The 72089-nt window shown below is 37.1% G+C and overlaps 2 protein-coding genes and 2 long non-coding RNA genes across 10 annotated transcripts; all 4 read left to right on the top strand.

Moving 5' to 3' along the window:
* The first annotated feature begins 35650 nt into the window (after positions 1-35650).
* On the top strand, positions 35651-38940 carry LOC110872297. 6 transcript variants are annotated; one of them, XR_002554365.2, is made up of 8 exons: positions 35651-36325; positions 36407-36519; positions 36721-36891; positions 37163-37272; positions 37375-37436; positions 37813-37876; positions 38270-38444; positions 38591-38940. It is a non-coding gene; the product is annotated as an uncharacterized LOC110872297 (long non-coding RNA). The 6 variants fall into 6 exon arrangements; XR_002554367.2 differs by adding an exon at positions 36981-37044 and having other exon boundaries at positions 38270-38940; XR_002554362.2 differs by having other exon boundaries at positions 38270-38940.
* Positions 38941-41009: 2069 nt separating this feature from the next.
* On the top strand, positions 41010-44785 carry LOC110872299. Its single transcript, XR_002554368.2, has 2 exons — positions 41010-41302; positions 41434-44785. It is a non-coding gene; the product is annotated as an uncharacterized LOC110872299 (long non-coding RNA).
* Positions 44786-45886: 1101 nt separating this feature from the next.
* On the top strand, positions 45887-46231 carry LOC110869694. The gene has a single exon (XM_022118927.1). It carries the CDS (start codon positions 45887-45889, stop codon positions 46229-46231), a length of 345 nt encoding a protein of 114 aa, XP_021974619.1.
* Positions 46232-49716: 3485 nt separating this feature from the next.
* LOC110872300 (signal peptide peptidase 2) lies at positions 49717-54352 on the top strand. 2 transcript variants are annotated; one of them, XM_022121069.2, is made up of 13 exons: positions 49717-49856; positions 49947-50015; positions 51611-51658; positions 51741-51856; positions 51952-52103; positions 52198-52283; positions 52424-52551; positions 53074-53124; positions 53211-53297; positions 53522-53591; positions 53678-53814; positions 53895-53972; positions 54116-54352. In XM_022121069.2, exons 3-13 carry the CDS (start codon positions 51619-51621, stop codon positions 54182-54184), a joined length of 1014 nt encoding a protein of 337 aa, XP_021976761.1. In that variant the 5' UTR covers positions 49717-49856; positions 49947-50015; positions 51611-51618; the 3' UTR covers positions 54185-54352. The 2 variants fall into 2 exon arrangements, with proteins under 2 accessions (XP_021976761.1, XP_021976760.1); XM_022121068.2 differs by having other exon boundaries at positions 51534-51658.
* Positions 54353-72089: the final 17737 nt, after the last annotated feature.

Below are 72089 nucleotides of genomic sequence, written 5' to 3'. Positions count from 1 at the left end.
ATTGTAACCACACCTTCATTCTGCATTCTTGATCATTTCTGGAGCTCAAGAATCCTCTCTAAGCACCTCTGGTCGTGTACTAGAATTCTGTAAGTGTGCTTAACCCTTTTTAGTTAAGTTTTTGCTTAGTTATAGCTTAGAAGTCAAACCGTCGTAATTAACGGTTGACTCAACGATTAATCACTAATGGTCCAGTGATTAGTCGAACCAAAGGTAGTTATATGTTGGTAATTATGTGGGCATTAAACCCTTAAAAGGGCACCCTCTGATTCCCACTCTAACTAGTCCAAATGTCGGGTCAAAGTTGCTTAGAAAAAGTCAACAGAATGCTAATTTTCGATTAATGCATATTTAACTATGTAGATGGCATGTAACCTATTTTATCACTCATATAACTTGATAATAAGTATTATAACTGGTATAAGCTTGTTTGATCCGACCATTACTGTTTTGACCCGGTTCGGAACCGAAAGTCGCAAAACTTTGACTTTTGCTTTGACTTCAGTTCTGACCCGATTTGGTATGACTTAGATATGCCTTAGGGCTCTCTTAGGACCAGGTTACATGATGGTATAACCCTTTGTGGCTGGTTCGTTGTTTGTCCGAGTCGTTTGCACATTTCCGTTATATGCTTAAAGGTTGACCATAATGCCCTTTTGACCTTAAAACGAGAATTTTGGATATGTGAAAGAACAATAACCTTAGTTACTGATTTCTAAGCATGTCCCTAGAATTTCATGTCAATTCGAGGTCTAGAATAGGAGTTATGCTAAATAGCGCAATTAAGAAAGTTTTTGTTAATTAAACGGCGCACTTAGCATAAACCTATCTAAACCCGAATTTCGACACCAAACTTTTTATACACTGATGTAATATAATATTTTGAGATTTTTAAAGATTTTTAAGTATTTTTAACCTGCTCATAACCTAAGGTTATGACCTTGATTCGGTAAATACCGAATATACCCTTTTCGGACATAAAACAAGTTCTACATAGCATTTTGACGCCAATCCAATTGCTACCAATTTAAAATAATAAATAAAGTATTTTGAACTATATAACCTGATCAGAAAACTCAGATTTCCTGTATAACCCGGAAATCGCTTAAAACGACTTTATACGCGTATTAAACGCATAGTTTGGGTTTAAAACCATTTTTTGTCATAAAGACTTATTACCTACTGATGTAACTTGTTAAAATAAGTGGTTTTACTGATTACTTCAGACCCGAACATCAGAAGTATAAATAATCTCTTTTATAAGCTTTAAAATGACCAAAATACCCCTACGGGGCGTATTATGGATTAAACTCGTTATGGGCATAATGGAAGATATCCTACTAATATCACAACCTCTTTAGAGCATACTAACTTAGGAAACCTGTGTAGGACTCTTATGGTTACCCGTTACGCCATTTACGCGTTCGGTTCGGTTTATGTAACTAGTTTACATAAATTAGCCGAAACGGGTCAAACCTTGTCGTTTTTATCTCAAAATCCAGAATGTGATTGGATTACCCACATTAAACAAGTCTTAAAACTTGTCGGGTCTAAATCACATTTTATTCCGGTCTTCGCTTAATCATGCGTTCGAACCGTATCTTTCGTTAAAACTAACTGGTCTAAGTTTAAGCTTAATCAAAGACCCGTTAGGATTCTAATAGGTTATTATAAACCTTTGTTCCAGAATAGGAGACCAGGTAAAAGCTACTTGCATTAGCTGATTGTGAATTATACTTGCAAAGGTAAATACTTTTAACTTATTTCCCTATACGGGCTTGGGGTACGGTATATAGAATACCGCTTGGTCGGGCATTTGACCTTAATCGATTAGTGGTTAAGTATTGTCAAGATGACCCGTTAAAATTTGATTTGTTTGCTTAAAGCCTTTGGGGGTTAATGACCATGTCCCTGATATCCCTGGCATCATCTTACGAGATGGCCACGACCTAAGCACGGGGTGTAGGCGTACACCTGACAGCTGCATATGAAAAATGGTATCTCACTTAAGGATTAACCTTGTGGGTATTATACCTGTGGTGTGTCTATTAGTCTTTAACCCGGTCTACGGAACGGGCTACTGAACGCAAAGAAACATATAATTCGTTTACAAGTATTATATTGAAATAATTATCCCAAGTTATAAAAGTTTGTGCCATGTGCATTCAAATCAATTTTATTAAACCTTTTGCAAAAGTGTCGGTTGAATGTATTTACCAGTGTAAACTGACGTATTTTTCCAAAAAGGTTAACTGCAGGTACTAAACGAACCAGGCTGGCTTTCTCCTAGCGTCCACAATAAGTCTCGCAAGCTTGGACGTCAAGCTGTTGAACAATGTTCGTATTTATTTTTGATCCCCCTGTGGATTATTTTCGATTATTTGTGATACATGATATTACAATAACATTCGGTTGAAATATATCTATCTTTTGCTTCCGCTGTGCATTTAAATATTGTGTTGTTTGACTGTATTGTTGCCAACTACGTCACGGTAATCCCCCATCGGGCCCACCGGTGAAACGTGTGGAAACGGGGTGTGACAGGTTGGTATCAGAGCCAACGTTGAGTGAATTAAACACTATCCTTACATGTTTAATCTCATTGACACAATTGCACATACTCGAGTCTAGACAAGAACATAGGACGAATTCGAGTTGTTGTTCTAGTTTGTCCTTTTATTGTTTGTTGTTGATTTAAAATTATTTAAGCAGGAAATATGCCACCAGCAATCAGAAGAGGAGGAAGAGGCAAAGGGCCGATCACTACCCACAATGATCACGAGGCCAGACCTTCACGCATGCGAGCTCCTGCCAGCACGATGAGTGCCGAACCTCAAAGGAACAGGAGGAACCTTTTTGAGCCCGCTAGACGATCTACCTCTCACAGTTCAACACCCTCCTACCATCACTCTTTTTTGCCGAATTCGGAAAACGAGCCCGATAACCCTCAACCTTCATATATACCTCTCCAGCGATCTGTTTCGCACCACTCCTTTAGCGACCGTACTCCTGTCTTTCAGGGACAGTTTAACCCGGCAGACTTTATCCAAGAACCAGTGGGTTTTAACCCATTGGGACCAGAGGACCATTTCTCCGAAGACAATGCGATGGACATGGACGAGGACACGGATCCCGTCGAGCCTGCACGCGGTACTCCCACGCACCCTATTGAAGTCTCTGACGGATCATCTTTCCACGGAACACCCTATCAGGGTCCAGACAGTTTCCAAGCAAGGTTCAACCAGTATGAGTGGTATTTTACGCCCTCTCACCAAGCATCGCCTCATCATCAGCAGCAGCAGCAGGATCCCTTCGAGGATTCGCGTTTCATGGCAGTCACGCCACTGCCTCCACCGCCGCCAGTTTATCAGGCACCTCCAGAACCACCAAGGCGTAGGAGGTCAGGCGCACGTATATCCGCGCGAAGAGGGGATTTTCACTTTAGCACCCCTCGACACTCCAGTGGTAGTCATTATCCGCCACTGCATGAAGACCCACAAATGGGTGGACCCTCAAACCCGGTTCAAGAGGCGAATTCTGCACCAGTTGCACCACCTCTGCCACCGTTTGGTTATGATAACCCGATACCTACATACGCTGGTTCCACGACATATAACCCGTTTAAGCAGCCAGCTCACACTCACTACAACTATATTGGTGTCGACCCATACCTAGAAGTAGCGGCAAACTACCACGCCCGTCAGCCTGAAGTACCTTATGAACTTCCATGGGGAATGGGATACTCAACTCATGGGTATCCGGTACCTGCTAGCACTCCGGCTCAGCACCTATCGCAGCCGCCACGTTTTTCCCCACCGGAGCAGGAAGAAATCCTCCACCGTTTAAACAGGGTGGAACGAGACTTTGAAGAAGAGCGTAAGAACAATCATGGATTCCTCAAAGGCCTTGCAAACCTGTTGAAAGGAAAGAAGAAGCGAGATCATTAATCTCTATATGTACTATTGTAATTCCTATTTCAATCAAGTCCCTGCGTGGACATTTGTCTTAGTATTTAGTCCCTGCGTGGACATTTATTGTGTGTTTAGTCCCTGCGTGGACTTGCCTTCCAGTCCCTGCGCGGACTTATCTTTCCGTCCCTGTGTGGACATTTATCCTAGTATTTGGTCCCTGCGTGGACTTGTTTTCTAGTTTAACCTCTGCGTATGTAATTCGTCAATTAAAAGTCCCGTTTAGGGCAGTATGTAATCCTTTTTATATGTATTGGAATGTAAGTTTATAAATTTCATTTTGTCATTATATGCATAAATATATGAAGTAAATAAATCAAAAATCATTCCTTTTAAACTAATCTGCCTACCAATTATTAAATAAAGAATCTTAATGGTATAACCTAGCCTTCGTGTCATTTTAAGACCCGGCCAAGATGGTAAAACCTGATTAAAAGATTCAGATTCCTGTTAACCTCTGTAACCATCTTAACACTCCTGGCAGACGTGATTCGTTAAAATCACACGTGTCATTTTTACACAAAAATCCTTCAAAGGATACCAAAACCCAAATTAATGATCTATAAGTCATGGGTTTAAATCATCGATTAAGATGATCACTTATCAGGCATCCATTAGTGATGTAGTGCCTACGGGCCATATTCATTGTCTTATAAGACAAAAGATAGTAGTAGTCTATGACTCCCTGTCCAAAAAAGGTAAAAGAACTATGTTCAAACCTTCGTGCCTTGATTCTCTGAAATCATGGATAATAAATTAAATTAAGGGATTATTACATATATCCCCCTATTTCAAACTCAAATTACAATTTACCCAACTTAAATATTTAATTACATATTTCCCCTCAATAGAGCAAAAAGACAAAGATACCCTTTCCAACTTAAAAGAAGCCTACGCCCTTTCATCCCTCCTCCTCCTCCATACCACTCCCCACCTCCCTGAAGATGACGATGCTGCTAAATCCTAATCGGCAAAGCACCACCGTGACCAAATCCATTACTTGCTAGCCGGCGTGGACTCAAACGGAAATGGCTAAATTGGGTCAGGCGTTATCGTACAAAGAACCCACAGAAATGATGCGTAGTCGATTCTAACGGTGGCGACGTCATTAGTTTTAACGCGTTTACGGTCATTTTGGGCGAATCTGTGGCAGATAAATTCCTAGTGTCACGGTGGTGTAGATTGTCCCGCCACCATAGGGTGTCCCAATCGGCAATCGCAGTTGATATTTAATGTAGAAAATGGGTTTGATTAGTTCTTGTTGACTCTTTATTCTTTCTTTTATTTACAACATTTACTGTAAGAGATAAAAAAGAATGCTTTTTTGAAGAAGGCAAGGCAATCACTATACTAAATCATCTGAATGAAGGAGCCGAACTCAGCAAGCCACAGAGATGACCAGTACATTAGAAACAAAGAGAATAAATTCATCTCTTCGAATCCTCCAACGATACAGTCGAGCATTGGGAGAGCTGGTTGTAACTATTCCTGATAAAATAATGTCTTCATATTTTCATAATTGTAGAAACAAAGATTTTTAATGTTGTTTTTAGTTTATTAATTAACACAACTGATTAATTTAAAGAACAAAGACGATTGGATTGGACATAAAATACATAGGAGTGTTGATATGTGATACATTTGGATGAATACTGAAAAAAAAGAAATTAAACCGATAACGAAAATAAAAAAAAATAGAATTACTATCTAGAATGGGTAAATTTAATATTTTTATGGTTTATTAAAAAAAAGGGGGTAAAATAGTCATTCATGAATCTATTTTTAATGAAATGGGTATATTTGATATTTTAGGTGTTTTGGAAGGGGAAATATGTAAATTAAATTTTGGTCTGGGTATATATGTAATTTATGATGTTTATAGGGGGATATATGTAATTGCCCCATAAATTAAAACGTCCCTGTGACTAGGCTTTTGTGCTGCTAACAATATTGTTTGTAATTAGGATAAGTTATATTAAAATCCTAAATAAATGTGAGTAACAAATTAACCAGATATGGTCTATGTTTACCATGGTTAATGAATTGCCATAAAAAGGCAATCCCATAATAAACTCCCAAATAAGACTTTTGTCATTATCTTATGTAGCAGCTCAAGATTTCAATGGCTGACTCGGACGAAATTAATAGTCATCCAAAGGAAAATGAGAATGATAACGCCCGAATTAATATAACGGGTGCCGAACTAAAAGCGTTAGTAGACAACGCTGTTACAACGGCCTTAGAACGGCAGTATAAGGAATATAGCGGGTCTCGAAGTAGGACACTATCCGCGCCACATTCTAAGCTCAAAACTCATTCCGAGTCACATAGCAAGCCACCACCCTCCAAGAAGGAGGAACCGAAGAAAGATGACGATCGTCACTCTTTGAACCATCACAGTGTCCTGTCTCAAAAAGTTGTGCTGAACCAAGGACCCCGTGATAAGGGTTGCTCCTACAAATACTTTGTTTCATGTAAGCCCTGGGATTTTACAGGGGAGAAAGGGGCAATTGACTGCATGACTTGGTTGGACGAGATGGACACAGTGGTTGATATCAGCGGGTGTGCTGAGAAGGATATTGTAAAATTTGTGTCTCAATCGTTTAAGGGTGAGGCTTTGGCCTAGTGGAGATCATTGGTTCAGGCTACTGGGAAAGCTCCACTGTACGGTATGTCATGGGAACAATTTGTTGCCCTCATCTGTGACAACTACTGCCCTAGCATGATGTTGAGAAGATTGAGTCAGATTTTCTGTCGTTAGTGATGAAGAATCTGGATTGCCAAGCTTACCTTACGAGCTTTAACACAATGTCAAGATTGGTTCCTTATCTGGTGATCCCGGAACCCAAACGAATAGCTCGTTTCATAGGGGGCTTAGCTCCGGAGATCAAGGCTAGTGTGAAAGCCTCTCGGCCAGCTACATTCAGGTCAGTAGCTGATATATCCTTATCCCTCACGCTGGATGCGGTCAGGCTGAGATCGCTGAGGAACAAGGATGCCGAGAAGAGAAAGCATGATGATGAAGACAACTCTCGTCAATCAAACAAGAAGCACCGTGGAAGCAATGACCACAAGAAAGGATCTGGTTCAAGGAAAGAGGGCATCAGCCTAGGGATAAGCCCAAGTGTAAGACTTGCCAGAAATACCATTATGGGAAATGCAGACTTGGCTCCAAATCCCAGTCTCAGGCAGGACGTTGTGGGCTTTGCAAATCCACGGAACATAAGACCCTGGAGTGCAAGAAGCTGAAGGATGCAACATGCTACAATTGCAACGAGAAGGGGCACATCAGGACAAATTGCCCAAAGTATGCCAAGAAAGCGGATGAAGGAAAGAAGACTAATGCTAGAGTCTTCAGAATGGACGCAAAGGAAGCTGTGTAAGATGATAACGTGATCACAGGTACCTTTCTCATAAATGATGTCTATACAAGAGTACTATTTGATTCAGGAGCTGATAAATCTTTTGTAGACAATAAGTTTTGCAATTTGCTGAATTTACCTGTTAAAACTTTAAGTGTGAAGTATGAGGTGGAACTAGCTGATGGCACCCTAGAAACCGCCTCAACCATTTTCGAGGGATGTTTCATATCCATTAAGGACCACTCTTTTCCATTGTCCCTACTTCCTTTGAAGTTAGGTGGATTCGACATAGTTTTGGGTATGGACTGGTTATCTCGTAACCAGGCCCAGATTGTTTGTAATAAGAAGCAAGTGGTGATCAAGACTCTTTCTGGTGAATCACTTACTATTCAAGGAGATACCCAGTATGGATTGCCTGAGCAAGTGACTATGCTCAAAGCCTCTAGGTGTTTAAAAAGGGGTTGTGTCATTTACATGGCACAAGTGACTATTCATGAGCCGAAACCCAAGATTGAAGATATCCCCGTCATTTCGGAATACCCTGAAGTATTCCCCAAAGAACTACCTGGGTTACCCCCCCAGATAGGCAAGTGGAGTTCAGGATTGATATAATCCCTGGAGCAGCACCAGTTGCAAGAGCACCCAACAGATTGGCACCAACAGAGATGAAGGAATTGAGAACGCAATTGGATGAATTGCTAGCCAAAGGTTTCATTAGACCTAGTTCGTCTCCTTGGGGAGCACCAATATTGTTTGTCAAGAAAAAGGATGGATCGATGCGCTTGTGCATCGATTACCGTGAGCTTAACAAGGTTACTATCAAGAATAGGTATCCGTTGCCCAGGATCGACGATCTGTTCGATCAACTTCAAGGTGCAAGTTACTTCTCCAAGATTGACTTAAGGTCAGGTTACCACCAACTGAAGGTTAGAGAAGAAGACGTGCACAAGACTGCATTTAGGACCCGTTATGGTCATTACGAGTTCCTAGTGATGCCTTTCGGGCTCACTAATGCACCAGCAGCATTCATGGATCTCATAAACCGTGTCTGCAAGCCATACTTGGACTAGTTTGTTATCGTCTTCATTGACGACATCCTCATCTACTCAAGGAACCAAGCTGATCATGAGAAGCACCTCTGATGTATTCTTTCACTACTTCAACAAGAGAAGCTTTACGCCAAATTCTCTAAATGTGAATTCTGGCTTCGAGAAGTCCAATTCCTTGGACATATGGTTAGTGAGCGTGGTATCCAAGTGGATCCCGCTAAGGTGGAAGCTGTCATGAATTGGCAAGAGCCGAAGACGCCCACAGAAATTCGCAGCTTCTTGGGACTGGTAGGATATTACAGGCGTTTCATTGAAAATTTTTCAAGGATTGCTGCACCCCTAACTTCTTTGACTAGGAAGAAAATTAAGTTCGACTGGGGACCAAAGCAACAAGAAGCCTTTGATACCCTTAAGCAGAAGTTAAGCAATGCACCTGTGTTGACATTGCCTGAAGGAACAGAAGAATTTGTGGTATACTGTGATGCATCACACACCGGGATGGGATGTGTGCTTATGCATAAAGGCAAGGTTATTTCCTATGCTTCACGTCAGTTAAAGGTGCACAAAAAGAATTACACCACCCATGACTTGTAGTTGGGTGCCGTTGTATTCGCACTGAAGCTATGGAGACACTACTTATATGGTATCAAGTTTGTGATTTATTCTGATCACAAGAGCCTCCAGCATCTGTTCAACCAGAAGGATTTAAACATGAGGCAACGACGATGGATGGAATGATTATGATTGTGAGATAAGATACCATCCTGGCAAGGCGAATGTAGTCGCTGATGCCTTGAGTCGAAAGGAAAGGGTGAAGCCTATAAGGATCAATGCCAAGAGCATTGAAGTAAAGAATAGTTTGAATGAAAGGTTGTTAGCTGCACAGAAGGAAGCTGTGCTGGAAGCTAACTACCCAAATGAAAAGCTAGGAGTAACTGAAGAACAGTTGTCCTGTGGCAAGGATGGAATTTTAAGGTTAAATGGACGGATATGGGTTCCAGTATATGGAGGACTTCGAGATGTTATCCTCCAGGAAGCCCACAGTTCCAAATACTCTGTTCATCCTGGAGCGGACAAGATGTACCAGGATTTAAAAGCAAACTTTTGGTGGATAGGCTTGAAGAAGTCTATAGCCACCTATGTAGCTAAATGTTTGACATGTGCGCAAGTCAAAGCTGAACATCAGAAGCCGTCAGGTTTGCTACAACAGCCTGAACTTCCCGAGTGGAAGTGGGAAATGGTGACGATGGATTTCATCACCAAGTTGCCAAAGACAAGGAAAGGAAATGATACAATATGGGTGGTAGTCGACAGGTTGACTAAGTCAGCACATTTTCTACCCATTAAGGAGACTTATAGCTCCGACATGTTAGCCCAATTGTACGTAGATAGGATTGTATCTCTACATGGTGTACATGTGTCTATTATCTCCGTCAGAGATACTAGATACACATCTCATTTTTGGAAAAGTTTTCAACAATCGTTGGGCACGCGCTTAAATTTCAGTACGACTTACCATCCTCAGACGGACGGACAGAGTGAGCGTACAATCCAGACTTTGGAAGACATGCTTCGTGCATGTGTAACCGACTTAGGTGGTAGTTGGGATAACCACCTGCCATTAATCGAGTTCTCGTACAACAATAGCTACCATACCAGCATTAAGGTTGCGCCTTTCGAGGCCTTGTATGGTAGGAAGTGCAGAACGCCCGTTTGTTGGGTGGAAGTTGGAGATGTCCAACTGTCAGGACCAGAAATAGTCTTTGAAACGACGGACAAGATTGTCCAGATTCGTGACCGTTTGAAAGTTGCCCGTGATCGGTAGAAAAGCTACGCAGATTTGAAGCATAAACCTTTTAACTTCGAGGTAGGTGACAAGGTATTGCTTAAAGTATCACCCTGGAAGGGAGTGATGCAATTTGGTAAGAAAGGCAAGTTAAGCCCGAGATACATTGGACCCTTCGAGATCATCGAACGTGTCGGATCAGTTGCCTATAAGTTAAACTTACCGGAAGAGCTCAGTGGTATCCACAACGTGTTCCACATCTGCAATCTGAAGAAGTGTTTCGCTGACGAATCACTAGTCATACCACATACAGATGTACACATCAATGAGAGCTTGAAGTTTGTTGAAAAACCTGTGTCGATCGAGGATCGACAGGTTAAAAAGCTTCGAAGGAAGCATGTACCTATTGTAAAGGTAAAATGGGATGCCCGTAGAGGTCCCGAGTACACGTGGGAAGTAGAGTCCACAATGAAGGAAAAGTACCCTCATTGTTTCAGTAAATCTCGAGGTCGAGATTTCTTTTAAGGGGGTGAGGATGTAACACCTTGAAAATTTGCGTCCTATAAAGTAATGACACGTGTCATAAGTTTGCACGTGGTAATAAATACTACAGAGGGACTAAAGTTGACAAACATGGAAAGTATGTGAATCCAAGGGTTCAAATGTCAACAAGGGATAAATATACTTTACAGTAACCCTACATGACGCTCATACCTTCAAACGAATGAGTCATGGATCATACGGAACGAAATGTGGAAGAAAGTGAGAGATTACAAGCTACAGGGGTTAAATGTGTCAACATGTTTAAGTTATACCTCTGAGTGACCCTTTAACAAACCCGAGGCTTTGTGACGGTAAAATATGCTCACTAGAATGAACGATATAAATTTCATCAAGTTTCGTTATCAAATGGGAAAGTTATGATCAAATTCGTTTAAGAGGGGTTAAAAGCGTCAACATTGAAAGTTATGACCTTTCGAGTAGTAACAGAGTAACCGAGGACTTATCAAGATGGGTAAAAGTCTCGAGGCCCTTATACGTAAATAATAAGGGTTCATAATGCAAAGTTACCCCTCCGTAAAACCAAGAGCCAACTGCAATAATGTAAAAGATTTGAAAAATCTTACAGCAGGTCTCAGGCGGGCCGCGTAAATGTTGTCAAGAGCTTTATGCGGGCCGCGTGGACAGTAGAAAGATATGGGTTCTGTCAGAAAGATTCAGACGGGCCGCGTAAAGGTTAAAAGAACCTTACGCGGGCCGCGTCAGCCGCCCAGATACAGAAAAGTTGCATAGCAGCATTGTTTGGTGTTTTAACCGACTCTCAGCCATTATTAACAGCATGGGCGCCCCCTAAACGACCTCTAGGACTCAGGGACACTTTTTGGTGATCTGGGATCCATTGTAGACTTAGTTTTCAAGGATCTAAGGTGTTTGGATTACTATATAAAGGCCTTGTATGCACACATTGTAACCACACCTTCATTCTGCATTCTTGATCATTTCTGGAGCTCAAGAATCCTCTCTAAGCACCTCTAGTCGTGTACTAGACTTCTGTAAGTGTGCTTAACCCTTTTTAGTTAAGTTTTTGCTTAGTTATAGCTTAGAAGTCAAACCGTCGTAATTAACGGTTGACTCAACGATTAATCACTAATGGTCCAGTGATTAGTCGAACCAAAGGTAGTTATATGTTGGTAATTATGTGGGCATTAAACCCTTAAAAGGGCACCCTCTGATTCCCACTCTAACTAGTCCAAATGTCAGGTCAAAGTTGCTTAGAAAAAGTCAACAGAATGCTAATTTTCGATTTAATGCATATTTAACAATGTAGATGGCATGTAACCTATTTTATCACTCATATAACTTGATAATAAGTATTATAACTGGTCTAAGCTTGTTTGATCCTACCATTACTGTTTTGACCCGGTTCGGAACCGAAAGTCGCAAAACTTTGACTTTTGCTTTGACTTCAGTTCTGACCCGATTTGGTATGACTTAGATATGCCTTAGGACTCTCTTAGGACCAGGTTACATGATGGTATAACCCTCTATGGCTGGTTCGTTGTTTGTCCGAGTCGTTTGCACATTTCCGTTATATGCTTAAAGGTTGACCATAGTGCCCTTTTGACCTTAAAACGAGAATTTTGGATATGTGAAAGAACAATAACCTTAGTTACTGATTTCTAAGCATGTCCCTAAAATTTCATGTCAATTCGAGGTCTAGAATAGGAGTTATGCTAAATAGCGCAATTAAGAAAGCTTTTGTTAATTAAACGGCGCACTTAGCATAAAGCCTATCTAAACCCGAATTTCGACACCAAACTTTTTATACACTGATGTAATATAATATTTTGAGATTTTTAAAGATTTTTAAGTATTTTTAACCTGCTCATAACCTAAGGTTATGACCTTGATTCGGTAATATACCCTTTTCGGACATAAAACAAGTTCTACATAGCATTTTGACGCCAATCCAATTGCTACTGATTTAAAATAATAAATAAAGTATTTTGAACTATATAACCTGATCAGAAAACTCAGATTTCCTGTATAACCCGGAAATCGCTTAAAACGACTTTATACGCGTATTAAACGCATATTTTGGGTTTAAAACCATTTTTTGTCATAAAGACTTATTACCTACTGATGTAACTTGTTAAAATAAGTGGTTTTACAAATTACTTCAGACCCGAACATCAGAAGTATAAATAATCTCTTTTATAAGCTTTAAAATGACCAAAATACCCAACGGGGCGTATTATGGATTAAACTCGTTATGGGCATAATGGAAGATATCCTACTGATATCACAACCTCTTTAGAGCATATTAACTTAGGAAACCTATGTAGGACTCTTACGGTTACCCGTTACGCCATTTACGCGTTCGGTTTGGTTTATGTAACTAGTTTACATAAATTAGCCGAAACGGGTCAAACCTTGTCGTTTTTATCTCAAAATCCAGAATGTGATTGGATTACCCACATTAAACAAGTCTTCAAACTTGTCGGGTCTAAATCACATTTTATTCCGGTCTTCGCTTAATCATGCGTTCGAACCGTATCTTTCGTTAAAACTAACCGGTCTAAGTTTAAGCTTAATCAAAGACCCGTTAGGATTCTAATAGGTTATTATAAACCTTCGTTCCAGAATAGGAGACCAGGTAAAAGCTACTTGCATTAGCTGATTGTGAATTATACTTGCAAAGGTAAATACTTTTAACTTATTTCCCTATACGGGCTTGGGGTGCGGTATATAGAATACCGCTTGGTCGGGCATTTGACCTTAATCGATTAGTGGTTAAGTATTGTCAAGATGAACCGTTAAAAATTTGATTTGTTTGCTTAAAGCCTTTGGGGGGGTTAATGACCATGTCCCGGATATCCCTGGCATCATCTTACGAGATGGCCACGACCTAAGCACGGGGTGTAGGCGTACACCTGACAGCTGCATATGAAAAATGGTATCTCACTTAAGGATTAACCTTGTGGGTATTATACCTGTGGTGTTTCTATTAGTCTTTAACCCGGTCTACGGAACGTGCTACTGAACGCAAAGAAACATGTAATTCGTTTACAAGTATTATATTGAAATAATTATCCCAAGTTATAAAAGTTTGTGCCATGTGCATTCAAATCAATTTTATTAAACCTTTTGCAAAAGTGTCGGTTGAATGTATTTACCAGTGTAAACTGACGTATTTTTCCAAAAAGGTTAACTGCAGGTAGGGGTGCAAACGAGCCGAGCTGAGCCCGAGCTCGACCAGGCTCGAGCTCGAGCTCGTTTAACATATGAAAGCTCGAGCTCGAGCTCGGCTCGATTCGAGCTTTATTTCTGAAGCTCGAGCTCGGCTCGAAGGTAATTTTTCAAGCTCGAGCTCGGCTCGGGCTCGATTCGTTTAGTATTTTTTAAATAATTTATATTAATTATAATTATTATTATACATATAATTTGGTTATTTTTTTATATTTATATAAGTGGTAATTATTATTATATAAATATATGTTTAATATATTAATAAAAAAATATATAAATAGAAAGCTCGATTAGGCTCGCGAGCCGGCTCGAGCTCGGTAAGCGAAGCTCGGGCTCGGGCTCGTTTACTAAACGAGCTTGTTTTTAGGCTCGGGCTCGAGCTCGAGCTCGTTTAAGCTCGGCTCGTACGAGCTTTTTTTCGAGTCGAGCTCGAGTAACTCGCGAGTAGCTCGGCTCGTTTGCACCCCTAACTGCAGGTACTAAACGAACTAGGCTGGCTTTCTCCTAGCGTCCACAATAAGTCTCGCAAGCTTGGACGTCAAGCTGTTGAACAATGTTCCTATTTATTTTTGATCCCCCTGTGGATTATTTTCGACTGTTTGTGATACATGATATTACAATAACATTCAGTTGAAATATATCTATCTTTTGCTTCCGCTGTGCATTTAAATATTGTGTTGTTTGACTGTATTGTTGCCAACTACGTCACGGTAATCCCCCACCGGGCCCACCGGTGAAACGTGTGGAAATCGGGGTGTGACATATAGTAACTTGGGTCTTTCATTTGTAACGATTCTGATTCCGGAGCAGAGGTGCTGCCGAAGTGTCGAGTGAACTGTAATAGCTTTCAAATCAATACTAACGACAATTAAAGTGATTCCTAGTGTTAAACAAGTTGCAATGAAGATCAAATCATTGAATTCCACCTTTGGTTTGATCTAGAGCTCTTCTGATCGTCTCATTAGATCGATTCAACGATCCTACAAGGATGTTAACATATATGCCCAAAAAGTATTTAAACCCAATTTAAGTCCCGTAGGGGCATTTTGGTCATTTTACCCTTTATAAAAGAGGTTTTAAAGCAAGCTGAGGTTCTGGTCTTTGGTAATGAGTAAAAATATTTATTTTATCACATTACATCAGTAAGATATTATATATATGTGAGGTTTACCAATTATGGCCAAACTATGCCCCGAAAGGGTACTATGGTCATTTCACATATGCTTTTAAGGACATTTTCGGAAGTTTGAGTTCATGACTTATACCTACTGTAATGGTATTAAAATTTGTTTAAAAATTCAGTAGGTAACAAGTCTTAGGTGTTAATTATGGTTTACAACCATACCATGCACCTAAATAGCGTAAAAATCGCTAATTGACGATAATTAAGATGTTTTATGGAAATATGAGATTTTGATCAGTTTTGAATGCTCAAAATAATTTATTTAATGTATGAAATCAGTAGGAAAAGGTTTGGCATTCAAATCATTTGTTAATCTCATTTTATGCATGAAAAGGGTATTATCGTCCTTTACCGAATTACACAAGAACTCTATGATACGATCGTGCTATAATCTGATCAAAAATTCCAAAAATCCCTAAAAATAATATCTTAACAGTAGGTAATTAGTCTTGGGTCAAAATCCAAGTTTAAACATGCCTTATGCAAGATATCGCAATTTAATTAATAATAAGCTTCTATTTACGATATCGAGCATAACTCTTGTTTGAGACCAAGAACTGATGTGAAATTTTCGGGACATACTTATATATCAGTAATAAAGGTTTTTGTCCTCTCACATTTTCAAAATTCTCATTTATATGTCAAAAGGGGAAAATGGACATTTATAAGCATATTAACGGAGATTAGCATATAATTCAAACCACTAAGGACCAGGTAATATAACCTTAGGGGGTTATACTATAACATAATACGGTCTTAATGGAAGCTTAAAACATAAAGGATTTAAGCTAGATTGGGTCAGAACTGAAAGTTAAAGCAAAAGTCAAGCTTTTGCGACTTTCGGTTGCGAACCGACCCTAAACTCAGAATTGTCGGGTTTAACATGCTTAGACATGTTCTAATAATAATTACCAAGTTATTAGAGTGTTAAAATATAAAACCTCTGCATCATTGGTTTTAATTATTATTCATAATTCTACCAAGTTTGACTTTTTAACTAAATGGTTTGACCCGACGATTAACTAAGCAAACGAAAGAATTAGAAGGTGCCCTTTTAAGGGTTAATCACCTACCTAACTATGGTCATATAACCACATTCATCTCGAACAGTGGTTGGACCATTTGCGTTTAAACCGAAGGTCAAAGTTAATTTACGATAACTTGACTTTTCGGTTTTTAAATTATAAAACTGAACTAAAGAGGGGGTTGAGACACTTACAAAGGGTCCTAACTATCTTTTCTACTAAGAATAAGTTCCCAATTCAGATCAGGAGCTCCAGAGAGAGGAGAAGATAGAATGTTATGAGCAATGAAATGGATGAACTTTCATCCTATTTATAGGTTTTGGGAGTGATTTGGATCAAGACAAGTGTGTTAGAGACTTGATAGGATGAGTACAAGTGTAAACCAGATGTTCAATACCATTAGAGAGTCCCTAGATTCAAATTAGGAGTGTTATAGTGAGTTATTTGGGCTGCAAGTAACAAAACAGCAGCTGAAAGCTGTTTTCTTCGCTGGGGACTTTTTCGCGCCCCGCGTAAGATTGAGAAGGATCTTACGCGGCCCGCCTAAACTCACGAAATCAGCAATTATACTTTCAAACATGGCAAGTTCAGTCCTTGTATCTTTTAAACGTACTTTAACTTTTATTCTAGGCACCTTTAACCCTATCATCAGTATGTAGATGATCTTGAGAGTATAATCAATCACCGTTTGGTCCGGTTTCGTTAAACGATCCCCGAAAATACCAGTTTCGTCTCGTTGACGCTTTTTACCCTTATTCTTGGGAATTTGCGTAAACAACGCATAACGATATCGAAACCTTGTGAAATTTATATCACTTATCCTTGAGATTATAATCGAATATTACGAAGCCCCGAGTTGGTTAAAAAATCACTTTATGCTGTAGTTTCGCCAGTTGACGTTTTTAGTCCTTTTAACGCATAAAGTAATGCGTAATATCATTTATCGATATCAAAGCCTTCCATGGCCCATACTAGACATTCTCGAGCGTATGCTCAAATATTATGATGCTCCAGTTTGCTTAAATGGTCGCTCAGAGGGTGTAGTTTTGAATATTGATGCTTTTGGTCCCTTTAACGCGAAAACTTGCGTGTATCATCGTTTAATAGCATCAAAGCCCTGTGTAGCTCATATTGAGCATTCCCAAAAGTATGATAGTACATCATAATGCTTCGGGTTCGTTAAAAGGTAATTCAGAGGTGTAATTAAACATGTTGACGCTTTTAACCGCTCTAACTTATAAACTTGCGCGCAACTTCACTTATTGGCATAAAAGCCTTGAATGGCCAATATTAGGCATTCCCGAGAATATAATCAAACATTATGAAGCTCTCGGTTTGTTAAAAGGTCACTCAGAGGTAAGAATTAACATGTTGACACTTTTAACCCTTCGTTGCGCAAACTTTCAAATAATTACGCAAACGGCTCCTCTCGTCCAACATGTGGCTCATTTGAGAATACGGTCACCGTATAAGGTCACTCAGAGGCCTAGTTAGGCATGTTGACACTTTCAGTTTTTTTAAAATCAAGATTTTCGATTTTGTTGAAAATCGTCCCTCACAGTCAATGTTTGACTTTATTAGGGTTCATTACACGTGTCAATACTTCATTGGACACGATTTTACGAGGTGTTACACTAACACAAAACAAAAGATAGCTCGGGGGAGGCATTGCATACAATCCTTCAAGCTTTACATGGATGAAATGTCCACCATCGACGAACACAACCGCAACCACTTGATGAGGTTCCTTAGTTTCATCCGGACCACCTTACAGAGGGAATATCTTGCTCTGCCAGCTGCCCAGTCAGTCTTTTATCCTTCGAAGAAAACCTTCTCGTATATGCATGACCCTCTAAGTTTTCAATATGAGTGTGGTTGTGCGCCGGGGTTGTCACCTCTCACCTCCAAACACTTCCCGTTTTCTCTGAAAACCCTATCAACTCAAACAAGAACCTATTTTCTTGCTACCTGTTTTTCTCACTATAGCTACACTCTTATACTCCCCACCATGAGTGTATTGAAACCAAACCCTGAAATTATTTCCTCTTTTATTCGATCTTTTAATCAGAATGACGTAACCATTGTCCTTTCCTGTTTTTTGAACACAACCCACCAACTCAGCGTGTAACGGAAAGGTCTGGTCTATTTCAAACGAAAATATTGTCACGATAACGAATGCTAGAGACAACCTCCTCCTTCCTCATGTTGGATAGGACTGGTTTCTCGTACGAGTCAGAAATAACGGTCCCCTCATAAGAATCTGGAATAACGGACTTGCCAGAATATTCACCGAAAAGGTAGTTGCTAAACCACGACATCGGTAATTTGAAGACCCATATGTGAAAAACATGTATGCTTGGTTTGTCTGTTTTCAAGATACAACCTCATACCAGAGGCGCTACTCTTAGCCTAAAATGCAACATATAGGTCCTAGTGACACTTTGCCTTATCAGCTTGTCAACTGTTTGTCAGCTGTTACCTTTGTTTTTGTCGGGTCGAAACCCTAAACACTATTATGCGGCCAAAGAGCAGTATATTGGTTTTCACACACCCCTGCGCTGCGCTTTGGCCAAAGCGCAACATATAGGTACGAAGTCAACGAGACAAAGACTGACGGGTGTTAGTCTTTGTCTGTCAACCGGACCTATATGCTGCTCTTTGGCCAAGGAGCAGTGCATAGGGGGTGTGGAAATAAGCCAAGGGTGTAGGGGTGAGCAAAAGTAGGTCCGACCTGAAAAAAAAAACTCGATAACCGAACCGTATAGTACCCGAAACCGACCCTAATATAGTAATTCAGGTATTTGATCGGTTCCTATTATTCTAGTCATTCGGGTATCGGGTCGGTTCCGGGTCGGGAATTATGAAGAACCAAATTATACCTACTGGACTGAAAAACAGATAGTATAATAACTGTATTGGGCCGAAGCCCAACAACATAAGTTAACCTAAAGTCTTAAACAACAATGTATAGCAACTGTATATGAGATTTATATGCACAGTTGACAATTTGATCATTAAACATTGCATACTTCCATTAAACAGATGCAATATTTTAGTTTGTTTGTTCCATAAAAATGATGCTGGATGGAATTGATCAAATGCTGCTGAAAATCGATGCTGGAAGATCGAAACACCCTTTACGTAACCCGAACCGAGTGTAAAAGGAACCGGAACCGACCCTTTATATAGGGTATTATTTCAGGTAATAATCTACAAGATGTTCGGTTATCGGGTCGGTTCGATTCCGCATCGCCGGCATCGGGTCGGGTCGAGTATTGACAAATGCTCATCCCTATAAGGGAGGGTGTGTAAATATCTTGGTCCATATTTTATGACCAAAGAACGAAGAAGGTAAACTATGTGGAATGTAGTTTAATCATACCATTGTTAATTTATGCACGACACGATATTAAATTAAGTTGCTAGTCATTAATTGCAAAGAAGAAGTTATAACAAGTTTTGTTGACATGAAAAGTTATGTCTTGGTTTGGAAAAATACATAAAAGTACAATTTAAATGATATAGTTGATTATTGCTATTAATTTAAAAAAAATTGAGTTTAAATTAGGTTGATTGAATAACTATGATATTATCTTTTACCAAGTCGATATCGAGTAACCAACGATTGAATCGGCTCCTTTACACCCCTAATTAATCATTTATAGACTTACGAACGGAGGTTGACTCATAAGTTAAACGAGCCAAGGCCGACGTTATTTGAGCCCGGGCTCATGGTAATAAAATTAACTTAATTAAACAAACGAAAATAGATAATTTACAATTGCTTTTTTTAACGTATATAGAAGTTGACTAAATAAATTTTAAATCTTTAAAATATTATAAAAAAAAGAAAGAAAATGTAGATGAAAGAAAGAAAAAAAAAATAGAATTATGAAAATTATACATTTGTTCTTCAGTTGTTTGGGTAAAATTGTCATTTAAAAAGATAATAATAGAAAATCTAACGTCGGCTAATGAGAAAGACCTACGACGTTACAGAATTCGAAATAAATGGTGATTTTTGTATTTTCTGTAGTTTAAAGACGAAACCAACAAGTTGATATAAACATATAAGACATAAACCACAATTTACCCATAATTATATTTAACGTAACGTTTTTTATTTAAGTCTAATTACACTGTGTATCATTTACAAGGTGCGTTTATACTAATCTTCCAAGTGCTTATAACATTCACGCTTTTTAGATCTCTATGCAATACCCTTCTTCTTGTGTTTATACCTTTTTATACGGTGCGTTTTTGCTACGAAAATATTGAGTAGAATTAGTTGGACACAAATACCACATTTTAGCATAATTTGTTTTGAATAGATTACTAAGATAGCAATATAAAAATCATACATACTAAGGGTGAAGGAGGTGCTCACCTAATAGGTGAGTCCCCTCTCTTACGCCAAACCAATCCCCGTGTGCCACGTCAACTCCCCTCTTAAACTCCCCTAACACCCCAATTTGATGGCGCCACTCCCCTCTTAGGTGAATTGGTTTTTTTTTTTTTTAAAAAAAAAAAAAGAAAATCATTGATTGGTCCCCTCTCCCTCTCTCCTCTCTCTCTCCTCCCCCTCTCTTCGGTGCCTCCACCCCCATTTGCTTCCCCGATTCACTCCCCCGCCTTAATGGCGGTACCCCCCTAATTGGCAAAATGCCTCCCCGATTGAAGTCCCCGAAGACGCCCCCATCACCCTAAGTTTACTATCTTACATGAAACGGTTATCTAACCAACATGTTTTTCTCACGTTTACCACAAATGCTTATGTGATTCTCGCGCACTGCTTACAAAATGCAAATATATTTCTCAAAATTCATCTCCCACAAACTATTAAACTATGAACGAACACTACGTAATTACCATTTTCAACCAAACATTTCATATGGTGTCATCGCAACTTTAACATGCTAAAGTTATTTCCTTTTGAATATCTTACTTTACCCTTTAAACTTTCTGAATCTGGAACAAATACTGGGTGTCGTGTCGGCAATATCGGTGGGAATAAATCATTTAATCTGGGTATTTAAATTAAAGAGTAAACTTCTGTTTTGCTCTCTATGTTTTGGTCGTTTTAACGGTTTTGTCCAAATCATTTAAAACCAGTCATTTCCTCCAATAGTTTACTATGTTTTTTTTTCCCATTTTGCTCCTCGCCTCTAACTCCATCCAAATTGTTTGTTAGCTAAAAAGGTATTTTAGTAACTTCAAGTATAAAACTAAGGGTATTACGTAACCAAAATACCATTTCAATTAACAAACAATTTGGATGGAGTTAGAGGCGGGGAGCAAAATGGAAAAAACATAGTAAACAATTTGAGGAAAATGACCGTTTTTAAATGATTGGGGCAGAACCATTAAAACGACAAAACCATAGAGAGCAAAACGGAAGTTTACTTTAAATTAAATTTCCAAATCTATATCTATATCTATATCTATACTATATAATAAAATAAATCAATAAGTGATACATGTTATTCATTGGATACATCTAATTTTTTGTTTTCTCATCTTTTTTCATAATTATCTATTAATTAAATAGTTATTAATATTAAATTTTATCCTACTTATTATAGATATTTATTTTTTATTAAAGATAATACTTTGAGATAAATTTCTTTTTTTATTTTTCAAAAACATTTATCTAAACAATTATAAATATGTTGAATTTATCTAAACGAATATAAAGTTTAGAACTTTTAAATACATACGCTTAGAGCATGTGTAGTGGTTCAAGCTCCTTAGGGGCGTTTTCTACTATGTGGGCGCCACATCATCAAGAGTATTTTCATTCAAAAAGGGTGTAATGGTTCAAACACCTTGCTTGCCCCTTCAATTATTACTCAATAATGGTTTGATTGCCCAAACCAAATTCATTCCGGCGTTTTATTTAACATGCCCAACATTTTTTTTTTTTTTTTGAAAAAAACGCTCTTGAGGGTAGTGTGTGGGGCATATTTGAGCGTTTTTTACCCTCCACACCATCTCCCATCATCACTACAGGTGGTCTTAATATTTTGCTATTGAAAGTTGGGAATTTTTAAATATGGGTAAATTTCGAAAATCTTAGTTATTAATTTTACAAACAAATTTAATATGAAATTAATATTAATTTTTTACTTAAAAGTTTCATCAACATTAAAATTGTGTCGGTCAAAAAGTATATAAAAAATAGTAGTGATAATTATTATTATGGGTGATTTCTAGTATTATAACGGAGAATTGGAGATTATCTACATATTAGTTTGAATTTGTGAGGTTGACAACTTAGCATCTGATATTCCTAAACAAATATATTTTAAATTAACTTTACAGGATTTATAAATTTCACGTCAAAGTTTATTTTTAAAAACATGTCTTGACGACTCTATGTGTTAACAGATGACATTTAAGCCGTATAATACATGGTTTTATTCAGTTCATGCAATACAGTTATTTGACCCGTGTGATACACGGGGTTATAACTTAGTATACATTATAAATAACTATTGCTACATTTTTTTTATTTTCTATATGTCTTCCTTTTATATTTAAAAGAGTAGTCTATTTATTACTTAACGATTAGTGACTACGGAGCTGTTTGGCAACTTTTGAATGGTTAAGTACTGAACCAGTAAGAAGTCTGAACCATTAAGTGTTAAACCAGTAAGAGGTCTAAATCATTAAGAGCCAGTATAATGCTTAACCGTTCAGAGGCAATTGTCTGACCAATTCAGATTAGAAGTCTTAATCATTCATATTCAGTATAATGATTAACCACTAAGAGGCAGCTGCCTCATTCATATTCAGTATAATGATTAACCACTAAGAGGCAACTGCCTGACTAAGAGGTTTAAACCATTAAGAGTCCCACTAAAAGCTAAACAAACCGCCCCAATTAATATATCTTTTTGGGCCACGTTATGGATTTTTGTATCATTGTCTTGTTTTTTTCTTCTTTTCTTCTTCTTCTTCATCTTTTTTTTTTTTTTTTTTTTTTTTTGTTGTTATAAGAAACCCTGTCTTTTAGGCTTCTGAAAGTAAGTATAAGCATGGGTCTGGCCCAAAGGCCGTCTGGTTTTCAGAAATAACACATCTTTAGTTACATTTTGTTACTGGGCCGGCCCTGTTTCCATAAACAAACATATACTAATTGGCTTTCAGTCATATTTTCAAAAATTTTCAGTTTATAGATTATATGACTCAAATATCAATATATATGAAAAGGGTAAATTACACTTTTCGACTTTTATGTTTGTACCAGCTTGCAACAGATAGCCTTTAACTTTAATAACTATAGTCACAATCCTTTATTTGCAAAACCCGTTTCACTGTACGTCCTTTAGCATTAACCTGGTTAAAATTTTTTGTTAAGTTTATTCACTTAAGGGTATTATGGTCAATTCACACTTTTATTTAAATTTTTAATAAATAAAACCTAAAAAATTATATATATATATTAAACCCATTAAGTGTAACCACTTTCCAAATTGATATCCACCGTTAGATCTTGCTGAGATGAAATCTGGGCCGTTTAAACTCACTAAAATAACCGCTCTGGTGGCGGTTCCAAGAGGTTATGGTCGGTTTTTGTTTCTGGTGGTTACCTCCATCTTTTGCTACCCACTATCTCCATAACTCAACCACCTAAATGTCACCTTTAACCGTTTTAAGTATTGATTCTCTCTCACGTCCCTGAATCTACGCTCCCCTAACTTCTCTCTTTGCCGGTTACCTATTTTTCGCCAGTTTACAGCGGTTGTTGTCACACCCCAGCCGATGGCGGAATCATCGGGGCGCGGCACTAGGCGAATCAAATTGCTCAAGAGAATCCATAACGACTATATTGCGATAATATTCATTGCATTTGTTATCCCATACTAACAAACAATACAATCACATAAGTTATTACAGATTTCTAGTCCTCTCGAACAATTTAAATCCGACAACCTAGATTTTAGGTGAGTTTCTAGACTTCCTAGCTTGATTTGATGTGGACTTCGACTAAACCTGCAACATACGTTAAAACATTGTCAATACAAAAGTATTGGCGAGTATACAGGTTTGATATGTAATAGCATATTAGATTTAAAAGTGCTGCGAATTTCCACATGCATAAACGTAATACACGACATATATACTCACAAAACTGATACTACCATCTAAGTCCTCGATGCTCGATTCTTCGATGGCATAACTAGACCCCGTCGGGCGAAATAGTACTATACTAGTCGTGGTGGGACGTCACGAGTATAAGTTCTAGCATACATGCAACTAGCATCACGTATATCTATGCAAACAGTTATTCGCAAGTGATAAATTAACCAAATGATTCGTTCGTTTGATAAGTTCGATTGATAAAGAACGTATGTTACACCCAAAACTCGATAAAAAGGGGTCAAGTATACTCACAGTGCGTATTTGGTTGGATTGACGGGATATTGCATGAGAATGCCCTGATTTCAGACTGATCATATGAGTATCGAATTACGCGTTAATTGGCATCGGATTACACGAAATTGGGCGAAAGTTAGATCGAAAGTTGGCCCATTCGGATGGGTCGTCCGATCGGATAGGCTGTTCGATCGGATGGTCAGCTCGATCGAGTGGGCTGCTCGATCGGCCAGCCCGTCCGATCGGCTAGCCTGGCCGATCGGCTGGACCGCTCGGTCGACTGGGCCGCTCGATCGGCTGGGCCGCTCAATCGGCCAGCCTGTCCAGCTGTTTTTCGACGATTTTCGCGTGTTTTCGGTGGTTTGGTCGGGACGTTGTTGTGACGTGTTGAACAACTGAAATCCCATCAATTCCGACCTGTTCTAACGGCCGGGAATCACCCCGTTCCATCAGGACTTGCCGTTCTTGACGGTTTTCCTTTGTTTAACCCGTACTTGGTGGTTACATTGCTAGGAATCAGATCTTTGACCAACACGTCACTAAGAATGAGTAGAAGGTCGGTCTAAGCTCTGGTTCTACCGTTTTTATGTATAGATCTGATGTGAAAACCTTGATTATTCTTGCGGAATTTCTTAGATCTGAGTTGTTCTTGGTGGAATGAGGCCAACACTTGAAGTTTATAAGAACTTCATGATGAGATCACTCTAGAACATCTCAAATCCATAACTTCTTGATTGGAAAACATAGATTTAGACGAGATTTATGTAAAATCGTATGGAAACCATTCGGATCTGAGTTGTTCTTCATGGGATGACATCACTCTTGAAGAATTCCATGGTGACATCACCCTAGAACACTCCAAATCCGTTGATTTCACGGTTAAAAGTCGAAAATCGAAAGGTAGAAAAATGAAAGAATGCATATAGATCAAGGAAGTACAAGATTTGAGTTAAAAACTTACAAGAATCGCGAGAAATCGAGAGATTAAGGGGCTGGAACGTCTTGGTCGAGCAGCAGCAGTAACAACAAGTGTTTGGGGTGAATAAGGGGTATTTATAGGCAAGGGAGGAGGGAAAAGGAGAAAAAGTGGGTTGGATCGGTTGGCCCGCTCGATCGGCCGGCCCAACCGATCGGCTGGCCTATCCGATCGGCCGGCCCAGCCGATCGGCTGGCCCATCCGTACGGAAGCCTTTCGATCCTCGTTTTTGGTGCGTTGCGATAGTTTGGGCCACGTTTTCATATATTTATATTATTATAATTAATCACAAAAGGGTCGCATATACGCATCTATACATCCAATATTCGGTGCGATGATCGAGTTACGCGTGCCTTCGAGTGCGTTCTTCGACGTGATGTGCCACAATGATTATCGGGGTACTACTTTACCCGTATTGCCATCATCGTCACGATGGCTGGAGACATGGTACTCTCCCGATAGTCTTTGTTAGCGTTGCTTGTTTACGTTTTGACACCTCACGGTTATCGAGGAGGGTAGATTAGGCCCTCACTCAACATCATCGTGAGTGTTATACTTTATGAAAATAGGTTTGTAATAGCGATAGAATATGCGTAATTATTCGATTATACTTCGATTTAGCAATATACCTGATATTGTTACATTATGATCCGAATCTCTAGTGCTAGGCGTAACGAGTGTAACGAGTAGTAACAACGCATGAAAGTGCGGGTTGTTACAGTCTCCCCTGCTTTAGGAAATTTCGTCTCGAAATTAATCCAATAGTAGGGTCGTAAGAGTTGATGCGATTAAGAGCGTCTAGATAAGCGAGCGATCGATTAAGATTCAACGAGCGAGTGCGGTGAGAAGATACGATCCGAATAACCAAAAGCGATGACACACACAAAAGCGATTCCATAACGTTTTTAAACCATTGAAAAGTTGATGAAGTAGGAGAACATGTTCATGAAAATCTCTTCGCACCGTAGCGTCAACGGTGTTGATGTCCACATTTAGTGTTGTAAAAAGGATTTTTGTTAGTTTAATAAAAGATTTTGAGTTACACAGTTTAAAAGAATTTGGTGGTAAAAGTAGTTTTGGGAGAAGAAACTCTCCTATACGTAGGTTCGAGCTGAAACTCGGTTGCCGAACCATCATTTTCGGGAAGATTTCTTTTTGATATTGAAAAAGGTTTAAGGAAAACTGGACTTATGAAACTTCCATTGGGCACGGAGCTAAACTGATTTGATGTTTTCTCCATGTTGTAAGGAAATTTCACTTGTTCAACGGTTTTAACAAAATTTTATAATAACGGGTTTTCTTTAACAGTACGGAAAAATAATTTACATCGAGCCCCACGTGGCACTTTCCCAAGAAAGTTTGTTAATATGATTAAAACACTTATATAGGATGTACCAGCGGCGTATCCACCATGTTTTACCCATATTACCTCTGTTTCGTGAGGCGGTGTCACGCGTGCCGATAAGACACAGATAGAATTTCGATTTCCCCCGGTCAAAGCGATAGGATGCTAGACCGAGTCTTGAATAGAAGCGGGTCGGATGCTAACAAGGCATAGATAGCGAGTGCGAGTAGTTCGATCATACGAAACATTGATATGGTACGCTAGGTTAGATGACGATTGATGAGCGATGGCGAATGACACGATTTTTGATTCGACTAGATGCGATTTCGATTGCGGATGATGCGATTTCGATTCGATTCCACATAAAACCCACATGGCATGTTTCCACGAGAGTTGCTAATATAGAAAACACCACGTTTCCCATATTAGTTTTGTCCCGTGAAGCGATGTCACGTACCCTAATTCTACACAACTGCGCTGACTTCCAAGCGATAACCGAATATCGATAGGCAATAGACTCTGATAGGTGACGATTGTTGCGTTGCGAGTGATATGCGATTCGATTGAGTTGAATACACCACAACCATTAACTAATATTAGCCCGCATGGCCTTTTTCCACGAAAGTCTGCTAATATGGTTAAAACACCACCATGTTTCAGCCCTATTAGTTTTGTCTCGTGAAGCGAGGTCGTGCGTGCTAACATAACACAGAAACACGTACATCGATAAGTGGCAGCGACACGTGGTGAGAGTATCGAGTTGATAAAATATGTGCGGAATGCGTTAAAGCGAAAAGCGGCGAGTGATTTTCGATACTCGTTTAGCGATCCACAATAAGCGATCCACACCAAACAATAGAGGTTCATTCAACGGTCAATAACCAGCGTTAGAGATTGCGAGATAAACACATGAGGCGATCGCGATTTCGAGCCACATATCGAGTGGTTTTGATTGCGAGATAGATCTAGCAAAACTGCGATTGAGTTAGACTTACGACCAGTCTTGCGTTGCTCCAATTGCTCTTCGGGGTGAACTTACCTAAGTCCATCGATGTGGCAATTGCGTTGCGTATGCAGACTTACGAAAAGTCTCGCAGGGATGCGATTTAGTTTTGTTACGCCTGGCGATTGATTTGTATTGTGTCGAAAATAACCATTATAATATAATAGGTCTAATAACGTTCAACTCCACATGGCACTTTCTGTCACACCCCAACCGATGGCGGAAACATCGGGATGAGACGTACAAACTGCTCAAAGACATCATAACACTAAATGTGACAATATATTAAAGTTTCATTTATTAATATTTCAAAGTTTCATACAAATGTCATAAAGAGAAAATACAAACATCAACATAGATTATTTCTAAGGTGGGTTTCTAGGCCATCCTATTCATTTCTTCAATCTTGGCTTCCTCATCCTGCAGTATGCATTTAAAATAAAGTCAACAAAAACATGTTGGCGAGTACACAAGTTTGAATATAGTATAATAGGTTTGAAATAGTTTAACATGATCAAATCCACGTGAATACTTGAGTTCATATCAACAGTTATACTCGTAACGATGAAATCTATGTGTTCAAACCAAAGTTTAACGCAATTAACATAGCCTAACCCTCGAAAGGGTGGTAACATAGAATAAAAATCCTAACAATACCCATAATATTATGGGAGGGGCGTTTCTCAACCTACAGCGCTGCCATTGTTAGGGGAGGCTTGCAAAGTTAATGAACACACAGTCATAAATGTTTAACATTAGCATAACATGATTAACATGAGTCAAATAGATTCACATGAAATGTGGATAGATAGTGCAAAAATGTTTAACATAGTGTGTTTTTGATATAGGAAATGCATACTACACCCAAAAGTGTAAAATAGAAAATGGGTCATGTATACTCACCTTAGAGTGCGTTGCGTATTTCTTGGAATAATATTAAGAACAAGAGATTTCCCACGAGGATGTGCACAAGAGAATTACCCTATTAATTTTGAGGATTTGTTAAATATTTGGGAATTTGGTGATTATTTAAATAACAAGGCATTTTATAAAAATAATATTAGCATTTCTAAAATAATAATCATATGTCTCATATTTTGTATTTAAGGAAATATATGACAACTTATTTATAAATGAATGAGTAAAAATAAATGCTGATTTTTCAAAATATAAATTCTGATTTAAAATAAATAATACTTCTGATTTTAAAACATACATTCTGAATAATAATTCTGATAATATTCTGATTAAAATAATAATTCTGATTTAATAAATCTGATTAGTAATACAAATAATAGTAAAATTTCTGATTCTTGTATAAATAATTCTGATTATTATAATAATAGTAAATCTGATTAGATACATAGTAATAATTCAGATTTTAAATACTTTAAATAATATTTCTGGAAATTTATAAATAATTCTGATTTATAAATAAAACTGAATTAATAAAATTAAATTTCAGAAATACATTAATAAATCTGTTTTTATAATAATTATTCCGAATAAATATATCAGATTATAATATTAATATTAATAATCTAATAATAATTATAATAATGATAATAATAATAATATAACAAACTGTAACATATGAAAAAAGAATCGAACTGTATATATATATATTTACAAAAAGAAAAACGGAGCGGTTACCGGACGGGGATGATCGGCGGTGGACGGCGGCGAATGGTGGTGGCAGACGGTGGTCCACGGCGAGAAGTGGTGGTTCCGGCGACGAAAGGTGAATCGGGTTTGCTTCGGTTTCGGTTCGTATCGGGTTGCGGTTTGTTCGTTTCGGTCGGTTACGGTTTGCCGAGGGTGAAGGAACAAATCACGAAGGTGTGGGTCGGGTTTTATATAGAACTGAAGGTCGTCGGTTATAGGAAAATGGAAGGTCGACGGTTGTTTTCCGGTTAGAATTCAAATCGAAGAAGAAGATGAACAGGAGCGGCGGTTGTTTCTGTTTTTAAATTAAGCGAATTTAATGTCGGTTTAAATATAAAGGTTTCTGGAATTCATAACAATCACGAGGACAGCCCAGTTGGTTAATGCGCGTGTTTGAGAACTAGTGGTCTTGAGTTCAATTCCGGTTCCACGCATATAAACCTCTTTTTTTTAAATAACAGACTAACTAACTGGGTTAGCCACCAACTGAGTTTTCTAACTCAGTTAGTTCTGCCCTTTGATAAAATTAACCCAGTTAGCTGAAATAACTGGGTTTTCACTAACCAGGTTAGTTTAACTAACCAAAATACTTAAAAATCATAAAAAAAATTTAGAAAAATATTTATTTATTTAATTTTTAATTATTAATTTATTTTAAAATATTAATAAAATAATATAAAAATCATTTTAACCCAATTTTTGATATTTTTACCGAATTAACACATAAATTCCCAATTTTCGTACGGTTTAGGGTAATATCTTGGCAATGATGAATTTGAGAGCTGAGATTAAGATGATATTTCACTGTTTTTACGTGCTTAACATAGTTTCAACATGTTATCAATTGTTTTGATAATACATAACATTCAAACACAAATATGGATAAAATCATGCATTTTCATTATGATTTCAAGTCTCGAGTACAATTTGGGAATAGAATTAAATACGACAAAGGTACAACTTACAAAAATAGAAAGTACAAGCAGACTTGCCAAAAATAGAAATATTGAAAATACGAGATGTCACACTTTCTTCACGAAGCTTCGGTAGTATGGTAAAGCACACCTTGCGTTACCCCTACTACTTATGCCCCGTGCTTTGGCGTCACACTTTGTTGGGTGGCATGGCCAAAGCCCTTGACCATGCTTTTAACGTTATGGCACCATTAGAATTTCACTACGATCTCCGTGCACTGACCAAAGTAATCCCGTGTGCACCCGCGATTAGTTGTTCCTTGCACGTCTATCGTACCTCGTTCTAAGAGTGTTGTAAGGGTAAAATACATCGTATAGTACATAGTGCTAGCGTTTAGATAGTGCTCGAGTATAAGAGAAATAGAATCCACATGCGACGATAGACGAAAATAAGTTTCACACATAACAGAAAACGATAGCGTTAAGTCGTATTATTTCGACAACGTTAGAAGCAAAATAACGTTGATGTGGAGGACACCTGCGGAGACTGCGGTTGTTGCTGACTTCCTTCAAAGTTGCGGTCCTGCGCGGCAGTGCTGTGTATGATGACCATACCAGTTGCAATTTGTGCAATAGCAACAATTTGCTTCTGGCGGGTGATGATACGTGCATGCGAAACACAGGCGATGAGGCCCATTGTAAGCACGCCTTGGTTGAACTGGGACTGCTCGGAGAGGTTCTGGTTGTGGCAGTCCAGTTGTGGAAGAGTCTGGACTCGCGGTCTTTCGTTTGCGGCTAGGTTGTGCTTCCTGAGATGATGCAGTGTCGTCGTCGGATTCGCCTAATGATTTGACGGAGACATTGTCGGAGCAATCCTTAGAAGAACTTTCAGAGGAGTTGTCAGATGAACCATCGACCGATTCGCCAGAGGAATCGTCGGATGAGTTGATGATGATTGCTTGATGAGCTTGTTTGACAGGCTTCTTGGAGAAGAACCCGTCCAAGACTCGTTTGCTGTTGATCTCTGCGGCTAAACGGTAGGCTTCTTCGATGGTAGCAGGTCTTGCAGCTTCGACAAAATCACCCACACACTCAGGTAAGCCGCGGATGTACATTGGAATGGCTTTCTCTGGAGTGTTGACTTGACTTGGGCAGATAGTACTAAGCTGCTTGAACCTTGCTGTATAGCCAGCATTGTCACCTTCGGTTTGCTTGATTCCTCAAAATTCGTTTTCTAGCTTCTGGACTTCGTAAGGAGGACAATATTCTTCCTTCATGAGTTCCTTCAGCTCGTCCCAAGAGAGGGCGTAAGCTGCGGAGATCCCACGTTTGTTGCGTTCGGCGGTCCACCAGTCGAGTGCTCGTGATTGAAATACCCCGGTAGCACAAGTAGTACGGAAACTATCGGGACACCCACTTTGTCGAAGGGTGACTTCGATAGAATCGAACCACTGGAGCAGTTGGGCCACACCTCCTTCACCTGTGAATTCCATCGGGTCACAGGCTTTGAAGTGTTTGTAGAGGAAAGTAGATTGCGGTTCTTCCGTCTTAGAGTCCTTCGCGGCTCGAGCGTTGCTGAGAGAGTGCACTTGAGCGACAATTTGAGGAATGAGCTTGACCACTTCCTTGGTCACAAGCGAGGCAATCCTCTTATCGGTGCTTCGTTTGACTCTTCTCCTAGCTATTCGTTTTGAGATAGAGTTGTTGGAAGGCATCTAGACAGAGAGAGAGATTTGGAATGAGATTCGATCATAATGATTTCGGGTTTATGATGCGATTGAGCACGATCGAAACTTGTAACGTGCAATATAAATAAATTTCACATAGGAGCCACATAGGAGACACGAAACTTCCTGAATTCTCACATAAGGTTTTGATTGTACTTAGATTTAGATAGATGTAGTTCATACTTACACACATACATTATGGTTTAGAATGCGCGAGGACGCGTTGAGGGAGGGAATGCGAGAGAAATCGGACAATCGGACATTAGTTTTGTTGCGATCATTCGGTCTTCGTTTTGGATTGCGATGGCTGTGCGAGTTGTGCGTTTTGTGAAACAGGGAGCGAAAATTGATAATCGCAATTAAACACATAAAACGTAACTGAGTTCAGCAAATCGTAAATTCCGGCAAGTTGTAGGCTTAGTAAGATACTCGGAGTGCCTCGGGTATTTAGGCGTCGACTACCCAAGGTAACTCAATCACACTCAACAAGTTCGTGCACACGTGTTGACATTGGAGATTTTATGCTTCCATTGGGATGCAGCTCATGGCATTCATCCTCCTAGTCATCGCGTGGCTCGAGTCATTGTGATGGTCAAGTCCCTGGTGAGAGCTTTTGAAAAATATTTTAGGGAGTGGAACGGTTCATTAAGGTACGGGTTTCACCCCTGACTTAACGGTTTCGTTCCCAGTTGTGGTTGTGCTCATCGAATTAATCCGAGAGCTCCACTAGAATTTCGAAATGGAGGTTTTCGTCGAGGTATGGATGTCACTCCTAACTCGACGAAAGATTCTCGTGCTAGAAAAATGCGTTGAGTGAGCAATCCTATCGAGAGTTATTGGTTTTCACACCTGGTCTCGACTGGATCACTCGGTTGTGAGATGCGAGTATTTTCGAAAACATGTGTATTATGTCCGCCTTAGGAAAGGCTAAGTAGTATTTCAGCCTTAGGAAAGGCTTCTTCGTGTGAAGTTGTAGTATGCGGGGTTCACACAAAGTCGTAGTTTTGCAATTTCGATTTAAAAGCATCAGGTAGGCGCAATACAATCCCTACTGGGTTCGTACGAGGCAGCCTGTGGGTGCTTAGACTATAGACTAGGTCATTCTCTAAGACGTCGACCCGGACTAGGTCGAGTCTAGCCTAATTCCCTATAGTTATGGCTCTGATACCAATCTGTCACACCCCAGCCGATGGCGGAATCATCGGGGCGCGGCACTAGGCGAATCAGATTGCTCAAGAGAATCCATAACGACTATATTGCGATAATATTCATTGCATTTGTTATCCCATACTAACAAACAATACAATCACATAAGTTATTACAGATTTCTTGTCCTCTCGAACAATTCAAATCCGACAACCTAGATTTTAGGTGAGTTTCTAGACTTCCTAGCTTGATTTGATGTAGACTTCGACTAAACCTGCAACATACGTTAAAACATTGTCAATACAAAAGTATTGGCGAGTATACAGGTTTGATATGTAATAGCATATTAGATTTAAAAGTGCTGCGAATTTCCACATGCATAAACGTAATACACGACATATATACTCACAAAACTGATACTACCAGCTAAGTCCTCGATGCTCGATTCTTCGATGGCATAACTAGACCCCGTCGGGCGAAATAGTACTATACTAGTCGTGGTGGGACGTCATGAGTATAAGTCCTAGCATACATGCAACTAGCATCACGTATATCTATGCAAACAGTTATTCGCAAGTGATAAATTAACCAAATGATTCGTTCGTTTGATAAGTTCGATTGATAAAGAACGTATGTTACACCCAAAACTCGATAAAAAGGGGTCAAGTATACTCACAGTGTGTATTTGGTTGATTGACGGGATATTGCATGAGAATGCCCTGATTTCAGACTGATCATATGAGTATCGAATTACGCGTTAATTGGCATCGGATTACACGAAATTGGGCGAAAGTTAGATCGAAAGTTGGCCCATTCGGATGGGCCGTCCGATCGGATAGGCTGTTCGATCGGATGGTCAGCTCGATCGAGTGGGCTGCTCGATCGGCCAGCCCGTCCGATCGGCTAGCCTGGCCGATCGGCTGGACCGCTCGGTCGACTGGGCCGCTCGATCGGCTGGGCCACTCGATCGGCCACCCTGTCCAGCTGTTTTTCGATGATTTTCGCGTGTTTTCGGTGGTTTGGTCGGGACGTTGTTGTGACGTGTTGAACAACTGAAATCCGATCAATTCCGACATGTTCTAACGGCCGGGAATCACCCCGTTCCATCAGGACTTGTCGTTCTTGACGGTTTTCCTTTGTTTAACCCGTACTTGGTGGTTACATTGCTAGGAATCAGATCTTTGACCAACACGTCACTAAGAATGAGTAGAAGGTCGGTCTAAGCTCTGGTTTTACCGTTTTTATGTATAGATCTGATGTGAAAACCTTGATTATTCTTGCGGAATTTCTTAGATCTGAGTTGTTCTTGGTGGAATGAGGCCAACACTTGAAGTTTATAAGAACTTCATGATGAGATCACTCTAGAACATCTCAAATCCATAACTTCTTGATTGGAAAACATAGATTTAGACGGGATTTATGTAAAATCGTATGGAAACCATTCGGATCTGAGTTGTTCTTCATGGGATGACATCACTCTTGAAGAACTCCATGGTGACATCACCCTAGAACACTCCAAATCCGTTGATTTCACGGCTAAAAGTCGAAAATCGAAAGGTAGAAAGATGAAAGAATGCATATAGATCAAGGAAGTACAAGATTTGAGTTAAAAACTTACAAGAATCGCGAGAAATCGAGAGATTAAAGGGCTGGAACGTCTTGGTCGAGCAGCAGCAGTAACAACAAGTGTTTGGGGTGAATGAGGGGTATTTATAGGCAAGGGGGAGGGAAAAGGAGAAAAAGTGGGCTGGATCGGTTGGCCCGCTCGATCGGCCGGCCCAACCGATCGGCTGGCCTATCCGATCGGCCGGCCCAGCCGATCGGCTGGCCCATCCGTACGGAAGCCTTTCGATCCTCGTTTTTGGTGCGTTGCGATAGTTTGGGCCATGTTTTCATATATTTATATTATTATTTATTTATTTATTATAATTAATCACAAAATGGTCGCATATACGCATCTATACATCCAATATTCGGTGCGATGATCGAGTTACGCATGCCTTCGAGTGCGTTCTTCGACGTGATGTGCCACAATGATTATCGGGGTACTACTTTGCCCGTATTGCCATCATCATCACGATGGCTGGAGACATGGTACTCTCCCGATAGTCTTTGTTAGCGTTGCTTGTTTACGTTTTGACACCTCACGGTTATCGAGGAGGGTAGATTAGGCCCTCACTCAACATCATCGTGAGTGTTATAATTTATGAAAATAGGTTTGTAATAGCGATAGAATAAGCGTAATTATTCGATTATACTTCGATTTAGCAATATACCTGATATTGTTACATTATGATCCGAATCTCTAGTGCTAGGCGTAACGAGTGTATCGAGTAGTAACAACGCACGAAAGTGCGGGTTGTTACAGTTGTCTCTCCCCTAACTTCTCCCACGTTCGTCTGCCACTATGTATAAAACTATCAACATCCTCTCCAATCCATTATACACCTTCGTCTCGAATTCTCTGCTCCTTTCTCACCAAGAAAACCCAAATCAACAATCGAATTTTCTCTGGCCGTCTCTCCCCCAACCAAATCCAAATCAACAATCAATTGTTGATTTGCATCCCTAACCCAAAAGGCATAGAAGCATCTAATTGTTTACACCCAAATTGGAAAAATTAGGGTTCGCTTTGTTAAATGTGAAGTGAGTTGCCGGCCACTCGTGTTGAAGTCGACGATTGTTGCGTCATTGGATCAGGAAGAATGAACAAGGACGACGGGCGGTGTTGGTGAAGATGTAGGATGACGGGTGGCACTGGTGTTGTTCCCAGAAAAAAAAAACACAATCTCGGTTCCGGTGAACCTAGGGTTCCTCCATGACCTCATACGAAGGTGGTGATGGATTCTGAATAACCAGCAACGATGGTTAAAGGATTCAAGTGGGTGAAGACGATCCAACATGTTTTCTGGCGAGTCCCCTGTAAGTTTCTTGTGTTTTTCATGTCTCTATTTTAACCCATCGGTGTTAGTGAAGGAATTTAAGCGGCAAAGACAAGAAGCTAGAGTTCCGACCAAGTACGGCAAGGTTCCGGTGACCTGATTCAGGTGTGAATTGTATCATCCGAACAAAATGGTTAAAAAATCGAAATGATATTTGTGTGAATTGAATCTTTGTGCACTTTGTAGTTGTGGCGATAAAGCTGACCGGCTCAACATTTTGCAAAAGCCGCTACGGTTTTGGGTGCGTTTAATCCCGAGATTGATTTTGCTTCTCCTTTGGATGGTGATGGTCATGGAAGGTTGGTGTTCTTTTTCTTTTTTTTTCTAATAACTTTTATATTTGTTATCGGCTTTTTATTAAACACATGATGATTAGTTGAGCATATTGATTTTTGGTCAAAAAATGTAAGTGAACTGTTTCCATTATATCTGGAGTTTTATGCTAAGAAGGTTGTCTACTGAAGTTTAAAAGGTAAATGTAGTTTTGGTGATGAATGCAGGGACCTATGGACTTCGTTGACTTCTGCTGAACCAAGAAGAGAAGTAGAAATTTTGGATTACATATATCCAGGTATGACATTTGCGACTGTGAATATGGATACAACTAGTAGCGGATTCAAGTTACCAAAGGATTGTGCAATTTGCCCAAAGTTGTGTTCACCCCTTTCCATGTAAGGTTATTAACCATTGAATTGATTTACACATTAATTATCTATTTGGAACACACAATATATAATTTAGTGAGCTTTGTTGAATTTAGGGGCATTCATTATTGGTTTAGTGTTGATTATAACTTGAAATTAGTGAACTTTGAAGTGAATCTGGTATGAATAGGATATCATTTTTTTAACGGTAATAGGATATCATTTTGATGGTCATTTTGAAATATGGCATGGCCTCTATTTGAGACCAAATTAACTTATCAATTATGTATTTTTTCAGTTAGACAGAGCGTTATTTATATGGATGATGTGTTACTCTTGGAAAGTGGGGAGCAAGGATCGGCTTTTTGTGAGGATAAATGTTGGGTTCAATGGGCAGAAGCCGATAAGGTTTATTTACTTCTACTCTTATATGATGTAAATATTAATTTTTTATGTGTCAATATTAATTTTTTATGGTCAATTATTATTATTATTTTCTTTTTTTTTCAGTTGGGCACAGTGGGAAGATCCCATATTGTTTCCCATAGTTTGGACCTGGCATGATGCAAGAGGTATGCTTCCTATCAAGTTAATAGATCATATGCTTCATTAAACAGTTACTTTCTTGGCTTGAACATTGCCTAAACCCTATTTTATAATTAACCATAAATTACTAAACCTGTAAATATGTATACGGGTAAATATAATACTTAATTACTAAAATATACATTAATTGCTTATTCTGAAAGTGGCAGATAGTTATTTTGGAGCAAGAGGATATGTCATTTGTTCATGATGATTATTTATTTAAACATATAGAAGATATGCTACAAATTTAACTTAATATGCAATATAATTAGTGCAGGGCACAAACACGGAATTTCCTTGATTATATTTTAGTCAAACTCAACACCATTTGCAGTGATCCATATCTACCACCATGTGCAGTGAACCAGGTCACTTGAGAAAGAACTTGCTGAGGCTTTGTGGGAAAATAACACCGGGTTGATAGGTATTAACTATGAACCCAAGAATTTATATGACAGCCGTGAACGTCATGTGCACATTTGGCAAGTTTGACCCGTTTACTTATAAATGGGTCAATTTGGGGCTTTGGGCTATGTTTTATATCTACCAGATCAAACTAACGGGTAAATTCAACATAAATACATTTAGAGAAATGAGTCAAAGGTCAATAAAATATGTTTTAATTACAGAAGTAGATTAATATTAAAAAAACTATCATTTTTGTAATCATTTTGGCAAAACAACAGATATATATTTATAAAATTATAATTAGGACCAAATGTGTTTTAAAAACAAGCCACAAAGCTTAAGCCTGATCTTGTAGATGATGATTTTTAGTAACAAGGGAACTTACTGTTGTCAATTTTTTGTATTTCAGCTTCCTGACCAAGGGACGAATTCATCAGTCACAAGTATATGGAAAAACAGTTAAAAAGGAACACGATAACGATGCATCTTTACCTGAGACCGACTTGAAAGAACTTTAAGAATTTATCTTCACATGAGCCTCAAATATTAAAAAGTAGAAGCCGAAAGAGAAGAGCTTATATCAGGTAAATTATATCTTCTATAATTCCTTAAATGTTAATATCCAAGATTAGTATCCATTTTAGGAAGACAAAAAGTATGATACACTGATTGATGACTTCATAAATTTTGATATAATGTATAAATTTTGATATTTATATTGTTGGGTTAGTTGGTTGTTCGCGGGTTAGTTCACGGGTCGGGTAGAAACAGTTCGGTAGCTTGCAGGTTACCCGGGTCAAATGTTAGCAGGTTAGCGGGTCATGTGTGATGGGTCGGACAAGTGGTAACTATTAACGGGTCAGTAGGAATAACCTGGTAATGGATGACCGAGTTTGCTAGAGGATCATTGGAAGATGGATGATATGGTTGCTGACTTGCTGAATAAAAGGAGTTCGACAGGAATATACTTTCAGCACATGCATTTTATATGTTTTGTTTATAATTATAAACAGGATAGAATTATTTTTATTTAGTTTATTTGTATCCTCATTTTCATTCGTATACAGTAGTATTTCTTCACTTCTGCATGTCTTCATACTCCATTTAATTGTTATTCTATTGAAAGTTCAATACACAGTGTTGTACAAATATTGTGTGTGTTTTTAAAGGGGGGCTTGAACCAACATATATCTATAATACATAACGTATTCCTTCCGATGGGCAGGCAAACATCATAACTCATATGGTTAGTTATATACTACATTAAAAGTATTGGCTTCCAAAAGGATTCGTAGTGGTTTAGGGAGAGTATGAGAAGGGGAAAGCTCCATGGGAACACGTAAGCATTATTTGCAAGTGAATTATTACCCTCGGTCCTAGATAAATGTTTACAACACAAACATATGATCTCTCCATGCTACACCAAGCAAAAACGACCCAATTGGCAAGTTTTAGGTCACTATGGGTCTTTATTATAACATTTTGGGTCAAGTTGGGTAATTAAGCTGTTTGCATTGGGTCTCTATGGGCTGAAGTAAGGAGAGCAAAAGACGTGAGAGGGTCAGGATGGGCAGGGCTAAAGCATTGAATGGGTCAAGATGGGTAGAGATAAAGGCTTGTCTTTGAGATAGTGTAAATGCAATATGATCTAACATTTTTATTTCCAACTCTGTAGATATCCAACAAGTATGGCTTTATATATGCTATTACCAAGCTAGGCCTTATTTTTATGTATGATAGAGGTAATCTCTTAAATAATGAGTTGATGACACTAAATTGTACCAATCTTACATAGTGAACACATGTTAATGAGTTATACTTTTAGAACAAACAAAACGGTTTTTATTTAAAATGCAGTTTAACATAGTGATGAAGTTATGGCATTAAAGTACCTGTCCACCGGATGGGTATATTATCTGACTCTCTATTTAAATTCGTGTGTTCATAGGTTCATTCATATTGTTCATATAAACAGTCATTGAATTAATATCAGTTGATTTTTATAATGTGTTATCATCAGGTTGTTGGTATTTTCGAGTTTTTCAATGGCTCAAAAGAGGTAGAAAAAAAGACGTTAGGGGCTCAGATGTTAAAAAACTTTTTTGGGGTAAAAGGGTAAAAGTGATATAACCACAGGGGCCAAAATCGTAATTTACTCTTTTATGTATTACTTAACATGTATCCTCTTGACTTTCTAAATTTATTTGTTTGTGGTTATGTCAAGTGTTTTAATTGGTTGGATTGTTGTCGTATAAAAACGTTAACAGGTTGAAAAGAGACTACCTTTGAGGTTAAAGAGAACGATCCAAAAGCTGAGAAAATATAGGTAGTAAACCAACCATATTTGAATGTTACTACACTTTCCTCCAAAGTTGCATATCGTTTACTTTTTCATTAAAATGACACAATTTCATGTTTTACCACTCTATCAGTTTTATTTTATATTGTTTTGTGGTTGTACACTTTTCATGTTCGTTTTACTTTTATAAATTAGAAATGGTGCTTTTGTTTATAATGTTCTTTAGAATTGTGTTCACCTAACGTGGGTGTTTGGGATTGTTTATTTTGAGCTGCTTTTAAGTTTTTGACTTCTTAAAAGTTAATATGTCATTTTTGTAGTGTTTGGATAATGTGTTTTGAGAATGTGTTTCACTAGTTTGAAAAGAAGAAAAAGAAAAGTTCGATGGTTGTAATATTTTCAAATAGAAGATGGAAAAGAGGAAAAAGGAGAAGCAAACCGAAGCACCATCAATATACATTGTCTTTGTTTCTTACCTTAGCGTAACCCGTCCAAGGGACGGGTATTAAACTAGTTGCATATAGACATCGTCTTCCCCAATTTCCTAACTCTAAAACCCTAACCACAACACAAATGATATGAATGATTGTCACATCTTATTAATATTGTACTATCAACGTTAATACATTTGTGAACGCATCTTTTACGCAACCTGATCGTTTCACTAGTGCATTGTAATTAAAAACCCGTCTCTTGGGTGGTAGTTATTGGTTGGTTATGTATGTGAATGTGTCTCACATATTACCCCTCTTGATAAAGTATCTATATATCTATATCTATATATCTATCTATATATATATAATATATAACTATATAATACATTTCCCATGTATAAAATAGTAAATTAACACTCATTCTTTAAGATGGCAGACCAAGAGTCATGGCTTTTTCCCTAATTTTTGATCCCTGCCTCCCAATTTTGCCCTCGATTCAATGGTGTTTCTCATTGTGGTTCCTGAACGTAGAAATTGATAAGGCAAGGATGATCTTCACATTTAATTGGAAGAAACCCAATCGCCCTTCCGTTTCTCCCTAGAGTTTCTATTCCTCTCTTTCTTTGTATTAGGGTATATAAGACCCATACAACCCTTCAAGCAGTGGTGATTCAGATGGAATCCCGGTCAAGCTCTTCTTCTGCCAACGGTAAGTTGTGTATTTAGGTTCCCTAATTTCTGTTGTTTCTTTTAACCTAATTCGGGTGTGGATAGATTTTGCCTCCTAATCCTAATTGCAAACTAATTCATGTGGTTTAAAAACTGAAAATGGTGAAACAGGTCATTGAGTAATTGAAGACGATCACGCAGTGAAGACAGAGAATACCATGATTGCACAGTATCGTATCGTACCTGTTCCGTAGGTATGCACAAAACTGGACACGATGTTGTTTTGTATTTTCGATTTCACCTCAAATTGTTGTTGAAGAAATTAGAAGCCTCCATTTTGGAAGGCTTAGGTAAACGAAGGTTCAAACCATATGTTATCTTTGTAGATTTGTTTTTCAGATTGATTATTGTCCAATTGACCTCTTAACTTAGTTTGTTGCTGGAGCAGTAAGTATAAAACCTGTTTTTCCCTTGTTGTTGAAGGAAATAGGAAGCAACCATTTTGAAGGGTAAGACCACCATCTACTTCTAATCAGATTGTTAAGGCAATTTCAAATACATTATACTGATTTCATGTTAATTACCATGTTCTCACTACACGTACGTGGTTACTCTTTCAATGTGGTTTTACTTTGCAACTAGCAATTTATTAATTCATATACATATAGAGATTGTGTATAATAGAAATTTTGCTACTGGGAAGAAATTTTTATAAATGGTAGAACCTTCCATTGTTGGCTTGCTTAGAAACATTACCGATTGATTACCCGTTTCCCAAAAGCACCCGATGGATAGGATAAAGTACTGGTTGAACTCAGCATTGTTGACCAACTGCAGAGGCTAGGCTTATCCGAGTATTTTTCGGATGAGATTGCTTATATCCTGAGTAAAGTATTCAGGTAATATATCATATGTTAAATGAAGTTATATCCACCAAAATTTACTAAAATATGAGTTTATCTGAAAAAGTTGTATGATATTTTTTATATATCTACATCCTATGAATAGATACTTCACCATTCAAATAATGGATGTTAAATGATCGTAATGAGTTTAGCAATTCCCGAAAAAGGATTTATTTTTTATTGGAAGAATTTTGCAGATAGAGCAAACGTTATAGTAGTTTATCAATTTAAATAGAGAATCTAAGCACCCTTTTCCAAGTTAGTTATGTATAATCAGTTATCAGGCGATATATGTTGTTAAATGCATGATATCTTTCGGTTGTGCTCTTCTCAACAGTTACAAGGACGCTTATATGCATGTTGAAAGAATCGTTTTAAAAAGAAAAAAAAAAGGATCAAAATCTGTTTACCCCCTATACAATTCATTTTATGCTGCACTAGATATCATGTAATTTTGGTTAGAAAAACACTGGAATAAGGTTCTTTCCACTTTACAATATTTGCAGATCTATTCTGGTACCTATTATTGTAATGTGTTAAAAGTTTTATAGTGCAAAAGAATTATGAATTCCGCTATGAGAAATAACAAAAACTCGGGTTGCAAAGCAAAGCACTCAACTAGAACAGAAAGAAAGTGAGCTTATTTACAATTCGCCACGAAGATTAGATTATGATATAATGTTTAGGGTCTTCCCTTCATTAGATCTGTCTTTAGAGCTTAAATCATAGCCAGGGCCGGACCGATGGTGCCAGGTCCCGTGAGGGCGGACCCTTACGGGGGTGGAAACCTGTAGCGATATTTTAAAATACAAAGAAATTATGCTTTCAAAATATTTACACGTTTCACAAATTGGTAGCATTTTAGTGTTTGACTTTTCGCTTAGTTAAATAGAGGTGTTACTAAAAGTCTAGATTACCCTTCATGGAAAGCTGGTCAATATCATTTCAAAAGTCACTTTTTTTCTTTTTTAACATGTTTGGATGCTTACACTGATGTTTGAGTTTTTCTAGGCAAGAAAATTCTATGGCAATTCAAAACGCATACCTCGAATATGTTAAGATATCTTCAATCATGGAGCAGGATACAAGCACGGATAAGAACCATCAGGCTTGCTATGGTGGAAGGCAATGTGATCAAGCAAAAGAAGGTTAAAAATCAGCTGGCTTGATAGGCCAGAAAAAAAATCAGTTGACCAAAAAAAAGTCAAAGATTTTGAGTTTCTTAATAATTTGAGTGAGGAAGCAAAAAAAACTTTCAAACAAAAAAGAGAGTAACCATGGATATACCAAATAAAAAAGATATGAATTTGAATGTTATTTCTATTGCTTGTACTAATGCAAAATTTATTTGATTTTATTTTGAAAGAAAATTTTATATACATATAAGATAGATGCTATTTAGATAAAAAAATATATAATAAATATATTTAGTACTCAAAAGCTGCACTTTATACCTTCTCAGCTATGAAGCCTTTGTTGGAACCTAATAAAACTTTGTATACCTTATCTTTTGATATGTGAAGCCTTTGTTAGCTTGAAAGCTACACTTCTTTGATGGCAAATAACTAATTATAAATTCAAAATTTTAAAAATAGTTCTATATATAAATGATTCATACAAGTTCAATCTGCACAAAATTTTGGATAAGTTTTGGTGTTATAATTTAATAATTTGGTTTTGAATTGTTAAAGCATTCGTGGGGATTACTTCGTTAGTGTCACTGTGCAGTTTTACTTCGTTAGTGTCACTGTGCAGTTTTACCCACACCAATATTTTCGCCTTCTCGAGAGGTGTTAGTGGATATGGCGAAAGAAGAGTGGGGGGTAGACGGATATGGTTCGATGAAAGGGTTGAGGCTTCGGTCTCCGGGAAATGAAGCGGATGCTGCTGAGGATGAAGAAGATGAAGGTGGATCGAGTAAGAGTGATGTGGAAGAACATGTTGAGGTTGAGAGGAGGTTGGATCATGATTTGAGTCGGTTTATCCGAACTATAGCGGTGCGGATCATAGCAGCTATTTGTTGGAAAACCGAGTGGATGATCCATATCGCGCAACTTGAGGAAGATAACTTGATCTTGAAAGATAGATTGTTTTTGATGGAAAGGGAGTTTGATGATTTGCAAATGCGGTTGCAATGTCTTGAAAGAGACTGTTGCAGTGTCTTCAAAGGGTATCAACACAGAAAATGTAGATATAATTGAAGAAACTGACATGAGGATGGGGTATCAGAACAGGTTAAGAAGAATATTGAAGATTATCATCAGTTCCATTGGATAAAAGTGAAGAAAATGCTAATGATGGTACTTCAAAGGATGAAGAAAATGCAGCAAATGAGTAACAACTTTGAACTCATATCAATCTAAAGGTATATGATTTAAAAAGGTTCATATAATCTGTTTTGCTGTTAAGTTTGTTGACGAAGCCTTCTAAATTAAGGGAGAATGCTTCTTTTTGTTTTTTATTACAATTGTCGCTTCTTACGTTTATGTGAAGTGTAAACTAAAGACCTCTCTAAATATTTTGTTGTGCCAAAATGTGTATAGAACATGGCATGATATCATTTAAACTTACCACGCCGTTAAGTGTGGGTGCTTTTATATACACACACAACTTATATATGTTTTTTTATCGTTTTATGTTTTGAATTGTGTTCTTGCCCCATGTTGTCGTTTCCGTCGCAACGCGCGGGTTTCCCACTAGTGGTGTCAATATAACATAAACATACATTGACAATAAATATGTGAACTTGTTGACAATCTTCCGTTACAATGAAATTTATTTAACCTCATATGGAGAGAGATTGAGATATGATGTTTGAGAGGGGGTTTGTTTAGGGGCGGCAATTCTTGACACGACCCGTTAACCCGACCCGAACCCGACACGAAAAAAACAGATTTGGGTCGATTAACACGACCCGTTTAAAAAAACGGGTCGGGTTTGGGTTGACCCGTATTAAAAAAGGGTCGGGTTCGGGTTGATCCGTATAAAAACAGGTTGACCCATTAACCCGTTTAACTATTTAGATAAAAAATCTTTTATATTTTTGTTTTTTGTTTTTTCGGTTTCTATTTTACATGGTTAGTTATAATAATGTTAATTTTGACACATTATGTTATTTATTTATCACACTCATACTCATCATTAAACACGTTATCGATAATCCGCTTAAAACCGAACAACTTGTTTATAAATCGTCAATTTATATCACTCATTTAAAAATATGGGTTAAACGGGTCGGGTTCGGGTTGACCCGAATTAATATGGGTCGGGTTAGGGTTGAAATCTTTGACCCGAATAATAATATGGGTCGGGTTCGGGTTGAACATTTCAACCCACCAACCCGCCAACCCGTAACCCGTCAACCCGCCAACCTATCAACCCGACACGATTGCCGCTCCTAGGTTTGTTATAGAACCCATCTATTACGCATAGCGATAATATCCACAATGTTGTGTATTTAAAGTCTTAAAGACTTATCACTTGACTTGCCATTACTAGATGTCACAGTTGCATGACGTTTGTGACTTTATATTTGACCTCAAATTGTCTCTCGAACGCTCCGGACCGGTGGAAGTGGGTCGGGAGGGGATAAGGTCGATTTCTCAGTGAAAGCGGTTAAAATTTTCCTTCGAAGTGGAGTCGACTATAGCAATAACTTTGTGTTCAAGTGGTCGAAGTGAGTCCCCAAGAAGTGTAATATTTTTATGTGGCAAGCGGAGATGGGGCGTATTGCTACGGTGGATGCCTTGAGTCGAAGAAACTCTTTTAGTGGGGATAGTACGTGTGTCTTATGCGAGGAATCCGACGAATCGGCTGATCATCTTTTGTGTGGCTGCAGAGTGGCGAGCCATGTTTGGTGCATGGTGTCTCGTTGGTGCCGGGTTAGTCCGATATTTGTGTTTTCGGTTAGAGACCTCCTTGGCCTTAGTGATTTTTCGGGCCTAGGGGAGCTGGCTAAAGAAGCGTTTCATGAGATTCTCATAGTTGGGGCGTGGTGTATTTGGAGGGCCCGAAACAACAAAGATTCAACAATACTCTTAAGACGGCTCATGATATTTTTTTAGATATTAGAAGTCTCGGATTCCTTTGGTATAGAAATAGAACAAAGAATAAAGCCATTAGTTGGGCTAACTGGTGCTCTTTCAATTTGATGTAATAGTTGGTTTTTTCTCTTTAGGCCCGCTCCGTTTTTTCGTGGGTGTGGTGTGAATAATATTTACCTTTCAAAAAAAAAAAAAAACTTAATAAAAGATAACACTCATATACTTCGTATCCAAATCATCGGGTATGTCGTTCTACTCAGTGTTTTTGTGAAGATGTTATTGGTGTTCATACAGTCTTATTTTTTGTAACTTAATAAGGGCTATAATGTTTTTATGCTTTTTAATAAAAAGTTGGAGTCTTTTTTTTTCCTTCAAAATTAGAACTTGAGAAAAATCACTTTGCTAGGGCTACAACACACTTGTGAAACAATTAATGAGTCAAGGAAAGACCTTGAAAACTCGGGGTGTGTTCCTTGTCCATATATATTGGTATGCATTCCTATTAAAGTGATTATTTCCAATTTTTTTTTTTAAATTTATGTATGTTTTGGAAAAAAATGTACCAAACCAAATACTTTCCGACTTAATCAGATATTTTGAACGGTGAATTTATTGCTTCTTGTGAGACCCAAGACCTCACGGTTAAGTATTTTAAAAGGCTTTGTCTTGCCAGTGGACCACCAACCCCCGTGGTTTCCAACTTAATTAGATTTTAATTAGAAAAACTACTAATAAATTACTCACAATATCAACATCTCCATGTAGGTACCATATACTTATGTTATCAACAATAGAACAAACTGTAACGTGTCTCATAGAATTAACAAGTTATCAAACATGTTAGAGCATTCTCATCCAAACCATCAAAATCTGTGTGGGGGATTTTTAAAATATAAGAAGTATAAAAAGTGGTTGTGAGTGGAGGAGAGAGAAAATGTTACTGTTCATATGTATATTTGGGGGACACTGTTCACCCCCTATACTTTTTTAATATATATTGAAAGTGGTTGTGAGTGTAGGAGAGAGAAAATGTAATATATATTGAAAATGAGAGAGAAAAAGTATTTGTTTTTAGTGGAAATATATTGATATAGGAGTTGTTTTTTAGTGGAATGTATGTATATTTTTAATGGATTGGATGTGAATGCTCTTAGTAGTTACATCCACGTCATAATCTCATGTGTATTAACTTGATATAAAGAACCACCAACTTAACACACAGCGACCAATACCCATTGAAGAAAGTATACAAAGCAATTCACAAACATTGCTTTTATTTAGGATTACAAACTCAAAACCTTTAAAAACTTACAACATCCCGCAAACCATCGTACGACTTTTCCCCGAGTGGTAAACCACATAATTACTTTGAGAACACAAATAGTCTAGGTATACAATATGATAAAATGTTGCATTTCTGCAAGGGTCCTACATAAGCAGATATCTTATACGCTTCTCACATACGCTTTATCATCCCCGTTCTTTGATGTGTCGTGTTCCCAAATTATGAAAGATGAAGACATCATATTCCAATTGTGCACAATAATCGGCATGCAACTCATGTGTAGTGTTCATGAATGTGTCCTCCTATGTATCCTTCTCGAACTTGGCCTCCTTATTGTTTACCATCACATAATCTAAATGTTAATTCTCATCCTCCCCAAAACTGAATTGAACTAAGTGTTTTATATTGGTAGAGTTACGAAAGACACCAAAATTGTTTTAACGTTGATTAACCACATTTTTTAGCTATATGCGGAATGTGGTGCAATAAAAAAACCTAAATTAGAACAAACGCAATACGATTACAAACTAATGACAGGTAGACGAGCAACAAGCTGCGTCGCTACCCCTTTCTGAATAGCAAACCCTACCATGCTAAACACAAAATTTTGCCCCTTAACATGTGCGGTGTTACTGCTTACCACCTGTTGAACCCGCTTTAGGAACCGCACCGCATCAGCGGTGAGAGCGCCAAATGTATCGAAAGCGAACGGGACGAACACGTGCTGATTCTCGATGCAAGCTTTTTCGTGTTTAGCTACTTTGCCCGCCTCTGCCTTGGTTATCGCCTGTCCCGCCACAAACCCGTGGTCCCTTAGCCCAACGAGGGGGACACACCTGTCAAATCGACACACGCGTGTTTCCCTCCTTCCCATCCAAAAACAAGAATGTCAGCGGGCCGTAGCGTAGATCTACCTTCTAATGGATCAGTCAAGAAGTTCACCGGAGCTTCCTTTTTTGCCGAGATCCCTGCTCACTTAAGGACATCATACAGCACATCTCGAACTAAATCATGTCGATATTTAAAGCCCGGTAATTCTTTGCAATGTACTGCATGCTCCCCAAAAGAATCCAAGCAACACTTCCGACATACAGGACACGGGTCATCAACCGGGAAAAGGGGTATCATTAAACGGTACTTTAGGATAGCCCGGTATTCCGCAGCCGACATACATTGACCTAAACCTTCAATGGGAACAACAGACAGGAAATCCTGAGCATGGGGGGCTCGCAAACACTCAAACACGGCTCGCTGGCGAGGGGAAAATGCATACTTCTCTTCAACTGTCTTAACGATTTCGCCATATAAGGCATTCGCCAGAATTTTCTGAGCTTTAATGGGGGCGGTGTCTTTAATGTAGAAACCGCCAAGATCAAGATCGGGAAGAGAACTATGCAGATTGTCCAACGCACCCTTATAATCAGAGTCCAACAGCTCTCCCCCACATTCGCGAAGGATGTGGTCTTGAAAAACCTAAATAAAAGTAAACTTACAAACGAACTTGTTTATGGTGTATATCATCTACACTTATCAATAAAAGGGTCAAGGTTCCGATGGTACATGAGTAACATAGCAATATGCATTCAATTACCTATGAATGTAAATAAATCTATGAAAGTTGGCCAAATTGTATATCATGTAATCAGAAGAGTCGAGTGCTAGATTCATTTTTTAAACAAAGAGTAGGAAAATATTTTAAAAATATTGAGAGAATTAGATGAGAGTTGCGTGTAAAAATAGAAAAGTACAATCGTATATATAGATTTTAAATTTGAATTACTTGTTTTTAACTATAGCCGTTTGTGGCATGCGGACCCACACCCCAATGTTCTCTTCCTCTTCCTCTTCTCACGGACGTGGTCTACACCACAGTTGGCCCAATTCAACGGGCTTTATGTCACGAGGTTAATTTTTAACCCCAGTGTGACGTCCCCAAGTCCCCGGGACAAGCCAATCCATCGCGCACCTTTGTGTGGATCACTGATTTCGTCCTGTCTTGCCTTGACTCATCAGGAGAGCAACATCATCTCTCGACCAGTGGTGCGTTTGTTGTATACATGATCGGACATTCCGTCCCCTGAAAAGAAATTGCTTTAGTAATTTACTGGACAAAATATCTTCTGAAACTGCAAAAAGAAGGAGAATGAAAGTGAAAGAAATGAAAAGCAAAACTCTTGAACACGTGTCATTCCTTAATTGGACAAGATGACAAGGAATGACACCAACACACAATAAATGAAAAGTTAACCGAAACTTGTATCTATCTATCTATTATAAGCTGTAAGTAATCATAAAGCGTGAGCATACCACCGGAAGAAAGGGAACGACCACCGCCGGCGGTTTTACTCTCGCCATTCAACGGTCACGATTCCGATCTGAAACACCCTATCCTTTTGCCCTAGGTTTTCATCCAAATTACCTTTCTCACATTTTTCCTTTCAATTTTCTCAGGTACGAATCGATAGGGTTTTGGATCCACCGATCGTTCGATCGATCCTGTGTATCAATCTATTTATCAAGGTTAGATTTCTCGTGTTCCGTTCAGTTGCTTTGCTGTTGGTTTAATTTCAGTTTTACTGTTTTAGTGTTGTAAGTTTGTGATTAGGTTATATTAGTTGTGGTTGATTTGTTGTTAAGGTGTAGTCTCTTTGGTTCTGTAAGGATCTGAAAGTAATTGTGATTAGGTTATGAGAGTTTGATGAGTTTTTCCTGTTGTTTGATTGTGATTGGGTGTTTAGTGTACATAATTGGATTAGTTAGCATCTTAAAAAGGGTGTTAAGATGTATGCCTTAGTTAAAAGTCTCCTATTTTGTCAGTTTGAAGTTGAGAAGATATACTTATCACTTGTATTTGTTAGGAAGTAGAATTAGAATCTCATTGGTCTGTATTTTTGCTGCTTATGAGTCGAGTCGAGTCATCTCCCAAGCGGACTTAGTTGAAGACGGATATACAAGTTCATGATTGTTCAAATTTATTCGGTTATTTGTCGTGTGGAGTGTAGCAATTATGGTCACAATGTTGGTTCATTGGTGGATCTAGGAATTTAGGTCGCGTGGGGAAATTAATATTAATAATTACCTTAAAAACGACAGATCTTGTTGAATTGCGAAAAGAAAAAAAAAAAAGAACTGCAGCAAGAAAACAGTAAACGCAATACGAGATGTTATTATACTACAACAATATCACCGGATGGTTTTATCCTTTTGTAAAATCTTTTTGTCTATCTTGCCGAATATTATGATTAAATCGTAACAAGTGACCAACAAAGATACTGCATTACTACAAAAAGTCAACAACTTCTACAATTAAAGAATGAGACTTTTAAACAATTAAACTTTTTTCATCACAGATTGTGCCGCCTCGACAGCAAAATAGTTTAGCAAACTCTTGTGCTATGTATTGAATATTATCTTTAAGCAATTAAAGATCTGTAGCAGCCATGTAAATAACAATTGGTTCAAAAAAGTTAAAACTTTGCATTTAAATAAGAGAATGTCTTTCAGTTGGTAATCGTGAATGTTTTGGTGATGAACAAATATACGTTGTAGCAATAACAGAATGTCTTTCAGTTGTTGGTCATGAATGCAATTGTCATTTTGATGCCTAATTAACTGAAATTGTTGATGATCTTGAGATCGGGGCATTAAAAGTATTATAATCTGGTTAAGGTACTTTGAAATTTACAAGTAGTAGAGTTTGTTGGTCTCATTTAAGTCCAAAACTGTTACTTCTTAACTTCGGATCTCAGAGGGAAAAATTAGCCCTGAAGCACTCGATAACAGTGTAACAGATGATGTCAAAGTTTTTATAGGATGTTGTTTGACCCTAAAGAAGTCAAAATAACAGAATGCAAAAGCTTAATCTTTGCAATTAATTATAAGTTTATAACAGAATGTAAAAGGAGGGCAGCGATATTATCACTTGACCTGCTTTCATTGTTTTATTTGTAATGGAACATTTACAACATTTAACTAATCACAGTAACCTTTTGTTCTTTCACCTACATTCTTATGAAGCTATGCTTGTATTTACTGTAGGCCATAGATCCAGCTATCATCTAGCAAGCAAAGATTCACTTTTTATCTAGATTTCTTCTGAAATTACTTATTTGTAGTCGTGACAATGAAGAATGGCGAGCGTGCCGCAAACATTGCTCTAGCAGGTTTGAATATATCCCTCCAACCAAACGCTTCTAGTTATCAACATTATAAATACAAAAACTTATACTTCCATTTATGGTGCAGGTCTAACATTGGCACCATTAGTTATAAAAGTAGATACAAATGTAAATGTCATATTGACTGCATGCCTCACAGTTTTCGTGGGTTGCTACCGTTCTGTCAAGCCCACACCTCCTACTGTAAGTATACCAACTAATGTGCTACATACATTATTTAACTTTTTTACCTAATGTTATCTGTTCTAAATTACGATGCCTTGAATCTTTTTCTTCAGGAGACAATGTCTAATGAGCATGCAATGCGTTTTCCCTTAGTTGGCAGCGCAATGTTGTTGTCTTTGTTCTTGCTCTTTAAATTTCTATCAAAAGACTTGGTCAACGCAGTGCTGACAGGCTACTTTTTTATACTCGGGATCATCGCTCTTTCGTATGTTCTTTTTGCATGCATAATTCTTTATTCTTTTCGTAAAATAATTCACTTATTTTATTCACTAACATTAGTTGCATTTTTATTAACACAGGGCTACACTCTTACCTGCAATTGCTCGGTTTCTACCAAACAAGTGGAATGATGATCTCATAACATGGCGTTTACCGTATTTCCGCTGTATGCATTACACCCTTATGACTCATGGCTGCAAGAAACATTGAGTAACTCATAGGTTTCTTGCAGCCGTTTGATTACATTTATAATTTATTATGCTGTGATTTGCAGAATGATATGTTTTTTGAAACATTTGTAAACAGCTGTTGAGATCGAGTTCACAAGGTCTCAAGTTGTTGCTGCTATTCCTGGTACATTTTTTTGTGCATGGTATGCTGCACAGAAGCATTGGCTCGCTAACAACATATTGGGTCTTGCATTTTGCATTCAGGTTTGCTCTTCAAAATTGCAAAAAAGTAATAGAGTAAAATGCCATTTTCGTCCCTGAGGTTTGGCCACTTTTGCGACTTTTGCCCAAAGGTTTGTTTTTCTTCATCTGGATCCAAAAGGTTTAAAATCTTGCCATTTTCATCCGACTCGTTAACTCCATCCACTTTTTTTCCGTTAAATGAGGGCATTTTCGTCTTTTAAGACATTTTGTATTAAAATTAAAAAAAATACCATAAGAAATAAAGATCCACCTCTGTTGACTTTCTCCCTACCAAACCCTTTAATTATCACAAAAAATGTCTAAAAAGACGGAAATACCCCTCATTTAACGGAGAAAAATGGATGGAGTTGACGAGTCCGATGAAAATGGCAAGATTTCAAACGTTTTGGATCGAAATGTGGAAAAACAAACCTTTGGACGAAAGTCGCAAAAGTAGCCAAACCCCAGGGACGAAAGTGGCATTTTACTCAAAGTAATTATTCAGAACATATGCTTACTGAGTAAGCTTTTAATATTTTGCAGGGAATCGAAATGCTCTCTCTTGGCTCTTTCAAGACTGGTGCCATTCTGTTGGTATGAGAATTCATTTTTATCGTTAAATATATATGTATATTTTATCTGTTTGAGGATTCTGATGACGTCATGGTTGGAAACTGCAGTCTGGACTTTTTGTGTATGATATATTCTGGGTCTTCTTCACACCTGTGATGGTCAGCGTTGCTAAATCATTTGATGCACCTATCAAGGTAATATCAAAGTGCAAAATATACATGTTAGAATGTATTAAAGTTAGCCGTCACTAGGGTTAGTCGTCATTATGGTTCGTCCCATTATTGTGAAGGCAAAAGAGATATTTAATTGAATGATGGCTAACTAACATTAATATATTCTAACAATACCCTTTTGTGGATATTGATGTTTATAATTGTGACGGGTTTCTTTTTATTTATTTTTTTTTATTTTTATGCAGCTTCTATTTCCATCTAGAATTGCCGCACGCCCCTTTTCCATGCTTGGTTTAGGGGACATTGTAATTCCAGGTACGAAAGTAACTAGTGATTATTTACTATGGTAAAAATCATTGTTTACTACGACTTTTTTTGAGCTAATATAAGTTTATATCCAGGAATTTTTGTAGCTTTGGCACTGCGATATGACGTGTCAAGAGGGAAAGAAAGCCACTACTTCAAAAGTGCTTTTCTAGGATACACAGTTGGTTTGGTCTGTACAATTGTTGTCATGAACTGGTTTCAAGCCGCACAGGTTGGTAATCCTTGACAAACATAGACAAAAAAAGAAAGAAATGAAATATGACTGTATATCTAATGTCGGTTTGTTTTCAGCCGGCTCTGTTATACATTGTACCGGGAGTTATCGGGTTTTTGGCTGCTCATTGCCTGTGGAATGGAGAGGTCAAACCGGTATGCCTTCACATCTACATACCAAAATCCAATATAACTTTTTTATATTCTGTTGATTTTTATCGGAAACAAGTTGGCAAGATGGTTGGGTCAGGGGTTGCGTAATGGGTCATAATGGGCTGATATATTTACTTGCTGTGTAGTTATTGGAGTTTAATGAGTCAAAAGCAGCTAGTTCAGAAGAGGAAACAAGCAGCAAGAAAGTGGAGTGAGTTGTGGAAAGGATATAGGATTTTTACATTAGGTTTTCCTCTAACTTATGCAGTTTTCATAGACATTTACTAGATTTTTGCAATCATCCTTTTGAATCTTAATTTTCGTAGACTTTTGAACTGTCTTGTTTCATATTCCATCGCAATTTACTTATTCTTTTTGAAACATAACCATTTTAACGTTTTAAGACAGTATATGATTCTCTATAAAGTTTATCTAATTAAACCACGGCACCTCAACCAAAAAAAAAAAAAAAAAGAGTCTCGCAGTAAAACACGAATTTTGTGGAAATGTTGCATCATATGGTTGGCTTCATCCTTGGCTTTGGAATTTACACGACCAAGGGCGAAACCAACAAAAAATGATGTCCCATGTCCACTACACTCGCACTTTTATGGCACTTAGCACACTTCTTTGGCACTTCATAGCGAAAATTCCAAAGTCAAGCGAATTTTGTTGGTTTCGTCATATGGTCGCACCTCTCTCACTTGGTATGGGACGGCCCTACTTGGCATGTGCAGTTTGTCAAAGCATCCATAATGTTTGTTTCTTTTGGACGTTTTTATGCTCTTTAGTTTAATGGTTTGGACCATTCTTTACAAACTCATAAATTTAACTTCGTGCCGTCCTTTTCAAAATATCTAATTACTTGTCAACAATAATAGTTTAATTCTATATTCTATAGATGTATACAAGTTTAATGAATTTCATAGTAATTTTAAAATGATCTAACAATTAGTAACATAGTACGCTACTTAATTCTTAAAATAACCAAACATAAGTAGTTGGTCGATGATGACCTAAGAATAGTGTGTCTTTTTTTTTTTTTTTTTGAAACGAGAAATTCATTAACAACAAAACAGCACACCTCAAACCAAGGCGGCCACCCAAAACAACCCAGTTACATAATAGTGTGTCTTTATTGATGGTGGAAAATTCTTTATAAGCATGAGTATATTAAATAAAGAGAGGGAATAAAGCTTGGTTTTATTAAAGGCCCAAACGCATAATTAGGTTTTGTAAAAGTCCAGTTATATAAGTGTTCATGTATTTTTCTTACTTTCTCTAAAGAAACCTATGCTTCTATAAATAATCATGTTTCGTTTGTAAATAATCCAGTTTGTATTTTTCTTACTTTCTCTAAAGAAACCTATGCTTCTATAAATAATCATGTTTCGTTTGTAAATAATCCAGTTACAAATTTGTAATCCTGAACAACTTTTGATACCTATGCTTATGTAAATAATCATGTTTCGTTTGTAAATTTGTTAAAGAATTCAATATGGTGACGCTAGGGTAATACTGCTAGTGGGGTGGTGCCTTTTATTTTTAAAATTTCCCGGTTATTGATTTAGTGCATAACTTGTGCCAATTTTCGTTTTAGATTGCGCATAATTTTATTCATAGTAACAACACACTTCCTATTCATAGTAAATAATGTATTTTTCAAAGCAAAACCTGCTTTAAAATTTCAGTCCATTAATATATTTTGTTGGATTATATGGAATATGAAAAGTCAAATCAGTTATGATGTCACCGTCACTGGTTTTGGGATTTTGTCTGTGACTTGGGTAGCTTTTTGAATCGCGTTGAATCACTTTCAGATTGAAGTATTTCGTTGATATACAAAATCAACAATCAGATAAGACAAAAAGTGAATTTTCACATTTTATGTAAATTTCAAAGTATGAAAACCTATCTCAAATTTAGACTATATGACTTTTATTTATATTGTTGAACCATCACAACGTGTAGTTGGTGATTATACGGTTATGGGTATAACCGCATGTAGTTTTAGTAATATCTTTGTTGCTACGAGGTTCAAAGTTGTCACCGAGGTAAAAGATCGTTACTGAAGCACAAGGTTGCTGCTAAAGTAGCGGTACGTTACCGACCTTTAATAACCAAGTTGCTACTCATTTCCAGTAACTTTGAAGATGTGTTTTCAATGAAGCAATTTAATGTAACACATGTGTTTCACTTTCAATCTTTTTCCACTTCAACCAAACTTCAACTAAAGGTTTAGACACATACATTGGAATGATATAAAACATGTGTTCTAATCCCACATTGAATTCAACGTGTACCATTGTATTAGATGTGAATTGGGTGTCTTAACATGAGAGATTTAAATGGACCATAATCCCATCATCACAACTGACTTGTGCCCAAGATCTCTCCCTAATCAAGTCAACGAGACCCCACTTATGAGACCCCACCTAAGACGATGCCCAATCCCCTGCTTGGGCCACTACACAATAATCTCAACAAATTGGACGAGTGATACGACACCTCCTTACACCATTTTATAACTCTAATTTTTCATTTTATATTCAAACAAATCCAACTACCCTAAATAGTTTGATGACACTCAAATCATCAGCATTCCTCCTCTATTATAGTGTTACACATTCCTAAGAAAATCAGTAATGATTACATTCCTAAAAAAATAAAATTCACAACATTGTTATTATCCCTAATTTATTATCTCTCCATCAACCTTAAATCACAAATTGTAAAGTTTTATGAATCAACAACAACAAACAATAACACAAGAAATAGCGACAAAAAACAGTGACAAAATCTTATTTAACCAACCCAAAGAACTTTACCCCCCAAATACCCAGAGGATCTTACCAAAGTAAGATCAACAATACAAGATACAATCTGTACAAAGATGATCATCAACAGATGATCATCAACAAAGAAATACAAACAAAATACAAATCAAACCAAATGAATATACTCTCAGATACAGATGAGAGTTATTCACAACCAATTTACAAAAACCAAGAAACCCTAATCGGAGCAAACGAACAGAGAGAGAGATGAAGACTTCAACTAACTCCAATAATGAAGTAACACTTCCTTTTATATGAAGAAACTTTAGAACTTCCAGACTAACCCATATCTCCAAGCAAGTGAACAAAATAGTCCCTGTATTTACACAAAACACCCTCCAGATATTTTGTTATAACCGACTTACATAAGCCCATATGTAACAACCATCAACAGCCCAAATAACAGCCCAAATATATAGACCAAACGTATAATATATAAGCCCAACCAGATGAATGATATAATAAGAAATGTAAACTCAAATGTTTTTAACATCCCCCCTTCATTCAACTGGTTTAAACAGGTCAACAAGACCCAGTTTTTCACAAAATACCTCATGTTGATCAACACTTAGACCCTTTGTAAATATATCTGCAAGTTGATTTTCTGAATCAACTTTGACTGGATTAATAATACCATAAGCAACTTTTTCTCTCAAGAAATGAAGATCTAACTCAAAGTGCTTAGTTCTTTCATGGAACACAGGGTTAGCTGCTATAGACAAAGCAGCTTGGCTATCACAGTTTAATAACATAGGAAGTTGACAGTCAACATTTAACTCAAACAACAAATTTTTCAACCACATCAATTCACATGTAGCAGAACACATAGCACGATACTCAGCTTCAGCTGTAGATCGTGATACAGTGCTTTGTTTCTTACTTTTCCAAGAAACAAGGCACTCTCCCAAAAAAATACAAAACCCAGTTACAGATTTCCGAGTAGATAGGCACTTAGCCCAGTCTGAATCAGCAAATCCATACAAATTTAACTTATTTGACTTCTTAAAAGTCAACCCTTTACCAGGATTTCGTTTTAAGTACCTTAGTAATCTCAAAGCCAAGTTTAAATGCACTTCTTTTGGCTTGTGCATAAACTGGCTTAGAAACTGAACAGTGTAACTAATATCTGGCCTTGTCAAAGACAGATATATTAACTTTCCTATCAATTTTTGAAATCCGGTTATGTTTTTAAGATCTTGCTGATTTTTTTCAAGTTTAGATGTAATTAAAGAACTTTGTTCAATCGGAACACTAACAGGCTTACAACCAAGGTACCCAAACTCACTCAAAAGTTCAAGACAATACTTTCGTTGACTTAGACACACAGTTTTGTTTTCATACAAAACTTCTATACCAAGAAAATATTTCAAAATTCCTAAGTCTTTAATTCTAAAAGTTTCATGCAAAATATGTTTAATACGCTTGATTTCAACTTCAGAATTACCAGTTATCACGATATCATCGACATAAACAAGTAAAAACACAGTTATCTCAGATTTAGACATCATAAACAGAGAATGATCACACTTACTTTGCACATAACCATTTTTAATTAAAACACTTGTAAGCCTCTCATTCCACTTTCTAGGTGCTTGTTTAAGTCCATACAAGGACTTAACAAGTTTACAAACTTTGGTTTCACTTTTTGAATAATAACCTTGAGGAAGTTTCATGTAAACATCCTCACTAATAGTACCATGTAAAAAAGCATTATCTACATCAAGTTGGTATAAAGACCAACCATAAAACACAGCAAGAGTAATAACAGTTCTAACTGTTACCATCTTAACAACAGGTGAGAATGTCTCACCAAAATCAAGTCCTTCTCTTTGGTTAAAGCCTTTGGCAACAAGCCTGGCTTTAAACCGTTCAATCTCCCCATTTGATCTATATTTTACCCGATATACCCACTTACACCCAATAGGCTTTCGACCTTGAGGAAGATCAGCCAAAATCCAGGTATTATTCCTGAACAAAGCATCCATCTCTTTGTTCATGGCTTCTACCCATCTGGGATCACTAGCAGCTTCCTCATAAGTTGAAGGCTCAATAGTTTTATTAAGAGTAGAGGTAAAACATCTATTTTCAACAGATAAACACGAATAACTAACAACTTTGTTCAAACTATACTTAGTTTTACTATTTAACACATAGTTTTCAAATCTTTTAGGTAATACAGATTTTCTACTTGACCTTCTAAAAGAAGGACTTGTTCCCTCAGATGGGTTAACCTCTTCATTTGAGACACTAGTGCCCTCTGCCCTACCACATCCTTCACTACTACTACTTCCAGTTCCAGGATCAAAATGTTGGTGATCAACATTAACATTCTCTGGAACGGCAGATGTAGAGGGGACTGGTTGCTGATCACCACCAGAAACCTCATAAGGTTTATGACTCCCCTCTTCATCATCGGGAACAGCAGAACTGACTGTTAATATTTCAGCATTATCAAAAAAATTTAAATGATTCAATTCAGTTGGAAAACTACTATCAAGATTACTTAATCGTTCAGACTTAAAAGGAAAAACACTTTCATAAAACTTAACGTCTCTAGAAAAAAATTCTCTTTTATTATCCAAACTCCATAACTTGTAACCTTTTTTAACATTTGAATATCCAATTAGAACACATTTTTCTGCGTTAAAAGACAACTTATCTGAATCATTTAAAATCGTGCTAAAACATAAACAGCCAAATACTCTAAAATGTGCAAGAGAGGGTTTAAAACCAAAAACTAACTCATATGGACTTTTTCCTAAAAGCACAGAGGAAGGTAACCTGTTAATTATATAAACAGCAGTTAACAAACATTCAGACCAAAAATTTAAAGGAACTCCACTTTGAAACAACAGTGACCTTGCCAAGTTTAAAAGATGACGATGTTTTCTCTCAACCACCCCATTTTGTTGTGGGGTGTAAGAGCAGGTAGTTTGATGTAAAATACCTTTGGTCTTACAAAAAATTTCCATTTTATGATTAACAAACTCTGTTCCATTATCACTTCTAAAAACTTTAACTCTTTTCTTAAACTGAGTAAGAAGAAGTTCATAAAAGCTCTCAATGTTTTCAAAAACTTCAATCTTACTTTTTAACAAATAACACCAAACAGTCCTTGAAAAATCATCAACAACAGTCAAAAAATATTTGAATCCTTCCTTACTAGCAACTTTATATGGACCCCAAACATCAAGATGAATAACATCTCCTACACCTTTTGACTTATGTTCACTTAAAGGAAAAGGACTTCTAACTTGTTTAGCCCTATGACAAGTTTCACACGTTTGTTTTGTAACATCAACAATACCTAAGTCATTTTTTAAAACTGACAAGACCTGGTCAGCAGGATGACCAAGCCTGCTATGCCACAGATTACTGTTGTTCAAACTGTTAAAACAAAAATTAACAGAATTACCACCTTTGTTTATAAAATATAATCCATTATCCTGTTTACCAGTCACCAGGATTCTCCCTGATTTCGAATCCTGAAGAGTACAAGTATTTTGATTAAAAACAACAGTAATTTGATTATCTCTAGACAACTTATAGACAGACAAAAGGTTAACACTATAGGTGGGAACATAAAACACATCAGTTAATATAACATTCTCAGCTAGTTTTATGTTACCAATTTTAGAAACTTTTGCCTTAGTACCATTAGGATGAGACACAAACAAATCAAACTCAGATACATCAACACTGTCAAACATATTTAAATCTGTTTTAACCATGTGTTGATTGGCACCTGAATCACAGATCCAGTTACAATCAAACCCAAAATTAATAAGACTAGAACAACAAACAAACTCTCCTAATGAATTAAAACTACAGTTAGACTCACCTCCCATGTTAGAAGGCTGAGCATCAGAACTGGTTTTTTCATTAACAAGACTCAAAAGTTTAGCCACCTGTTCAGGAGAAAAAGGAGAACCAGCAATAACAGATGACATATTTGTTCTACTATTAGATACACTTTTACCACTTTGACCTCCTGGTTTCTTCTTGGAACCTGAAGGAAACCCAACTAACTCATAACATCTATCAACAGTATGACCCAATTTATTGCAGTGAGTACACTTAAAGTTAGGATTTGGACCCCTAACTTCTTTTCTTTTTTGTTCAAAGTTCTGACCAGTTTTAGAAACAAAAGAAACGTTCTGAGTTTTGGTTCCTACACTAGAATTTCTATGAGATTCCTCTCTAGAAACAATTGAAAAAGCAACTTTGACTGAAGGTAATGGCTCTCTTGTTAACAAATTTGTTCTAACAGGATGATATACATCATCTAATCCCATTAGAAACTGCATAAGCTTGATTAAAGTAGAAAAGTCATTGTAATCTTTAGCTGCTTGACATGAACATGAAGGCAGTTGAAGCACAGCATCAAACTGCTTCCACATTGTATTCAGTTTGTGATAATATTCAGAAACTGAACTACCATTTTGAGTAATACAATTAATTTTTTTGTACAAATCATATACTATTGAGCCATCAACCTTGTCATAAGTTTCTTTTAAATCTGTCCAAACATCAGAGGCTAATTTAGAAAACACTTGTCCTAAATATAACTCCTCTGAAACAGAGTTTAACAACCAACTTAAAACTACTGAATTACATCTGTCCCACTGACTGCTTAATACTTCATCCTCAGTATTCTTTTTACACTTACCATCAATGAAGCCAAATTTATTTTTGGCTTCTAAAGCTAGTTTCATAGCACTAGACCAGACCCTATAGTTTTCAGTTCCTTTTAACTTTATACCAACAATAGTCAAGGAACTCGAATCACTAGGATGTAAGAACAAAGGATCACCAATATCCAACTTGCTTATCAAGGTCTGAGAGGACCCAGAACTATCACCCTTATCACTCATTTAAACAAGACAGCAAACACACAGAAACAGATGCAAGCAAACAGACCAACAAAACAGAACAAATACACAACAACTAGAAACCCTAAATGGCGAAGCTGAGTCAGTGTCAAGATTTCAGGTTCATCACTCACAGGTGCCTGAACATGTCTTAACTCAGAAGCCTTAACTCTATAACAGATAATATTGCCAAACAAAAACACCAAAAAGACAACAATGTATCACTAACAATAACGATCAAGAAAACACCAATCAAACAATAACAAATAAGTGCCGGTCCTCACTACCCCGACTTCAACTAAATCAACCAACAGAAAGGAAAAGAGAGGAGTTAGAATGATCTCACAGTGGGTGCAAGCACTCCCAAATAATACCAGATCTAACAGATCTGATGTCAGAATCAACAAAAAACTGGTTAGTTTGCCCTAAATCTTCAAGGATTTAGAGACCAACTCAGCTCTTCAACCCAACAATAGAAACCCTAGGAAGGGTTTTATCCTTTCAACCAGACTTCAAGATCCAGAAGATCTCAACAGATAGAACCAGATCTGCAACTAATAGCAGACCTACACACAAAACAACACAAGCATCAGATAAACCAGCGGAAACAAGAACGGATCAAGAGCTCAGAGCTCTGATACCATGTAAAGTTTTATGAATCAACAACAACAAACAATAACACAAGAAATAGCGACAAAAAACAGTGACAAAATCTTATTTAACCAACCCAAAGAACTTTACCCCCCAAATACCCAGAGGATCTTACCAAAGTAAGATCAACAATACAAGATACAATCTGTACAAAGATGATCATCAACAGATGATCATCAACAAAGAAATACAAACAAAATACAAATCAAACCAAATGAATATACTCTCAGATACAGATGAGAGTTATTCACAACCAATTTACAAAAACCAAGAAACCCTAATCGGAGCAAACGAACAGAGAGAGAGATGAAGACTTCAACTAACTCCAATAATGAAGTAACACTTCCTTTTATATGAAGAAACTTTAGAACTTCCAGACTAACCCATATCTCCAAGCAAGTGAACAAAATAGTCCCTGTATTTACACAAAACACCCTCCAGATATTTTGTTATAACCGACTTACATAAGCCCATATGTAACAACCATCAACAGCCCAAATAACAGCCCAAATATATAGACCAAACGTATAATATATAAGCCCAACCAGATGAATGATATAATAAGAAATGTAAACTCAAATGTTTTTAACACAAATCCTCTCTAAATATCGTTCTTTATGAAACTTATAAAGATCTTATCGCTTTTTATTTCTTTCCTCAAAAGAGTGTGATTCTTGCTTTATGTATAGCATCTGTCATCGATCATGATAATCCGACCGGCAAACCTATTCTCATAAACCCTAATTTCGTTCATAATCACCATGAATGTTGGTTCCTGTATAGTTGCTTTTAAACCAACGGTCAAAGCAACCTGAACCGGAACCAAACACTTAATATCATTATATATAATGATGATCATGAACTTAATCAGGGATTAGGAGAATCCGACGAGGAGTTAAAAGAATGGCAGGAATGCATTGAGGTTCTCAGCTTAACGAGGCTTTCCAACGACAAGGATGCGTGGTATTGGAATGACGATAGTCAAAATATCTTCTCAGTGAAGGTGGTTAAAAAGGCTTTAATTATGGATAGAGGTATTAATCACCCGCCTAATTTTGTATGGTGTAAATGGATGCCCATAAAATGTAATATTATGGCTTGGAAAGGCAATTTGGATAGGCTCCCTACGAGAACTAATTTAAGAAGTAGAAATGTGGAGATAACCTCGGTTCTATGCCCTTTCTGCGACGATTTCGAGGAAACGGTTGATCACTTATTCACTGCATGCTCGGTGGCTATGCGGCTTTCAGCATTTGGTGCAACATCCCGCCTTTGTTCTTTTTTGAGTTCAAAGACATTTTAGACATCCACAAGGTCATTAAGAGGGGTAAGAAGGCGGATAAGATCATTTACGGGCTAGGGATTATTACTTGCTGGTGCATATGGAAAGGGAGAAATGATGTGGTTTTTAATCAGATTAAAAGGAGTTCGCAGGATATCATAGGGGAGATAAAGTCGAGAGGGTTTTCTTGGGTTAAAAATAGATCCTCTTGTAAATATATTAGTTGGGCGGACTGGTGTAAATACCATATGTACATGTTGTAATTCATTTGTTTGTGTGTGCCCTTTGCCCGTTTGGGTCGGGGGAGTGTTTGTTTGTTTGGCCTTTTTCCCGGGTCGGAGGTTGTTTTATTGTATTTCTCTTTAAAAAAAAAGGAGAATGGGTATGTCGGTCATTAGATCAGCGTAAAGATATGTTCCGGTTCAATTGGTTTTCACGATGGTTGGGTGGCTTCGAACGTCGGTCACCTTTTTATAATGGGCCGGAATTTTAGGGAACATAACTGACTTGTCTCACTTGTTATTTTTTTATTTTTAAACTTTATTTGTTTAAATAAATTAATATTTTGGTGGTATGGATTTAATGATCTATGGAATATCCATGGTATATAACTGATCTTATCTAATTGGTTACTTTTAAATTTATTATTATTTAGTGTTTCAAGAGTTAAACTGGTTTTTGTTATCCTTTGGGTGGTTCGGTAATTGGGTTATGCTCGTGACTTTTGACTTTTGATTTATTTTATTTTTTCTTGCTAATCTTTTTAGAGAATATTTACTTTCGGATTATTATTATTATTCAAATAAAAAAGTTTATTTTGGCTAGAAAGAATAGGAAGCAATAAGATTATGACATGTGACAAAAATTTAAAATAAAGAGCAAGGGTATTTTAGTCAATCATATTCTTTTTTCTTCCTTTTCTCCCCAGTAACTTCAAAACCCATCATTTTCAAAACCCATTATCTTTAATCTTTTCTTCACTTACTATCTCAATAATCACTACATTATAGTGTAATTTTCGTCATCAATCAATGATTCAAACACCCGATCAACGTGTTCTTCAGCTTTTTTTTTTTTTTTTTTTTTTTTTTTTTTTTTTTTTTTTGAAGAAAACCCAGTTTAATTTCATTCAAAATTTTTTTTTTTCCCGTGATTTTGAAGATAATCACTCGATCCGTTTGACTCGATCGCCGATAAGTGTTTCTATCATTCAAATTTCGTCAATCGTTGAAGAAATCGGCTTCGTCCATCTAAGAAATTCTTTAATTTCATTTTTACGATCTGGGTTTTTGATTTAGTCATTGCGTTTTACAATCTTGGCGGGGGTCCGGGGGTAGCTCCCCTGGTAGCAGGGTCCAAGGGGCGGCAGCCCCTATCGGGGTCCAAGGGGCAGAGCCCCTGGCTGGGTCGAGCTGGTCATTGCGTTTTAATAATAGTGCATCAGAAAATTTAATTTTCCAGAAATTGCCTCACTTTCTGGTTCTGTGAACAACAGTTTCTGGTCCTTGCGTTTTAGACAGTTTCTGGTTCTGTGAACAACAGTTTCTGGTCATTGCGTTTTAGACAGTTTCTGGTTCTGTGAACAACAGTTTCTGGTCATTGCGTTTTAGAAATAAAACATTTTTAAAGTGTTTTTACTCATTGCGTTTTAGGTAAACACATTTTTATGTGTATTCAGTTCATTGCGTTTTAGAGAGAACAGTTTCTTTTGTGTTTTTAGGCCACTGCGTTTTAGAAATAAGACATTTTATGTGTTTTCTAGCCATTGCGTTTTAGAAAAAAGACATTTTAAGTGTTTTTTGTGCATTGCGTTTTAGGTAAAACACATTTTTATGTGTTTTGAGTCCATTGCCTTTTAGAAAGTACACTTTCTTTTGTGTTTTTAGGCTATTGCGTTTTAGAAAAAATACATTTTTAAGTGTTTTCTGGCCATTGCGTTTTAGAAATAAGACATTTTCTTTGTGTTTTGGGTGCATTGCGTTTTAGGTAAAACACATTCAGTCCATTGCGTTTTAGAAAGTACACTTTCTTTTGTGTTTTTAGGCTATTGCGTTTTAGAAATAAGACATTTCTTTGTGTTTACGTGTCGTTTTTCGCGTCCCGTTAATTCGCGCTGTTTTTACGCCCTGTATTCATGCCCCTTATTTATCCGTCGTTTTATCACCCAGTTTTTTTACAAGCAATTTTTATGCCCCGTTGTTATGCGCTGATTTTTTTTACAAAAAAAAAAAAAAATTGTCAGGATTTTTTTACAAATAACTTTTTATGAGCCGGTTTTATGCCCGGTTTTTTACGAGCCGTTTTTTACGCCCCGTTTTTACGCGCCGTTTTTTACAGCCCGTTTTTTACGTGTTTTTTTACGCGCCGTTTTTTACGCCCCATTTTTTTCGCCCCGTATTTACGCGTCGTTTTTTTTACACACACGTTTTTATTTTTTTTTACGGTTTTAAACTTTTTTTTTACAAAAAAAAAAATTTTACAATTTTTTTTTACAAAAACTTTTTAACAAAGAACAGAAATTTATACGAAATTTTTTTTTATGGTTTTAACCTTTATTTTTACAAAAACTTTTTTTACACACATGTTTTTTAAACTTTTTTACGTTTTTTTTATGAATACGTTTTTTACGGTTTTAAACTTTTTTTTTACAAAAACCCTTTTTCCAAAAAATTTGTACAAATTTATTTTTTCATAAAAACTTTTTTTTTACAAAAGATTAAAATTTATATGAAGACTTTTTTACGGTTTTAACCTTTTTTACAAAAATCTTTTTTAAACACACGGTTTTAAATTTTTTTACATTTTTTACGAAAACTTTTTTTACGGTTTTAATTTTATTATAACAAAAAAAAATTACAATTTTTTTTTTACAAAAACTTTTTTATAAAGTAACAAAAAGAGGAGAGAGAACGTAAAGAGAGATAAATTGAAAAAACTTTTGAAACAGACTTTAATGAGGAGAGAGGGATATTTGATGGTTTTGATTAAATGACTATATTACCCTTTTGGTTGTCATTATCTGATTAGTGGAGAGTGATTCTCGCGGTTCTTACAACTGGATGTGGTTTTTATTTTAGCACCTCCCTATATATATATAGGTAAAGAGTATGGTACAAATAGGGTTATCGTACATTATATACGCTATATTTTGAGTCGTACACGTGTCCTGATTCATTTCGGTATAATAAGGTTAAATCAGACAATTAACCTAATCATCAGAGGGCAAATTCGTCTCTTCATTCATTCAGCGAGAAGTTCGCTACACTGATATCCCGGTAATTATTATTCAAATCAGTTTCAAATTTTCAATAATTCACAATTTGCAGTTTTCGTTCTTCTGTGTTAGGGTTTCATTCAATTTGTTTATTTCGATGGATCCACAGAGTAGCACTGGACGAACAGAAGTTGATTTTGAAGAAAATCGACCGATCGGTGATCATGCTCAATTATCTGCTTATCAGAGAGTTTTGATTGAGGATGTTTTAAATCCGCGACCTGCAAATCCAATTCCAATTCCAATTTCAAGTTTAAGTGCTGCAAACGAGTTTTCTATTGGTAATTATGTTAATTCAGATATCTAAATTGTTCGTATAATTGTTTTTTGTTTAATGCATTTATTGTAGCTGTTTTTGTAGTTTGATTTGTTTGATTACACTTTTATATTTTTGAAAAGCAACATGTATAAATTCACATGTTATTACTCTTACAATTCGCATTTGATTTTTTTTTTTTTTTGTAATTTCGCATGTTATTATGTAATAAATCGCATATGTAATTCAGATTTATCAATATCATCATTTCGCATGTTTTGATCAGACAATTCGCATGTGTTTTATATGACGTTTTATGTTTTTTATTTTGATTCATGTAGATGAAAGGGTTTACACTCCGGAGGTTCATGCATCAGCTACACCTGTTGTTGGAATGCAATTTATCTCTATTGAACAAACATATGCGTTTTATCAATCATATGCAAAGTTAGCTGGTTTTTCTATTCGGAAAGGTGGTGAAGTATACAGTGGTGGTATAATCAAAACTAAGTATTTTGTTTGTTCTAAAGAGGGACATAAGCCTCTGTGTATTGATGATCATTCGAAGTCAAAAAAGCAATTCAAAACAAGGAACAGGGGGACTATTAGGACCGGATGTAAAGCTCAACTTATGATTTGCACTCTGGATGGTAGATTATATACAGTAAAGAAATTTGTTGATGGTCATAATCATAAGTTTGTATGTCAAAATGACATTCACATGCTCCCAGCTTACAGACAATTGTCAGATGTCCAGGAGGAGATGGTATGGGAACTTGGCACTTTAAACCTTGGTCCTGTCAAAGCTTTCCATATAATGAGGAAACGTTATGGTGGTTTCGAGAACGTTGGTGCCACGGTTGATGATTGCAAAAATTTTAGGAAGCGAATAAACAGCTATATAGGAGAATATGACGCTGACATGGTAATAAATAGGATGACTGACAAAAAAAAGTATTTAGCTGATTATTCGTTTGAATACTCTGTTGATGATGGCAAATGGTTAACTGGTTTGTTCTGGGCTGATGGTTTATGCAAACTTAACTATATGGAATTTGGCGATGTGATATCGTTCGATGCAACCTTCAAGACAAACAGGTAAGTGTTTCAAAGACAAACATGTTTTGTTACTGATTTTCGCATGTTTGTTTGATAATGAGTGTTCAATATCGCATGTGTAGACAACAGAGTGGTGTTGAATATATCGCATGCCTTTTTCCTGGTTTCGCATATGTTTTTTAGTAATCGCATATAATAAACGTGATTTCGCATGTGTTGTTCAGGTACAAGATGGTGTTTGTTCCGTTCACAGGCATTGACAACCACTGTCGTAATGTAACACTCTCAGCTGGGTTGTTGGCATCAGAGAGTATTGAATCATATAAATGGCTTCTGAATTCATTTTTGAAGTCATTTGGTCGGCAACCTAATGTTGTAGTGACGGATCAAGACCCTGCTATGAAACAGGCTATTGAGGAGGTTTTCCCTATTAGCAGACACAGATTGTGTATGTGGCACATAATGAAAAAAGTGGCAGATAAGGTATAGCATGCAATATTTTTGTGTTTTGTTGGTGTTATTTCTTATTATTATAGTTTTTTGTAATAGACTGATACAAAATGCATTTATTGTTAAAGGTTGGACACGAGTTGTGCAATAATGATGAGTTTAAAAGGAGGATGTGCGACATTGTTTGGACTGAGTCGATTGAGCTCGAAGAATTCGAGAGACAGTGGAAGTTGGTGATGATTGAGTTCGGTCTTACTGAAAACAAATGGATTGATGATATGTTTGGGATGAGATCCATGTGGATTCCGGCTTTTTACCCGCACGAGCCAATGTCAGGTCTTATGAGAACAACTTCAAGATCAGAGAGTGAGAACCATTTTTTTTGTCAGGTTGCTAATTCACAACTCACACTTGTAGAGTTTATGAATCATTTTGATGGTGCAATGGGTGTACAAAGGTTCAATCATAGAAAAAATGATCATATTTCAAGATATACTGAGCCAGCTGATTGGAGTCAAACTACATTGGAAAAAGATGCTGCTAAGATCTACACCAGGTCTATATTTTTTGATCAGCAATTAGAGATACATGGAACAATTTCCGAATGTTTGCCGATGGACACCAAAGTTGAAGGTCCACGTATCAGAATATTGTTGAAGGACTTTAAAGCACATGGAGATGGTTTATTGGAGGTATTTTACATGTTTTTTAAATATGCGAATTTGTTACATTACATATGCGATTTTAGTTTATTTATTTTATATATTTTTTTAGACATGCGAAATTGTTATGTTTGCACATGCGATATTAAATTTATTCACTTGCATGATTGTTTAGAAATGCGAATTTGTTATATTTATACTTGCGATTTTAAATTTTATTATTTTTTTTATTTGGTTATTTGATAGGTGTGGTTCAAGAATCTTGAGAATGATGTAACTGCACAGTGTAGCTGTTTGCGTTTTGAGCAGTATGGGCTGCTATGCAAACACATATATTTTCTTTTCAAGATGTTTGGTGTTAAAGAAATTCCAAACAAATATGTTATGAAGAGATGGACGAAGGATGTGGTGCCCAATGAGTTAAATGTGAAGTATAATCTAAATATTGGTGGTAAGGATGTGCAACACAAGGCTAAACGGATTGCTCGTGAAATCATCCACACAGGGGAGTATTTGGTTAGCAATTTGATTTCCGACCTTGATCAACTTGTCTTAGTGAGGGATCAAATGATGCAGCTTAAAGAGAGAGTTGATCAGAGTCGCATAACCAAGCAACTTGATCCAAAATTTGACCGATTTTCAAAGTTGATTGGTTATCAACAACCAGTAACTAATGCCCCCTACTGTTCGTGTGCCGGCTGGTATAAGAAACAAAGGCCGCGACTCGCATAGAAGGATTAAATCTAAGAAGGAACAAATGATCAGCCGCAAAGGGAAAAGGTCAAGGACATGTAGCGTATGCAATGAAAAAGGTCATGACATTCGGACTTGCGGCGAGCTTAAAGCCAAACAACAAGGTAAACAGGGAAAAAAGAAGATGAAGGGTGTCCAAATTGAAGATGGTGTGAGAGACAAAGACAATGAGGGTGAAGACGACGAAGAGGAAGATGACTTTGAAGATTACAGTAGTGATGATGATGGATCTGAAGAAGAAGATCAGTGGGAAGAGGTGTCTGGAGATGAAGATGACGAGGATGAGTAATGTTTTTTTTAAATGTAAATGCGAATTTATACGAAACACATGCGATTTTATATTCATTTGTGTATATCATTTTTCACATGCGATTTTAGTAGTATAAACTTGCGATTTTATATGCATAAGTTTATATTTAGCTTATATCATTTTTCACATGCGATTTTCTCTTTTAATACATGCGATTTTGAATTATAATAAACCATAAGATTTGTTCAAAGATCTCTAATTCATTCATGCGATTTTAAATTATAATAAAGCATAAGATTTGTTCAAAACATATATCGAAAATACAAAATAGTTGTTATTGTCAAACACAGCTACAACCATAAAACGATTAAACAGAAATTTAGTTACTTGAAGCAAAGATTTTGTCACGTTCATTAGAGCTAAACTCCATCTTCTCCTTCACAGCTTTTAGAGCATCTGTCAGGAAAGAGAAGGCTAAGTCATCAGCTCGAGATTGCTCTTTTATGTGATCTAAAGCTTTGTCTCTGAAGCTTGTTGGTGGTTCTTGAAGTAGCTTTTCCCATACTGCTTGATTGTTCTTGATTTGTTCAAGGATTTTGCCCTGCACATCAAGAACCAGATGAGAAGAGTTGACATCAGTGCTTATTTCTGTCAACGTGCGAGTTGACAATAACTCTTTGATTGCAATGTTTTTGATTTTTTCTATATCTTCAGATGCCATTTTTGTTTGGTCTGTGTTTTTGTGTGTGTTTTATTTGGTCTTCTATGTCTTAATATGGAAGGTAGTTATCAAGGTTTTTTATATTAATATAGTAAATTTATTATATAGGTAGGGTGGTAAGTTTAGTAGTATTTATTGTAAAATTCATCATTACATGTCAAATTATAGTCACATCGTTAATAAATTAAGTTTTTTTATATAAAATAATATTATTTTTAGTTTTTAAGATTGGTAGTTTTTTTTTTTACATTTTTATTACAAAGTATTTTTAAATTTTTTTTTGCAGTGTTCTTTATTCAAAATCGCACTTGATTCGAAACAAATTCGCAAACTGTAAGAAACCAAACATTTAAATATCCTTTTTTATGATATCGCATGTGTAAATTATCTGAAATCGCACACTATATGAAGAGTTTTTTGAAAAGTTTTGAAATCGCATGTGCATTATCATGAATTCGCAAACTATTTGAAATCTCATAGAATACGTAACTTTTTACTGATATCGCATGTGCATCCTATGAATTCGCAAACTATATGAAATGTCAAAGAATTCTTTTTTTTACTGAATTCGCATTTGCTTTGTCGACGTTTTCGCACATGATTTGACATCCTGCATCATCTTCTTCGATAGTCAGTCCATCCAGAATTTCTAAATTTATCAGAAGTTCATTTTATCAGAAGAATTTGGTGAATAGGAATCGATCGATTTGGTGAATAGGAATCGATCGATTTTTGGTTAATTGTTATAATTTCGTTTTTGGTTTTGATTTAGGATCTTAGGATCTTACGTTATGATTTTTGAGGTTTTGTTTGCCGTTTATCAGGTGTTTTGATCTTAAATTTGACAATTTTAACCTTGGCGGTTTCTTTTTTATTAATTCTATGTTGATAAATTTAATAGAAAAACGCGCTGTTTAAGAAAGATGATCCGACGGTTGTGGATGAAGCGTACATAATGTACGATTAGGTTATTTGTATGATAACCGGCCTATATATATATATATATAGGGTAGGGTTCCAGTGTAAATAACCTCATAAGAGTGAACTGCGTGAA

This window comes from Helianthus annuus, chromosome 8 (assembly GCF_002127325.2).
Source record: "Helianthus annuus cultivar XRQ/B chromosome 8, HanXRQr2.0-SUNRISE, whole genome shotgun sequence".
In the NCBI taxonomy this organism is placed as follows: domain Eukaryota; kingdom Viridiplantae; phylum Streptophyta; class Magnoliopsida; order Asterales; family Asteraceae; genus Helianthus; species Helianthus annuus.
The sequence above is the reverse complement of the archived record's forward strand: the minus strand, read 5'-3'. Positions and strand labels throughout refer to the sequence as shown.

Coding starts and splice junctions, on each gene's coding strand:
- LOC110869694 (XM_022118927.1), top strand. CDS start 45,887: ATGGGGCGTATTGCTACGGTGGATGCCTTGAGTCGAAGAAACTCTTTT.
- LOC110872300 (XM_022121069.2), top strand. CDS start 51,619: ATGAAGAATGGCGAGCGTGCCGCAAACATTGCTCTAGCAG. Junction 51,659..51,740: donor CGCAAACATTGCTCTAGCAG/GTTTGAATATAT, acceptor TTTATGGTGCAG/GTCTAACATTGGCACCATTA. Junction 53,298..53,521: donor CATTTGATGCACCTATCAAG/GTAATATCAAAG, acceptor ATTTTTATGCAG/CTTCTATTTCCATCTAGAAT.